A 72,089-nucleotide genomic window follows, 5' to 3' on the forward strand; every position below is an offset into this window, starting at 1 on the left:
AATTTTTCAGTAATACATAGATTTCTCTCGTTAAAATCTAAAACATTGTTACATACACGAGCGAATCGTACAAGTTGAGATATATAAACACCGTAAGATGGTGACAAGGGAACGTCACCATCTAAAAACGGATAATTAACGATAGGAAATGAAAAATCATCCCTTTTATCATAAATTTTAGTATTCAGCTTTCCATTAGTGATATAGATATCAAGATCGAGAAAAGGGCAGTGGTCATTGTTAGTATTAGCTTTATTTAAAGTAAGTTCAACAGGATAAATTTCATTAATATACATACTGAAGTCGTCATTATTGAGAGCCAAAATATCATCCAAATATCTAAAAGTATTATTAAATTTGTTTATCAGATGTTGTTTCGATGGGTCTTTGCTTATTTTTGTCATAAATTGTAACTCATAACAATACAAAAACAGGTCCGCAATAAGTGGTGCACAGTTAGTCCCCATTGGAATTCCGATAATCTGACGATATACGGAATCCCCAAAGCGAACAAAAATGTTATCTAGTAAAAATTCAAGGGCATATATAGTATCAAAGCATGTCCAATTAACATAGTTGTTTTTGTTTATTGCTACTAAAAAATGACCTAAAAGAGTGTGAACATATATATTCACATTCTGATTCTGCCCATTTAATTAGGTGTGTGAATTTTTTCTTAATAAGAATGTGAGGCAATGTGGTATACAGAGTAGAAAAATCAAAACTTTGAACAGATTCAAAATCACCAATATAAGCATGCAATTTATCAAGTACTTCCAACGAGTTCTTGACACTCCAAAAGTAATTTATTCCACTATTTTCGAAGGCCTTATTTGAACAATTTATTATCAGGTTTTTAATTGTACCAAGTGTGCTGGTAAGAAAAATAGACAAAACAGGTACCATGCAAAGATGTTTTTTTTTACAGACCACATCATTTTAATCTTGAAGTATGTATTAAGGTATATGAATTAATCATTTAGGATTTTTTTGGGGTTGACTATTTTGGAATGTTTATTTCACAAATATTAATAGACATGCTCCCTTTGTTGTATATTTCCACTAGCTATAGACAACTCATAGGTCGAAAATGTACTGCATTGTTGTCCGTTTGCACAATATTTGCCATAGATTTTGAAACAATATAAATCCGCCATAAATTAAGATATTACAAAACTTGCCATAGAATAGGTTTTAAATGAATTACCATAGATCTGGGATGGCATGACGTCACATTTACCATAGATTAGGAATTTGCCATATATTTGAAACCCACCATAGATCTGAGTCCTACACATATATATATATATATATATATGTTATGTATTATCATAAAATACAACTTGTATTGCAATATTAAGGATGAACACGAATGCGGCCACTTTCGTTTTACACGAAAACCGTCTAAAATTTAACTAAAATGCTAGAATTGTGAAGATTTCAGTAATTAAGCATGACTTTATGGTGCTGGTACCCGATTTGCGAAAGCAAATTTACAGATCTAACATTGTTGGGTTGATGTTTAGACGAGTTATATATATATATATATATACATATATAGATTGAATGATATGGTAAGAATATGTTAAATAGTTTAATAACTTAATTAGTCTACCCTTATGTCTAGCAAACAAGCGACAAGTTTGAATCAATTCCTGTCTAGGATGTCTCCATAAAGTTCCGACAATCCTAAATGTGTTTGTTCGAATGAGCGAGGAACTTGAGGTTTAATGTCATAGCTGCCTGGTTTCAACATGTCCTTTGATAAACCGGTTATTACTGACGGACTTTAGAAACGCAACTTCGTTTATCATAACTTTTTCTTACAGGGCCACTTAGCTCGTTTTTTTGGAATATGGATGGTGTTTGTTATTTATTCAACCTTAAGTGTTGAAGGTATGTTTCAATTATTTATACAACATATAATTCGTGACGTAAATGAATCTATCCGTCGTTTCTATATTCTTTTCTTGAGAAAATAGTTTATATAGAAATTACTTGATGTCCACAGAATGTACCTTTACCTTTTCTCTTTTAAGTAAACGTCATGATTTTTCTTCTACTGTTGGTCATTTATAACATGTTTGTTATCTATCAGTTTTTTTCTTCTTGAATCAGTACAGTTGGATAAGACTTTCAATACACCAGATTAGTTTCTTAACATAATTATGATTGAAAATAAGATTGACAAAAACATTTGCAACCTCATTTTTCAAAGGAGTAGGTCCAGTAAGACCCCTTTTTGACCCCAAAATATAGCAGTTTTACAAAATTGTTAAAATATAAACTTTAGGTTATTTATTGGACAGTAAAATGCCTCTGCTACATACATATGGGCTGTTTTTGACAATACAATGCACATATATCGGGTACCAGCACCATAAAGTCATGCTTAATTACTGAAATCTTCACAATTCTAGCATTTTAGTTAAATTTTAGACGGTTTTCGTGTAAAACGAAAGTGGCCGCATTCGTGTTCATCCTTAATATTGCAATACAAGTTGTATTTTATGATAATACATAACATATATAAAGGTTGAGGATGAACACGGATGCGGCCACTTTCATTTTTGACAAAAACCATCTGAAAAGTGACATTTTTCGGCATATTTGGTAGATTTTTCATATTTGAGCTTGAATTAGATGGTTTTTAATGACTTAATCAGTTAAAATCTTTCACATAAACTAATTGATTCAAATGAAATAGTCACTTAAGTGTTTAAAAAGTGGTCAAAATATTTGGTTAGATGAACCTGAAATTTGAGGCCAAAATCGGTCCTTACCGGACCTACTCCTTTATCAATACAGCAATCAAGTAACCACACTCTGATAAATGTAACAGTGAAAAGAACATGTTCTTACCTTCTCGTTGTTCGAACTGTGATTTCGACTCATGTTTTTGTGACACAAACAACTGTGATCTTTTGGAATGAAAAAATATGCAATTAAAACTGAAAAGCATTTTTCACTAAATATTTTTGTTGATTGATAATTTAAAAATTGCATCTACGTGTGATTTTTGGTCCAACAGTTGACCATTGAATGCGTGTATCTAGAAAAAAACTATCGCCGTACGAACATTTTCTGGCTATTGTTTTGTTGGTTATTTTACTCAAACTTTTGTTAAATAAGATTGTCAATCGTCACTGTAATTCAAATACTAATATTTTTTTTTAAACATACCATGTGAATTTGAGATTGAATACATTTGTTTTTTTTTATATTAATGAATTTATAAATTAGATATTTCATGATCGATAGAATTAGGTAGCTATGTGATTTTTTTTTCACAACTGATTAAGAACGATTTTCAAATTTAATATGATGATATATATTTTTTTCAGGAGCAGCTTACAGTGAAAATTGTGCAGACGATTCAGAATGTCCAGATGCAACTCATATATGTGGCACAGAGATCCCTAAAACATGTATATGTGGCACCAATTATTTTAGAAATGCTGGTAATACCGCATGTACTGAAAGTAAGCGTTGTTAGTAACCTTATATATATAAATATGTTGTGTAAAAATTTAAATGTTGTACACATTATAATTTGTACAGATTTTTTGTACAAGTTATCAGTATTTTATGAACCGCTAGCACACATGGAAGATACAAGCACACAGTCTTTTGTTTCACATATTTCTGTCATATTTCTACAACTACATGAAACAGTCTAATAATGAGCATTGATACAAAAAAGATTATTAGAACACAAAAATACTTTTTATGGAAATTTTTTGGTAAAGGGGAACAAATAAAACTAGAATTTAAACCATTCATATATCCTCATTTGCAGTTTTAGGACAATGAATAGCACGAAATGTTAAGTTGAATTATATTAATTTGAATTTTAGACATTAAAATGAAACATTTTACATGATAAACGTTTATCACTTGTTGCAAAAGGGCAGTTGTTAAAAAACTTATAACGTGTACAAACACTCTATACAAATCATAATTTGTACAAACTTAAATCTTGTACACAACATATATAGATAGATACATCACAACATACATATGTTGTGATATATTTTAACATCCTATGTTCGCGGTATATCGTCTTGCCGCAAGTTTTTTGTTTTCTGTTTGATATTATATTAATAAAAAGATCCATTTGTTACTTCTCGTAATCAATTTATTTTGGCAATCGTTAAAATATACTTTTCATTTTCGTGGACTTTTTGAAAACGTTGTTTGTGCTGTATTTAGACTTCTCTTCAACGAAATTTGTTTTACATGCAGACGTATATATTTCTGTAACGAACCGTGTTGTCATTTTATCGATTTATTTTAACAATGCCATAACAGCGGGGGGGGGGGGGGGGGGGGGGGGGGGGGGTCTTGGGTAGCCACAAGACTATGTCATTTGTTATCAATTAGTTTGTTCCTATGTACTTTGACGTTTATTTTTGTCGCTATGAATGTTCCTGTTGTTCCTTTGTATTCCTCTATAATCCACCTTATAATTAATGTGTTTCTCTTAGTTTTAGTTTGTGTCACGAATTTGTTTTCTCTGAATCGATTCATGGCTTTTTAACACTTATATACTACTGTTGGCCATATTTATATAAGATACAATTGTCGTTTTTAATTTCATTTACAAACTACAGAAGTTGACTTGAATGGAGACTGTGACGTTGCGGAATCTGCCACAGATCAATGTAATGTAGTTGACACACAATGTAGGGACGATGGTGCAGGACATAAATGTCTATGTATTATCACCCACTATTCAGATGGGACTGCTTGTCAAACACGTAAGACTAGAAATATAGATATTTGATGTAACCGCTAACAAAGTTCGTATCATTTATAAAATACCAAGCATATTTTTGTATTTGCTCGTACATGATGTATTTAATATATAATATATATATATATAATAAGAATAGTTCGTGTATTGTATCAGATATCCTTGTTTAATTAATACGAGACGAAAGCTAATTTTCATAAGCTATTATAGTTAAAGGGGTGGATCATGTGTTTACACCATGCTAGGCGGTGTTGTCGTACAAATTAGAAATGAAAAGTACAGGTTCCAGTTCCGATCGGGGAGGAAGTTACGAATCAGATCTACTCGAACATCGTTAGGTTGATTTTTTAGGCACTTTATAGTCCGAACAAGAGACAACTCAACGACAGATCTATCCATTGGATCACCAGTGAAAATAATACTCGGCTGAAAACACAAATATAGTCAGGTGCATTACTTAAACAAGGAATTATTATAGTTAATTACATAGTAGTTTTTTGTTTTTAAAAAATTATAAAATAACTCAATAGACTTACCTCAAATTTCAATAGAAGCAATGGACTAAATTAAGTTTTCATGAATTTTTAAACTAATTCATACACGTTTCAAAGTGAATTGTGCAAAAGTTATTATAGAAATCTAATAGAAAATATTATATGTTTTGTTTTGTATGGGATTTTCAAAAAATTATATACAACGATATATAACTAGTTTGAATAACTTACAACTGTCAATTCTAGTTATATAAAAACATTTGTTACATCATATTCGAAGTAAGAACTGGTTTCATTTTGAGGACAAACTTAACGTGAAATATCATAATACATCCATGTCAAATTTGTCTGTTCTAATCAAATATATATTTAACAATACAAACTCTACTGTCCCTTGTTTTTGGCTGAAGTGGCGGCTTTTGGCTGAAGAAATAATACATGGTTATATATTATTACATATTTAATATTCTTGCTCATATTAATCAAAATGTATGCCACAGGGTGTATTTCCAAATAGTGGACATACTAATTTCTAATTTTCATGTTTAAAAAAGATGGCCGTCAGAAGATTTTTACAACAAATAATTCATGAATATATATTTCCATTATTCGGACGATGACAATGCCATGCTTGTGGATATACATATTGACAACAGTCCCAAAAACATAGCAAATCTTTAAATTATGTCGTAATTACAGTTTTGTTTATATACTGGTCTCTGTGTACATGTTTAAAAAAACCTACAGCCGTTGGTCATAGAAAACGTTAATTATAAAAACAAATACGATTGTTTAATTTTGGTTATGACATATTATGTAGTATTTTTAAAGGAGTTTTCCTTATTTCATCAAGTTTTACTCTTTATTGCTCTCATTCATAACGGGGCCTCGGTGGTCAAGTGGTCTAAGTAGTTCTTCTACCTTAAACACGAGCCAGTCAATACTGAGGTTGTGAGCTTGAACACCGCTCGTGCGGGTGAACTATACTCCTATCTTAATTCACTAGAACTGTCAGTTTTCTTATCAAAGGTCTGTGGTATTCTCCGGGCACTCCGGCTTCCTCTACCTATACAAAACTGATCGCCACAAATTAGCCCAAACATGGCACTAACACTTGGCGGTAATATACCAACAATCAATCAATCAATCAATCTAATCCCATACTGGCCTCTAAACATAAATATTTACTTGTTCTGTGAAAATGGACGCCATACTAAACTCCAAAACATATAAATGAACTAGAGGTAAGAATTATACAAGACTAACAAAGGTCAGATGCTCCTAACTTTGGACAGGTGCAAAAATGCTGCGGGGTCAAACATGTTTTGTGAGATCTCAATCCTCCCCTTTACCTCATGTCAATGTAGAAACAAACCACCTAGCAATATGCACAGTAAAACGCAGTTTAAAAGACGTCCGAGTCCGATGTTAAAATAGGTAACAGAAGAAACTATGAAAAATGCTATCAGTTACTGAAATGTCAACCCCAGCTGACATCAATTAAAATTATTGAAAAATACTATTTGGATACGTAAGATAATAATAAAATGCAATGCCAGAAAATGACAAACCTCATCTATATTATCTCCTGATAATACTGTACGGTCAAAAGTGAAAGGGAGAGCTGTTGCGCTTCCCTTTTCCTTTGACATAACATGAAAAACTGGAAGCCTTCTTTATCTGGTTACTTGAACAAAACTCAAGTGTTGTGAACAAAATGTAGGACGGATTTTATTTCAACGAACACATGATTATCTATACTTCTTCCGATAACTTAACTTATCAGTTACTGAAATGCCAACCCCAGCTGACATAAATTAAAATTATTGAAATAATATGTTTTCATCATATGAAAATCAAAGGCAATCCATCCCGTTAGAGGTTAAGTGTCATACCGTCATAAAAATCCATGTATATGAGAAGAACATAGCCCGTGTCATGCTAACAACTGGTTTAAGAATAGATATGTTTATTTCTGATGCAAATAATCGAAGAAGAATCTAAATATCAGTATATTTCATTTCAGCCGTTTCAGCCGTTTCATTAACACAACTGATTTCTTTTATTGTTGATTCATTATGAATTACAGTTTCTGTAACATATTGTTTACTTAACATGTAAACGAAATAAAAATAGTCCTCCCTGATGTAATAAAATAATTGTGCATTGATTGACTGGTTTTTTTTTCGAAACTGTTTCTTGAGAGAATAAGCGAGTGTATGTGCAGATTAATATAAGATGTCGCTGTAAATATATATCTCTTATAGCGTTTTTTTTTTTTTCAAACGACAAAAACTTGTGAAGAAATTCATTTGCATTCCTAATTCTTACATCAGTAAAAAAAACTTTAAGGGTAATACTTATTCTTTGAATTAGAAAAGAATAAACAAAAGCAGGTATAAAGCAAACTTTGATGATATATATTCACGAATACAACAGAGTTCTACGACATCATAAGTAATATTATGGCGTGGCTGGCTGTTTAAAAACCTCCACATTTTCAGATTTTTTCATATGAATCCACTTGAATAAATTTACTACCCATCTTGTTAAAGACCCTAGTTAAATCACACAAACTAAGATGTTGGGTGCACGTAAAGAAGACAACAACCCAAAAAGAATGAAAATAATTTCATTTTACCACTTTGAAAGAAAAACATATTTTACTATAGCGAGTCTGTTTACTATTGCCAATACGAAATATATATGTTTTTTTTTATAATACATGCCTTTTCGAGACTAAACTAATGCTTCATATCATATTATAGATTTCAACATATATCGTTATCAAATGGAGCCATAAATGATTATTCTTGACGATGTTTTTATGACAAATCTAAGTACAACTACTTGCACATGAGTTTCAATTTATATGATATTATTATTCGTTGACGTTTATTCGATGAAAGCTAAAATTAGTTAATGTAATTCATAACTGAAGGACACGAATAAAGGTACCGAGTATTCTTTTCCTTTAACACTGGTGGTAAGCGGATGGTCGCAACGCAAAGTTACGGTTAGCCTAGAATGGAAGACAAATCTGGAGGAAAGTTTTTCTTTTCCGATGTTCGTGCAGAAAAGATTTATTTGAGCCACGCTACTTGTCTCATACATACTGGTATCGAAATGAAATTTGATACATACAATTATTCGATTTTTCGTGAAATAGGCATTCAAAAATTCGAGCATGATGGTCGTAACTAAAACAACAAACATATTGAAGATAGTCGTAAGTGAATTTGTGATGGTCGTAACTCTTTGATATTGAATTATTCTGGATAAGGCAAGTCAAGAGTTTAAACGTGTCTTTTATTACATAAATATATTATATGATATATTTATGAAGTTGTTTTTAGAAACAGCGTATAATAAAGCAATTTCGATCTTACCAAACTAATCAATTCAAAATTCACCTTTTTGGAATATTGACCAAAGTTTTGAAATATCAAGATTCCAAAAATTTCCAAAATTTAAAAATTTTCACCAAACAATAAAAACTCAAAGTGGTGAAAAGAGGGGTACATACATAGTGCAAAACGGAAGAAAAGCTGAACGAATCAAACGAAACTTATTATAAACAAATGAAATGAACAGCCACTGATTTTCAAAAGATAATATTTATAATAAACCAAGAGGATAATAGTTGTAAGCGGTTAAACTCAATAACAAAAAAAAGTTTCTGAAAAAAGGAGAATTCAGTTTAAAGCAATACACACAGCTCTGATGATGATCGTTCTAATTTAGGATAACAAAAAGCACGAAATGTATCAAATCATTTAAACTGCAAAATAAATGATTTAAAATAATGCGTTTTTAACAAATTGAACATCAAATAATAAAAAATAAGTATGCTTATTTTTGTTTTTTACATTTTGCATCATTCTATTGAAAAAAACCTACATTTTTCAAATCTATTTGAGGATGTCCTTAGTTGAAAATCTACACTTTAAAATTGATTCTTTTAGTCGGTAGAGCATTAGTTAAAAATTTCAATAAGCTAAACATATTGATAGGTTATGGAGGTCGTTTTCGAAAACGACCTCCATAACCTATCAATATGTTTAGCTTATTGAGATTTTTAACTAATGCTCTACCGAAAACGACCTCCATAACCGATCAATATGTTTAGCTTATTGAGATTTTTAACTAATGCTTTACCGACTAAAAGAATCAATTTTAAATTGTAGATTTAAAAGGTGCACAGTTATTCCCTGTACAATGACGAAGTTCAGGTATGATTATTAATCGCAGTTATGGCATATCCCTAATACACCTATTAGTTCCGTGCCAAATTGCTTCCGTTGAAATCATACAAACATCCTATAGAGCAAATAACACAGATGATTAATATTATAGCCGTTTTTAATCAACATGCACATGCAGGTCCATAAATTAATTTGTTGAATGAAATCAAAACGTTTATTACTGATGGGTGCAGTAGGAGGTCCATCGAAGTTTTGAGCGATGTTTTTTTTGGAATGGGTTGGAATACTGAATCCATGGGGTAGCAGTAAACGTTGTGTAAGCCTCTAACGTAGGAGGTTGTTGATATCTATTTTACACTGCTATCAGCTATACACACTGAATTTAATAAATAAATCAAATACATGTATGAGTAGCATGGAACCAGGATAATATTTAAAGGTAGAATTTTATACACCAACTCAGCGTGCTGGTCTTGTAAAGCCCAATACATTCATATGTTCATAATCTTAAATTAACTGTTAACAAAACTTTGAATTTTTGAAATACTAAGGCTTTTCTACCTCACGAATAGGTTACCTTAGCTGTATTTGGCAAAACTTTTAGGAATGTTTGGTCCTCAATGCTCTTCAACTTCGTACTTTATTTGGCCTTTTAAATTTTTTTTGATTCGAGCGTCACTGATGAGTCTTTTGTAGATGAAACGCGCGTCTAACGTAAATATGAAATTTTAATCCTCGTATCTATGACGAGTTCATTGTACGTTGATTTTGTTGAACGAGGAATACTGCTTTCTCAACAGTTGCTAAGACAGGGCTATGAATCAATCAAATTCAGGACATCACTCAAGAAATTTTACGGTCGCCATCATGAGCTGATTGGCCATTATGACAAAAGTGTGTCAGAAATTATATCTGATATTCTTCCTCAGTCATAATTACCTTCCATCATTACCGAACTGAACAAAGAAATAACACGACGGATGCCGTATACGGTGCAGGAAATGCTTACCCTTTTGGGGCACCTGATTTCACTCCCGGTTTTTAGTGCAGTTCGTGTTGTTTCTTAATTATTATTTATAACTGTTGATGTAAATGTCCTTTGGTTTTGTGAGTCTTTTTTTGTTTTTGTGAATCCTTGGTTTTGATTGTTATTGTCTTATTCATACATTATAAACATATAACATAATCATTATTTTTAACCTGCATATGTATGTCATAAATGCCGCTGTGCATTAAGTTCTTAGACTACCTTTTAACATTATCCTAGCTACAAGCTACTTATAATTAATCTTACTCTTAAATTCAGTGTAAAAAGCGTTTGACAGGGTAGAATAGATATCAAAAACATTCTACTTTCGGGACTAACACAACGTCCATTGTGACACCATGGATTTGGTATTCCTCCTGATCCCGTACCAATACTTAGGCCACACCAATTTAATTTCTTGTTCTATGGATTTTTGGACTCCAAAATGTGGGGCGAGCGAGCGATTTGAAAATTTTAATAAAAAAATATTTAGTTTGAAAATTTTTGAGGCGAAGCTTGAAAAGTAAAGGCGAACGATTATAATTTTTTTTTTTGTAAACATAAAATAGTAGGTTTTGACAATATTAAAACTTGATTTATCACTTGTACTTAATTTCTGAATTATTTTTTCCCTGTTCACCAAGAAATAATTAAATCTGGTCTATGTATGTGTAACTGACAATGAGACAATTCTCAATCCAAGTCATAATCAGTTTTGGGGCAACCCCTTAATGTTATAAATATCCCTTTTACATGTTTTATGAAGGATCAGTATATAAAAATATAATATGTTTGTTTGTACAAAAGGGCTCATATTTTCTCAAAGAACTATATATCTATCTGGTATTAAATGGTCAAAACATGTCCAAGAACTTTTGTAATATTCCTGGACTTTAACCATGTTAACACATTTACTTTAACAGTTCAATATTATTCAAAATAAGTGGACCCCTCTTTTAGAAAAAGTTGTTTAACATATGATGTAACTTTCCTCTTTTTGAGTACAAAATTCTAAGTTTTCAAAGGTTTTGTATAGAAGAACTATACAAATCCTTGGTATTTCTATTTTCTTTTCTACATCAGTAAAATGACCCCTTGTCTGAGGGAGGGTTGTTCTCAACCTGATAATAACAAACACAGGTCAAAGTACGGGCTTTTACACAGGGCTTTGATACAGACCAAACAGCAAGCTAAAAAGGACCCCAAAATTATTAGCGTACACAATTCGAACAGGAAAACCAACGATCTAATTTATATATCCGAACCGGAAAATACCAATGAACCACATCAACAAATGATAACTGCTGAACGACAGGCCCCTGAATCAATCAGGACAGGTTGCATAAACATGCAGCGGCTATGGATAGTTTGTTTCGCCAGCATACAATATAATTGCAGTTGAAGGCAAATCCTTCAGAAGTTCTTTGTACTTTATTCTAACAACGAACATTTTTTGATAGGGAATATAAGTAAGGGGGAAAGAAACCAATTTTTTGTTCTTTAAAGGTATTCCCGCTGTTATAAATTTAAATCGGAGCACTCTCACTTTTGATAAATAGGTTTCATGCTAAAACAAATATTCTCACAGATATTTACACAGTGTGGTGTGGTGCTTTTATGTTTAAAATCGTTATATACAGGTTAGACTGTGATTTTAAAAACAAAATTAATGTTGATATCTTTTTATAATATTTACAAAAAAAAACGGTGCGGGAAATGGACATGATTACATTTCCGGATGCGGAAAACGGGAATATAAAAAAAATAAAAATATTCTGTTTTGAAAAAAATAGGTGCGGGCGGGTCCGTCGAACAAGGAATCAAATTGGTGTGGCCTTAGAACTAATATCAATAATAGAACGCAATATGTGATCGTCATGCAATCGATAAAAAACCAAAACAACACGTTAACAACTGAGTCCAAAGCACATTTCTGGATTTGCCTTAATCTTGAACGGTCAAAAGCAGAATATTTTAAGGCCAAGAATTTATAAGAACCTGCAATGATGGATTAAAAGTTAAAGATGATTGTTGACAATTGAACGTTCATTTTATCATCTGCCGACAAGATTGCAGAAATTAAAAAGTGATAAATGGGAAAATAATCTAAAAGCAAATATGAGGGAACACACGTGTATTGAACCATTGTATGGCTGAACGTACAGTAGAAAATATATACATACAGAACACTAACATACTATTTGGCTTACTGCGAGTTGATCAGTTATCACTGTTACTTCTTAATGATGGGCGTTTGGAATACACCAGAAGTGTGTATGTTGTAATTTCTGCATACCATACAATACTTAGATAAAAGTTCGTTTAAATACTCGAGTCACGATCATCTTTCAATGTAATGACCATCTTGTGTCTGTTACGACCATCATTAAATACTATAGTTGACGTTACGACCACCACACATTAAAATTACGACCATCATTTTATTTCAATATCAACGCACTCACGATAAGTGTGTATGAGACAAGCAGTTTGGCTCGAATGAACCTTTTACTGCACGAAAATTGGAAAAGAAAATTCATCACTTGAATTGTCACCTATTTTCGGCTACCCGTAACTTTACGTTAAGGCCATCCGCTTACTACTAGTGTTTAAGTCGTCAGAGTGTTCTTTAACTGTGTAATTTCGTACTTAATTTGCCATTTTAACTTTTTTTTGTGTTCAATCTTCATTGATGAGTCTTTTGTAGACGAACACATTTCTTAGGCGTACGCAAATGTAATCCTTAACAGAGACAATCATTACTTGTACCAAATTCGAAATACGACAGTTTTTTTTTTATTCGTTTGATACGTTTGAGCGGTAAATTTTCCATTTGATAAATGACTTTCCATTTTAAATTTTTCTTGGAGTTTGTTATTTTTTTTTTAAATGCGTGTTTGAATTATTTAATTGATTTACTAATTAACAATTAGGTGTTCAATAATATTTACAAATTAAAGGAGTTGACTTGAATGGAGATTGTGACGGTCTGGAATCTGCCGAAGATCAATGTGCTGTGGCCTCTACTGAATGTAGAGATGATGGTGCAGGAAGTAAATGTCTTTGTGAAACCACACACTATCAAGATGGAACCGCTTGCGCAAGCAGTAAGTATAGACGTATAGACATTATTTTACGTGTCAACGTTAGAAGACCTAACAACTGTTTTCGTATTTGATCAAACAAAAGTTGCATATATATCTATGTATATATCATGTACTGTGTTACAATTCTAGATTCTACTAAAAAGGAAAGGTAACACTAGGCCACCGAAAGCTGAATAAAATCAGTGGCCTAGTGTTACCATTCCTCGTCAGTAAAATCTAGAGTTGTAATACAGTTAATGATATGTTAGTAATAAAGATGGAATTGATAGCAGTCACAGACATGTCTAAGTCTATCCGTCCCCGAGGGTATCATCAGCTCAGTAGTCAGTACTTCGGTACTGACATGATTTAACAAACTTTACTAAAATTGTCCGTTTATAAATTTAATTAAAAATTATTAAGAAACTAATGTTTCAACTCCCTCAGACAAAATTGGTTTTGGATGAATTTGGTTTTTTATTTTAGGTATTTTTAACATTGTCCGTTTATAAATTTTGGAATTATTAAGAAACTGAAGGAACTGAAGGTAAATCCAGAAGAGCGCTTCGGACGCAATAAATTATTTAACGTGTTGTTTTCAATTTTCTAAACTAGTGACAACTTTACGACAAAACCATCCACTGGATAATCACTAAAGGTTAAACAAGGCTGAAAACACATATACTATTCATTTATAGACACATTACAAATATACGCTTCTTACCAAGTCAGGAGTTGGACAGTTGTTATTCTTCCGTTTGATGAGTTTGGGTATTTTATTTTGCCATTTGATTAGGGACTTTCCGTTTTCAATTTTCCGGAGTATTTTTGTAATTTTACTTTTTTCGGAAGTGACAAATGAATTAATCTATTTTTTTTAGATTTAAGACCACATGATTAGAAAAATATAGGTTCAATATTATGAACGTCCTAAATCAAGTTTTTTTAATACTTACTGTCAAAATATCGATAAAACTGTACCATTTGCCTGTCCTCATTAAGCTAAAAAAATATCAACATGTTCAAGATAAATAGGTTTCATGCTAAAACAAATATTCTCACAGATATTTACACAGTGTGGTGTGGTGCTTTTATGTTTAAAATCGTTATATACAGGTTAGACTGTGATTTTAAAAACAAAATTAATGTTGATATCTTTTTATAATATTAACAACAAAAAAAAACGGTGCGGGAAATGGACATGATTACATTTCCGGATGCGGAAAACGGGAATATAAAAAAAATAAAAATATTCTGTTTTGAAAAAAATAGGTGCGGGCGGGTCCGTCGAACAAGGAATCAAATTGGTGTGGCCTTAGAACTAATATCAATAATAGAACGCAATATGTGATCGTCATGCAATCGATAAAAAACCAAAACAACACGTTAACAACTGAGTCCAAAGCACATTTCTGGATTTGCCTTAATCTTGAACGGTCAAAAGCAGAATATTTTAAGGCCAAGAATTTATAAGAACCTGCAATAATGGATTAAAAGTTAAAGATGATTGTTGACAATTGAACGTTCATTTTATCATCTGTCGAAAAGATTGCAGAAATTAAAAAGTGATAAATGGGAAAATAATCTAAAAACAAGTATGAGGGAACACACGTGTATTGAACCATTGTATGGCTGAACGTACAGTAGAAAATATATACATACAGAACACTAACATACTATTTGGCTTACTGCGAGTTGATCAGTTATCACTGTTACTTCTTAATGATGGGCGTTTGGAATACACCAGAAGTGTGTATGTTGTATTTTCTGCATACCATACAATACTTAGATAAAAGTTCGTTTAAATACTCGAGTCACGATCATCTTTCAATGTAAAGACCATCTTGTGTCTGTTACGACCATCATTAAATACTATAGTTGACGTTACGACCACCACACATTAAAATTACGACCATCATTTTATTTCAATATCAACGCACTCACGATAAGTGTGTATGAGACAAGCAGTTTGGCTCGAATGAACCTTTTACTGTACGAAAATTGGAAAAGAAAATTCATCATTTGAGTTGTCACCTATTTTCGGCTACCCGTAACTTTACGTTAAGACCATCCGCTTACAACTAGTGTTTAAGTCGTCAGAGTGTTCTTTAACTGTGTAATTTCGTACTTAATTTGCCATTTTAACTTTTTTTGTGTTCAATCTTCATTGATGAGTCTTTTGTAGACGAACACATTTCTTAGGCGTACGCAAATGTAATCCTTAACAGAGACAATCATTACTTGTACCAAATTCGAAATACGACAGTTGTTTTTTATTCGTTTGATACGTTTGAGCGGTAAATTTTCCATTTGATAAATGACTTTCCATTTTAAATTTTTCTTGGAGTTTGTTATTTTTGTTATTTTTTTGTTATTTAAACGTCTGTTCTCATCGTGAGAGGGGAATCAAACATATGATGAGTTGACTTATACGAATGAACATGACAGTCAGAGAAACGAGTAATGAGTTTATTCATCATTGTTGTGTGCTCATGTTTTTTTTAAATGCGTGTTTGAATTATTTAATTGATTTGCTAATTAACAATTAGGTGTTCAATAATATTTACAAATTAAAGGAGTTGACTTGAATGGAGATTGTGACGGTCTGGAATCTGCCGAAGATCAATGTGCTGTGGCCTCTACTGAATGTAGAGATGATGGTGCAGGAAGTAAATGTCTTTGTGAAACCACACACTATCGAGATGGAACCGCTTGCGCAAGCAGTAAGTATAGACGTATAGACATTATTTTACGTGTCAACGTTAGAAGACCTAACAACTGTTTTCGTATTTGATCAAACAAAAGTTGCATATATATCTATGTATATATCATGTACTGTGTTACAATTCTAGATTCTACTGAAAAGGAAAGGTAACACTAGGCCACCGAAAGCTGAATAAAATCAGTGGCCTAGTGTTACCATTCCTCGTCAGTAAAATCTAGAGTTGTAATACAGTTAATGATATGTTAGTAATAAAGATGGAATTGATAGCAGTCACAGACATGTCTAAGTCTATCAGTCCCCGAGGGTATTATCAGCTCAATAGTCAGTACTTCGGTACTGACATGATTTAACAAACTTTACTAAAATTGTCCGTTTATAAATTTAATTAAAAATTATTAAGAAACTAATGTTTCAACTCCCTCAGACAAAATTGGTTTTGGATGAATTTGGTTTTTTATTTTAGGTATTTTTAACATTGTCCGTTTATAAATTTTGGAATTATTAAGAAACTGAAGGAACTGAAGGTAAATCCAGAAGAGCGCTTCGGACGCAATAAATTATTTAACGTGTTGTTTTCAATTTTCTAAACAAGTGACAACTTTACGACAAAACCATCCACTGGATAATCACTAAAGGTTAAACAAGGCTGAAAACACATATACTATTCATTTATAGACACATTACAAATATACGCTTCTTACCAAGTCAGGAGTTGGACAGTTGTTATTCTTCCGTTTGATGAGTTTGGGTATTTTATTTTGCCATTTGATTAGGGACTTTCCGTTTTCAATTTTCCGGAGTATTTTTGTAATTTTACTTTTTTCGGAAGTGACAAATGAATTAATCTATTTTTTTTAGATTTAAGACCACATGATTAGAAAAATATAGGTTCAATATTATGAACGTCCTAAATCAAGTTTTTTTAATACTTAATGTCAAAATATCGATAAAGCTGTACCATTTGCCTGTCCTCATTAAGCTAAAAAAATATCAACATCTTCAAGTTAATGCAATTTCACAAAAACAGGTAAACGAGGCCTGAACTGTCTACAGATTATTCGTCTATAATTTGATAAAATGGAAAGTCCATAACTCTCCATTTTCAATTTTGCAGTATTCCTGTATTGAAGGTTTTTTTGGATGGTAATGCATAAGCTGTGTGTTAAACTTAAAAACAGAAACATGTTGAATACAGTCTTAGTGGTCTAGAAGATGCAAGTTATTGTCAAATTCATTGATTATCAATAACAACTCTAGAACAACTAGATAAAATTGAGAATGGAAATGGGGAATGTGCCAAAGAGACAACAACCCGACCATAGAAACAGCAGAAGGTCACCAACAGGTCTTCAATGTAGCGAGAAATTCCCGCACCCCGAGGCGTCCTTCAACTGGCCCCTAAACAAATATATACTAGTTCAGTGATAATGAACGCCATACTAATTTCCAAATTGTACACAAGAAACCAAAATTAAAATAATACAAGACTAGCAAAGGCCAGAGGCTCCTGACTTGGGACAGGCGCAAAAATGCGGCGGGGTTAAACATGTTTGTGAGATCTCAACCCTCCCCTTATACCTCTAGCCAATGTAGAAAAGTAAACGCATAACAATACGCACATTAAAATTCAGTTCAAGAGAAGTCCGAGTCTGATGTCAAAAGATGTAACCAAAGAAAATAAACAAAATGACAATAATACATAGATAACAACAGACTACTAGCAGTTAACTGACATGCCAGCTCCAGACTTCAATTAAACTGACTGAAAGATTATGATTTCATCATATGAACATCAGGCACAATCCTTCCCGTTAGGGGTTTAGTATCATACCATCATAACATATATGAGAAGAACATAACCCGTGTCATGCCAACAACTGGTTTTTGAATAAATGTGTTTAGTTCCGATGCAAAGACCCTATAAGTGAATCAATATTAACGCCAAAATATGCAATCTTTAATGACCTGACAACAGTCTCGTAACTATATCCCTTCTTAATAAGTCTATTCAAAGGTTTTGTTAGTTTTTGAGGTGAATACTGACACCTTTGTGCTTTATAAAGAATATTTCCATAAAAAATTGGATGTGACATACCTGAACGTATAAGAAGTCTGCATGTTGAGCTATACTAGTATTTACGAATGATGTCCTTATACCGATGATAAAATTTAGTAAATGTTTTGACTAGTTTGTGATATCGAAAACCCTGGTGTAATAATTTTTCAGTAATACATAAATTTCTCTCGTTAAAATCTAAAACATTGTTACATACACGAGAGAATCGTACAAGTTGAGATATATAAACACCGTCAGATGGTGACAAGGGAACGTCACCATCTAAAAATGGATAATTAACGATAGAACATTTTGTGAATTATCCATTTTTAGGATAATATCCTTTATTAACGATAGAACATTTTGTGAACTTTAACATCTATATGAAAAGTGTAAATGTTATACTAATCGTTTTGCTACAATCTAAACAAAAATCAATATAAAACTTGGTTGATAGTGAGTCATGCCATTATGCCTTTTACGTCTAATGCCATGTATGTGAACGGTTTACATACATCTAGAAGGACAGAGTAAATTTTAAAATCTGTTTTGTTAAATTATGTCATGGCCCAAAGAGCAAATATGATTGTTCATGAGACATGTTCATAATTCAAAAACACAAACCATTCACAGCAAATAATCAAATCTGCCATAACTGTAAATTATCAAACTTTTGAAACTTTTGTTTTCCTTATTTAACCACATTATGTTCAAGAGTCTGTGTTTGAACGACTATTGTCTGTATACAAGTCTAAAACAACTTCATTCATATCTTAAAAATTATTTGGTCAATCGTTTTCAGCTTCTTAGAAATTTGAACAAACAAATATATTGTTTGTTTTAGAAATTGAGTTAGATTCAGGGTGTACAAGTGGAGATCCGGCTACCTACTGTAAAGACTCTCTCGCAGAATGCCGAGATGATGGCAGTGGTGCATTTAAGTGTTTATGTCTACCAAGTTATTTTAAAAATAAAGGTGGAACTTGTGCTGCACGTAAGACATTTTGAAAAACACCATTTGGATAATAAAGATAATAATAAAATGCAATGCAAGAAAATGACAAACCTCATCTATATTATCTCCTGATAATACTGTACGGTCAACATTTCCTTTGACATATTGACATAACATGAAAAACTGGAAGCCTCCTTTGTCTGGTTACTTAATCAAAACTCAAGTGTTGTGAACAAAATGTAGGACGGATTTTTTTTTTCAACGAACACATGATTATATATACTTCTTCCGAACACTTAAGAAATTCAAAAGCATTATTTTCAAGATTTATATTCAGACAAACACAACATTAAATGTATGGGTTCCAACCACATGAAACGATCCAGAAGCAACAATAACAGCTTTTGGATTTGCCATTTGATTAGTAACTTTCCTTTTTGAATTTTCTTCGGAGTTCAGTATTTGTGTGATTTTACTTTTAAATTATTTTTGGAGTGTGAAAAATTCTGAGATACAACACATGCCTTCGATTGTCCATTTAATTCTGTTGACAGTTAATTATTTTCGACTCTCTACACTATTCTTCCACATTATCTTATGAGGAAAAGTTTTCACATTTAATAAATTTTCTATTAAATGCAAATATGAACTTTACATTTGGGACAGCATAATTAAATTAAACACACTTTTTATGTGATTCCTCATGGTACATTTATGTCAAATGTATACATCTTTTATGAAATTTATGAATGTACCTCAAACACATTAGCTTTCCCTCGTTTAACACCAGATATCCCAGAATATTGGCATGGGACCCCCGTTATTTCTAAATATTGTTTTTATTGTTTCAATTTTCTTAGAATATTCCCTAATATTTTACCTTATTATCCCTTAACAAATAATGTTTTGCTTTTTTTTTCATACGGTATTACAATAACAATAGTTTGCTTAAGGCGCCCCCTTTTGCCTCTTTTCCAAAAAATAATATCCAAAAACTATCATATACAGTTTTTCGACTTTTCGACTTTCAATTCGTCAAAATGTTTAGTATTACGTGGGAAAACATATGTCAGTGAAAAAAATTAAATAGACCTATCAGATGTAAGAACATACGCGTATTGATGGACATTTTGTTGAGAAAATAAAATATGATGTCGCTGCATAAACCAATTTGCACTAGAACATTGTGGATTTTCTCATCTCAATTTTTGAGCTTTTGGAGTAATGTTTGTTATTTGCACTAAAAATTACATTTTGACATTGTTTATAATCATCAATACGAATCATAGACTCAACAAAGATACTTATTGTATTTAGACTAATTATGTTCCTTGATCTAACCTTGTAAGTGAATATAACTATATAGGACACAAAGATAATATAATGTGTCATTAATCTGATACATTTGACACTGTCTTTGTTCCTTTATTTTACTTTTAAGATATGAATGTATGAAGCTAATTTATAGGAATTTGGTTTTATAGATAACTGTATAATGTTTTAATATTGTTTACAAATAACAGAAGTTGGCTTGGCTGGAAATTGTGATGGCACTGATTCTGCCGCAGAACAATGTAGTATCACCAAAACAGAATGTAGAGATGATGGTGCAGGAAATAAATGCCTGTGTATCACAACCCACTATTCAGATGGGAGCGCTTGCCACACAAGTAAGAAAAAATGTTTTTTTGTGTAATTTATTATTTTTTTGTCAATTTTAAAATCAATACATTTCATTTTTGCACTAAAAGGAGGTGCATATATCTAATGTGTTGCTGAATAAACGTTGAAAAACGACTATTTGATCATGTCTAATGGATTCTAATGTCACATTCCTTGAATATTAATGTTTGTTTACGCCGTGTTTATTGGAAAGTGCTTTTGTTGAAGTGGGAATTTATCACTTCTACATTTAAATGATAACGTGTCAGCTAATTAATTGGAAGTAAAACTGCTTACTGTAAAAAAAAAAAAAACACAAAAACAACACATTTCGTTCTTTGCCGTTTTTGTAAAAATGTTTTAGTAACTACACATTTTTATTTACGTACATGTAGTAAATATTCACATGCAAATAATTAATAAACAGGTTGAACCTAAACCAGTTTGAAATGTATTTTATCATCATTTAAGATGTATTCGTGTCTGTAACATTTTGTTGTTATTTTTGTTATGCTGCTTTATATCCATGGCCTTCGATGGCCTTCAAAATTTCGGATCTGATAGTCCCTGAAGAAGATTCATCTAGATAAATGCATCGGACAAGTTTCAAAAAGCTCTGTGTTTATTAACAAATCAAATAACAGGAGGTTATCAACTGGGCATCGTTTAAACTAAATCGTCCGATAATCTTACGTCGGTTTGCGTCTAACTCAAAGACTATTGCCGTTTCATAAGAATGTGTAAGTTAGATATTTTCCTAGATTACACCGGAAACTTACGAGTTGTAACAGGTAGTCGTAAGTCAATTCTTTTCAGTCAAATTAAAGGGATTGAGCTAGCACAGGACTTGCGTAATCTGCTTTTAATTAAACGGGATTGCTACATTCAGTTTTTCTTTGCTTAACGCTTAAATTGTGAGACAGATTGGCAATTAATATCTCACACTGTGTATTAGAATAAAGAAGAATAAGTTAATTATTGAAATATTCATGCTGTTTGAACACATTCCAAATATTTATTTTTTATTACTGCTATTAATTAAACTCTTACATTTTCAAACTCAGGCACAAAATGTATGCAACAAGAGCAACATTAAACATACGAAAGTAACAAATTAATCAATCAATATAAGAAATAGAGAAGGAAACTCTCTTTCAATACCGATAAAACAAGATATTTTCACCACTTGTAAAATAAGTTCAGGATAGCACTGAAGTAGAAGAAAGTTTTCCAAAATACTAGCATCTTAAAATGTGTTATGCAATTATTGAATTACAGAACTGGTCTATGGTGCAACTTGTACTGCCTCGGATCAATGTGGTGTAGCTGACACGGAATGTACAGATGATGGTGCTGGAGCTACTAAATGTCTGTGTAAAGCCACACATTATGAATCTTCATCAAACTGCGTACTCAGTAAGACTAGATATATAACCTCTATGTGTTACCAGTTACTCGGGTGTGTCTTAAATGACTTATCCATTCTTTACGTTTTTGCATGTATGTATTAAAATTAGAAGTTTGTTTATGATTGCAAGGAGACAACTATCAACCAGAGTTGATGAAGTGGATACTAGTAATTATAGGCAACAGTAGACTGGTATTCAAAAATAATTTTTGGAGTTTGAATATCCCTGTGGTATCTTTCGCTTCTTATTTTAGAACGACAACTAAATAAAATGCTTATGTGATTCTGATGCCATATTGCTTGAATGTCAATGTTCGTATAAGTAGTACTTTTACTTAAGAGAAATGGATATTATTTGGGTGCTTCATTTGTCACTATTTGTGTTCCTTTTGTTAATATAGAAACAACACTTACTGTATCACTATTTCATATATTATATAATATTACAGAACTGGTATATGATGCACCTTGCACGGCCTCGGATCAATGTGGGGTAGCCAACACGGAATGTAGAGATGATGGTTTAGGAAATGATAAATGTCTGTGTAGCTCCACCCACTATGAATCATCAAGCAATTGCGTACTTAGTAAGATTAGAAATATAATTACTTGAGCCAATGAGGGGTGGTGAAAAAACATTGACTACCCATGAATGTCTTCATCTCCGTTTATCACATACTCAAAGTTTACCAATATAAGTTTCGATTAAAAAATAGCCACAAAATAAATACATTGATCACAAAAATAATCCAAATAAGATTTAATCTATTGTAATATTCTAAAATATATTTTGTGGCAGAAATTATTAACCAAAAATATAATATCTTGTTTGACATTAAAACACTTTAAAAACAGTGAATCAAGATTTCGATGAATTTTACAATGAATGATTGTGTTACGAAAGTTTTCACACTAAACAAAGTAGATTTTTTATTTCAATTTTCACAACAATTAAGAATTGGATATCCCTTCATATCAGCTCGAGTCGTTTAATTTCAATATCATAATAAACGAGCATTATTTTTATTATTACTGTTTACTTTCAATAACGAAAGTTGAAATCAAACGGTATTCAATTCTCAAGAGTGTTTAATCAATTTCTCTCAAAGTCAACACTCTTACTATGTAAAATGGGTTGCACATAACAGAATGACTTCATACTTCACTTTCTGGCGTCAAATTTTAACATCTGACATTTTAAAACTTTTTAAACTCTACAAAATGTAATAACATTTGACAAAAAGAAGATTTCCAGGTTAAACGTCTGAGTGATTTGTATGCTATTGCAGAAATATCACATCATAGCTTTTGCTAGGACGGAATACATTTCATCTTACCATTTGAAATCTAATAATGACCTAATGAGCGGCCAATAAAAATGTCGTAATACCATCTCATGATGCTGAACAAGCCAATAAAATCAAAACAGTTTTCGTATCACTTTTACGTATCGATTTCCGTGCAGTGTGATTAGAGAATTATCACTTCATGTAAGAAATAGAAAACATGCCACAACCATAATAGAAATATATGTATAAGCTGTAGTGATATTTTCATTTCAATCAATGAGTACTACTTTCGAAACGCTGAAACAATCTGTAAACGGTAAGGATCGGAAATATATTTCACCTCACTTTAATTATCATATGGCCGCCGTGAGAAAGACGTCTGTATTTTTAGATTCGCAATTAATGTCTTTATACCAGTCTAAAAAAAAACTTCATGCAAATTTTAAGAGTTAACATACTGAGAGATTTTATTTGGACAAATGTTCTTTTCTAGAAATTGAATTGAATTTAGCATGTACAAGTGGGGATCCTGCTACCCACTGCACAGACTCTCTTGCAGAATGCCGAAATGATGGCACTGGCGCATTTAAATGTTTATGTCAAACAAATTACTTTGAAAAAAACGACGTATCATGTGCTGCACGTAAGTCATTTTGAAAAAACTCTTCAGACAGATTTGATAACTTTTATGCAAATACAGTTAATGACATTTAGCTAACTTAACCTCTCACTTGTATGACAGTAGCTTCAAACTCCATTATATTGACAATACTGATCCGTGAATAAATAAACAGACACACTAGGTAAAATGGCCAACATAGAAGTACAGCAGTCAATATTGTGTCATCATATTAATCACTGTAACAACAAACAAATTTAACAAAGAAGCACAACAAAGCATCAAATTTAAAACCTCATTTTGCTTTTAATTTATCTTATCTATATAATATCCACTCATATAATGACAATCTTGATTTACCAGTCATATTTATACCAGAATTATTAAATTTACCTCTTTTCAGTAACATTCTAACTGTCATTGCAAAACACCATATTTTCAACCAAATCCTGCATATTGTGTAATAATACAAATTGCAATTCATTTCTAATAAATAATTGGTTGATGCCATTTAAATGCTTAATAGTGTGTTATGATAAAGAATAGTAATTTATTTTCAATAAATGTTGTTATGCCAACCGAATGTTGCATATTGTGTTAACTAATTTCATGCCATTATGGAAATAAGTAATCCCGTTATCAACTATTTTTTCTTTTGATCTTATGTATGAGACATGCTGGTTATGGATGAATAGATTCATTGAAGATAACGATTTTTAAAAGTTGCCAAAATAATCAGATTATTTATGTTGTTTTTGGTAAAACATTTAGTTATATATATCTGTAAATGACATACAGAAAATGGAATGTTTCTTGGGTTTATTTGTCATTTTATCCCCAAAAAATTGAAAGTTGAATTAATTTTAACGTTGTTAGAACTTCGACATCCTATATACAACTGTGTATGGTAATACTTTGGTTTTATGATAATTTGGATATAATATTTACAAATTACAGAAATTGCCTTTAATGAAAATTGCGACACCACGAATACTGCTGCAGATCAATGTGGCGGAAGCGATGTGGAATGTAGAGATGATTCCGGAACGGATAAGTGTCTGTGTAAAACCACACATTACGACGCTTCAGGCACTTGCACAACTAGTAAGACAAGAAAGACATATTAATTTTTTAATAATGATATAGAATGTGTCAATTTTAATAGAATAATCCATACTATTCGTGTTTGTTCTACCAAGAGGTGAATATATTAAGACTGCTTCCTGAAATCAACTTTGAACACCGACAAACGACCGATTCAAAGTTTTAATTGGATTATAATTTCATATTTCTTGAACAATAAGCCGCGTTCCTATTAAAGAAAAACAAAGAATAAGGCGTTTCATCATTGCCATAAAAAAAAACACACACACACACACACAAAGCAACGGAACAGCGCTTCCCTTACTGTTCTTTATCTCACAGTCACACAGTAATGAACCGACTTTTTCAATGTTCGTGTCTTGGTGCTGTCTGATCACAAACAGGAGCCATAATCGACACTGTGTGAACGCCATATAAGTGAGTTCTAATCATCGGATATTGCTCCTAAAGGCAGTCTTCCCTTTTCTTACAAAAAAATTATTAAAACCCTTTCGTTTTTCTTTCGGATACCTCTATGCCTTTTCTTCTATAAAATGTTGTTTTCACTTCATGTGAAGAAGTAACCACATCACGCAACAAAAAATTCACATCATATAAAGAAGTTATCTATCATGTGATGAAGTATTCATATCATGTTATAGTGTTTTGTCATGATGAATGCATGATGACGTTCCATAAGTCTTATCTCAAATCAATGACTTACTAAAGTCAAATAAATGCTCCATACTCTGTTATGACTTCATTAAATTTTGGAATCAAATAGAACACTAAATGACCTTCATTTCTTTATTGTGTAACACATCTAAGTACTTGTATTCCGGCGGGATTGAAATATATATTGATCATTGACGTATAGTGGATGAAAGCGATTCATGGTAAACGTTATTTACAGATGAGATTCACGGATACATCGACTTATAAAATATACCGATCCTATTTGCCATTGGATGAAATTATACACAAGTCATGTTATATTCATATAAAACCGTATACAACAGAGAAATGAATTGTCGACCCCTGTTCCCTTTGAATTTTGTTTAAAAAATCATGGTTCAATTAGTTAGTACTTTGTTAGAACATTGTTATTCTAGATAAAACTGTAACAACTACCTTATTTGTTTTTAACTATATTTACAAATTACAGGAATTAACTTAAACGGAGGTTGCAATGTGGCTCATACTGAACCATGTGCCGATGCCAACTCGTATTGTAAAGATGATTCAGGAACTAAGTGTTTGTGTCAAGACACCCACTTTGAAAAAGGAGGAGCTTGCACACTCAGTAAGACTTGAAATATTGTTTTTCTTTTCTTTAGATCTTCAAAGAAAGAGGTGTATATATGTACTGCAATTTTTTTGAACACTTATTGATAACATATGTTTCTTGGATTCTAATGTCAAATTTCTGGAATAACAATTTTATTTTAAGCTGTGACCCGGACATAGTTGTGAACAAGTATTTTTCTTTGAGTCTGCGTTGAATGAGTGTAATTGTTTTGCTTTGTTGTGTTTCATTTGTTTAGGTTTGTTTGTTTGTTTGTTTGTGTGTTTGTTTGTTTGTTTGTTTGTGTTTCATTTCATTAATTTCATTTTAATTTTAATTTTATTTTTTGGTGGAAGAGGGGTTTGTGTTTATGATAGTACCGTGTAATTGCTGTCAGTGGTATTCAAACTGCATACCAATTTAAAGATATTTGTAGAATTGTGGTTTTTAGTTATTTCGTATTCAGTTTTGAGGATTAAAGTTGTTTCCGTCATTGCAAATTTCATTTATATATGTTTAGAAATAAATCTGTTTTATTAATACCTTATTTGAAATCAATATATCCAATTTGAGATTAGTTATTTTTGATAATATAGGCCCGAGAACACAGTTATTTCGTAGTGCATTTCTTTAAGACAATAAATTCAAATTAAAAAAAATCGCACTTTCCTTTTTCTCAAATTTTTTTTTACAGCGTAGTGTACTACCAGTGAGACAAATAATATGAAAATTATAGAAACTTTTACCAGCTCTAACTCAAAATATTGACAATTCTGTGTTAAGGGGGTGTAAATTCAGTTTGACAGCTTCAGACGTGATAAAATTTGACCTTTTTGAACTGGACCAAATCACTTATTAACATAAAGATTCAGCACCCAATTTTTTTAACATGTAATAAAATCCCCCTAATTAATATTTCATGCATTTAATATCAAGAAATAAATTGGGAAAGTGTATCAAATAAAACATGCAAGTTATACACTGTTTACACTAGGGACTATATTCGTAGACAACGAAAACCAAAGGACGATAACTAGACAACGAAAACTAAAGGACGATAACTACTGAGTAGACAACGAAAACCAAAGGACGATAACTAGACAACGAAAACCAAAGGACGATAACTGTGTCCTTGGACCGTATAGTTCTTCGCTTGTTTATGTTTTTATATTTTTTGTTAAATTCACTTTGTTTGTGGTAACAGCACTCTTAACCAAGGGAAAGCTAAAACATATGCGTTTTAGAGGTAATAAATGCAAAAGATTGTTATTTTCAAATATGTTTACACCATGACACACACCAATACTACGCATATCAACAGAAAAAAAATTCAGTTCAAAAGAAGCCCGGTGTCAGAATAGGTAACACAAGAAATTTAACAAAATGACAATGATACATAAATTAACAAAGGACTACTAGCAAGTGCGGAAATGCCAGCTCCAGACCTCAAATAAACTTATTAAAAATTATATTTTCATAATATGAAATAAGAATATCAAACACATTCCCTCCCTTTAGGGGTTTAGTATCATACCATCATAAAATATACGAGAAGAACATAACCCGCATTATGCCAAAAATTTGTTCTAAAAGAAACCTGATTATTTCGAAGGAAAGACTGTATCAGTGAATAACATGTAATAGTAAGGCCAAAATATGCCATCTTTGATGACCTGCAGGCAACAATATCGTAGCTATATCCCATCTTATTATGTTTGTTTAAAGTTTTTTTGAGCTTTTGAAGTGAATGACGACAATTTTGTCCTTTGCAAAGATTATAATAATAAAAGATTGAATGTGAAATACCGGAACATATACTAATAAGATGTCTGTATGTTGATTTACATTTACGAAAGATGTCCTAGTACCGATGATAAAATTTAGTAAATTGTTTTACAAGTAAATGTGTTGACTTACATATGAATAATGTCCTGGCACTCAATAACACACATTTTAGTGCGTGATTGCACTTCATATATCCCAGTGAACTAACTACGATTAAGGACATTATCGTAACTAAAATGACTAATTAATAGCGTTATCCTTTCCTCGATGTTGATTGAGGTCTTCAAACACAAAGTTATAAAACACATCTACAAATGTGAAATACAATGTAGTGACTATTTTGAATTGTAATTGTTCATTAATGTAAATTTTTCTCGAATGACAGCTTTACTTACTATAAAGGCACATACATTTATCTAGTCTGCAGGGTTAATGTTGAACTCATTTTGTCCTTGTGTTGGATAACTGAAATTGACGGAAACGCAACACTCATGTTTTGTTTATTTTTTATTGCAGATATTCATCCAGATTTCTCTTGTTCTGCTACAGACCAATGTGTCACCAATGCTGAATGTGACACCGCTGATACTAATACATGTGTGTGTAATGCGGGTTACACAGCAACACCGACCACCACTCCTACCATGTGTAAGTTGATAATCAATTGTAATAAAATTGGCAACATTAGATCCAAACAGGTCAACATGGACAATATCGCCGTTAAACTTATCATTTTTATTTTATCATTTTTATGATCTATTATTTATCAGTAATATATGAGTAGCCACATAAAAGTATCAAGATGGAGTCTCTTAAATGTTTTATATCGCTTAAATCAAGAGGACAATGACTTAAATACAGTCACAATTTTATAGTAGCGCAAATTTAACGATTGTTTCAATCAAGCGTTAGTGGGTCTTGGGTACATCAAGTAGAAGAAACACGCGTTTGGCATACTGAATTCCATGTATTTTACCTAAATTGTTGCGCTTATACGGATTTTTATTTTTTCGTATTCCGAGTTTTATGATACATGCTGTACTTTGTTTTATCATTCTTACCTAATACACATAATTATATAAAAAAAAAATCATATACATGATTGGTTGGTCAAAATGGCAAGAAACACGATTACGACTGTCGGTATAGCATAACGTTTCGTTTATTTGACGTGTATTTCCCATACATGTATACGACAACCGTCATGCAGTGTGTGTAATTGAATTAACCGTCTTCTTGATTTAGAATTTTCTGATTTATATGTATCATGATCAAACTTGATGGTTTAAGTCACAATTATCTAGTTGATAAGATTATTTGTTTCGTAAATTAATTCGCGAAACAAGAAATACGCAAATAATATGTGGTCCAATTTAATATTTCTTCTAACGAAATATTAATTTAAATGACTTAGATTAAACTAATTTTTATTCATGTTTGTCCTTAAAACTTTTTTCAGGCAGCAGCAATGGTGAAGTCAAATTGTCAACTCTGTTATACATATACGTGGTACCAATTATTGTATCTATGTTTTTTCTTCTTCGATGAATGCTTATTCAATAATATTTTGATGTGTATGCTGTTTGTAATATTGAATCTTATTTATAAAATGAATAGTGTATTGGTACCGTATATTCTTATGTTCATTGTGTAGTTGCTGTTTTATTTGTGAGATTCTAAATTTGTGAAAAGTAGTAAAACTATTGCAACAGTTTTAAATTTTTGTATTTTCTTGTATCTTTATTTGGTGTTTATGAACCAAACATTGCTACTGTCATAACATAGACCAGTTTTGAACTGACAACCTCGTGTTCCATAATAGCAGTTTATTATATTTGGCTGAGTTAAATCTCTAAAAAATTAGCAGAAAGCTGGTGGGGGATAAACGTAAATGAAAAAAAAACAATCCAGCTTTAGACATACATAAATATTTGACATTTAGAGATAACCATAGTTTCAACTATATAAAGGTGTTCATATAAAAAAGAAGATGTGGTATAATTGCCAATGAGACAACTGTCCACAAGAGACCAAAATGACACAGACATTAACAACTATAGGTCACCGTACGGCCTTCAACAATGAGCAAGGCCCATACCGCATAGTCAACTATAAAAGGCCCCGATATGACAATGTAAAACAATTAAAACTAGAAAACAAACGGCCTTATTTAAATTTAAAAAAAATGAAAGAAAAACAAATATGTAACACAAAAACAAACGACAGCCACTGAATTACAGGCTCCTGACTTGGGACAGGCACATACATAAATAATGTGGCGGGGTTAAACATGTTAGCGGGATCCCAACCCTCCCCTTAACCTGAGACAGTTGTATAACAGTACAACATAAGAACGAACTATAAAAATCAGTTGAAAAAGGCTTAACTCGTCAGATGGTCAAAAATACAAGTGGACGTGGACGGGTACTTGTACATCCCGACAACAAAAAAACACTAGGAACAGACCTGAGAGTACTCGCAGTTATCTGACTAGTTCAAAGCCACTGAAAACTAATAAAAAAATCATGCATCTAAGACTAAAATATCAATCCGTACACATGCATACATTATGTCAAGCTATAAACTCATAAATTTACACTTGCACAGCTGCAAAACGTCCTGACAATCTCTAATTGTTTGATAACATTTAGGACATTGGTATAAAATGTAAAGATAACAGTTAAATTTACATTATGAATAGATTGCGTTTTGCTAATTACATTGTGCATTAATGATTATAAATGCAATACACAATTCACTAATAAGATTTACACAAGTTTTGAGAGTCGCAATAGAGGCACCGTGGAAGTGAACCGCATGCAACGAAACTAATAATTATAACGTCATCAAATGCTATTAAACCTTTTTTTTGCTTTTGTACCTTACAGCGACGTCATATCGCTGAAGCCATCTTTTTTGGTTGGATTTTGAAATGATTTTTTTCCTTCAACTTTGAGACCCAATTTAGCCCTAAATTTATTTTTTTTGGGGGGGAAACGGTACTATTTATTCTGCCATAGGCCACAAAACTAGCATTTTCTAAATTTACCACTTTTTATAATAAAAAACCTGGATAAAACAGTTATGCGTGGTGTTGGTGCTTTATTGTTCTGATTTAAAAGTTGAAGCCAAATAGTATCATGACAAACTTTCAACGGAGCTTAGTAATATTGTCCATGCCCATCGTAATTGTACACCAAATTTATGAAATTTTGTCTTTTCGAATAATTCTCTAGAACATATTTCAATAAGTTTCAAAATGTATATTGTAAATATTCACTCTGTGGTTATTCATAGATAAATAAAAAAATACATATTGCGCCATTATATCCAACCACAGCGCCCCTAAGTTGACTTCCTTCAACTGGCTTAGGTACACAAAAGGCCAACTATTGCTGGGGAAATGTAACAGTACCGTTTTTCCTTTAAAGTCAATCTGATTCCCTTTTGAATTTCGGAGAGTATAAAATAATTTTTTGCACCAAACTCGGGAAAATTTTATTTACCCCAATTTCTTGAACGTTTGTTTTATGTTACATGTATCCGGAAATTGAAGTCCGTCATATTTTTGTGACAGCGATATTTTCCGCTTTGTTTATTTCGTGGACATTCAAACTTTATCTAAAAGAAAGATACTATTGTTCTCAAAATTGTCAGCTTACATGTTAAGAAGTTAATCCATTTTAATCCTAGCATTGTCTATTTCTTGTTATCGTATATATGTTTTTAATTGTATTATTCGTTTATAGCATTACGTGACAAATTTCATTAGTACATGTAGTTATGATTAAGTAAGATTACGTAATTAGGTCTTTCCACTTTTCTGTGGAAAGACCTATTGTTTTTCTTCTGATTATTTTTTTTTTTTTCTTCCGCCTAATTTTGTTCTTGCGATAAACATTTGTTTCGCAATATGTCACTTAGATATTTTGTATATGATATCGAACAGTTTATGCGCTTTTGAAATTTACCCTGCGTAAACGAATACTTTTCTTTGTAGGAGTTATCTCCCCAAACACTGTTTTCCTTGTTATGGCATCTCCTTCGCAACCGTTTAAGATTATGACAAATTTATTTTACAAAATTGTTCGTTACATCCTCAGTAATTTTTGGCGTATTTGGATCGAAGCGATTCGAAGAAATTTTATAGGAGTTATCTATCTTTTCGGAATAAATTTGTCGGTATGTTTTTTTAACTCATAAACCGTTAACCGTATAACCCTGGAATGTTTTTATTTGAGTCCCCTGATTCCTAACTTAGAAAATTAGGTCAAGGTCAAAGGTCAAGGTCATATTTTAGATTTTCATATGTCTTTGATTTCCCTATAACTCTTGAACGGTTATAGATACAAAAAAATTAAGCAGTGAAAAATGCTTGGTACTTCAAGGGGCAACTTTTTTTTACATTATGACTATATTGATTTTACCATCATGTAAGGGACATAACTCCCATCGATGGTTTTTAAAAGGCCATTTTTAGGCAAAACTCTTAAACAAAAGGTCCTTGACCCATAGGGTCTTTTGCAATGACCATGTGGAGCAATGACCTTGACGAAGGTTACAAGGTCAAAGGTCAAGGTCATCAAATTATGTGGTTTTGGCACTATTTAAACATTTTTATGTGTGTTTGAATTTCAACCAACCAACCAACCAACATACCAACCAACCAACCAACCAACCAACCAACAAACCAATCAATCAATCAATCAATCAATCAATCAATCAATCAATCAATCATGATCATGATCAATCAACCAATAATGATCATGATCAATCAATCAATCATGTTTCCGTCTCATGTGTTTCTTATAGGGTTCAACCAACCAACCAACCAACCAATCAATCAATCAATCAATTAATCATGATCATGATCAACCAATCATGTTTCCGTCTCATGTGTTTAATATAGGGTCCAAGATCTTCTTTGTGTCTTTTTCCGTGTTTCAATTGACCCTATCCAATGTGTTTAACCAACCAACCAACCAACCAACCAACCAACCAACCAACTAATCAATCAATCAATCAATCAATCAATCAATCAATCAATCAATCAATCATGATCATGATCAATCAATCATGTTTCCGTCTCATGTGTTTAATATAGGGTCCAAGATCTTCTTTGTTTCTTTTTCCGTGTTTCAATTGACCCTATCCAACGTGTTTAACCAACCAACCAACCAACCAACCAACCAACTAATCAATTAATCAATCAATCAATCAACCAATCAATCAATCATGATCAATCAATCATGTTTCCGTCTCATGTGTTTAATATAGGGTCCAAGATCTTCTTTGTTTCTTTTTCCGTGTTTCAATTGACCCTATCCAACGTGTTTAACCAACCAACCAACCAACCAACCAACCAACTAATCAATTAATCAATCAATCAATCAACCAATCAATCAATCATGATCAATCAATCATGTTTCCGTCTCATGTGTTTAATATAGGGTCCAAGATCTTCTTTGTTTCTTTTTCCGTGTTTCAATTGACCCTATCCAACGTGTTTAACCAACCAACCAACCAACTAATCAATTAATCAATCAATCAACTAATCAATCAATCATGTTTCCGTCTCATGTGTTTAATATAGGGTCCAAGATCTTCTTTGTTTCTTTTTCCGTGTTTCAATTGACCCTATCCAACGTGTTTAACCAACCAACCAATCAACCAACCAACCAACCAACTAACCAACTTATCAATCAATCAATCAATCAATCAATCAATCAATCAATCAATCAATCAATCTGTATGACTGTTTAATCATGACAGTTTATTGAAGGAACAAACTCTCAATTATTCAAGAAAAATTGAAATTTAATATTGTTCTTACGTCACTTCTGAAAAAAAAATCCACATGTTTTCTGAAACTACAAGTACAATCGACCTCAAAATTTGCAGTCAGCAGGGCATACATGTACTAAACGTTTATAAAAAAACTTGGTGCAGATATCTCTCAAAGCTTTTCCTAGAGAAAAGAAATGGCAATGCCGTAAAAATCGCTTGCTAGGTCCGTAAATCTCAGTAAAAACCTACAATAAAATGTCCGCTCCGAGTTTGAAATACTAATCTGTGTTACAAACAGGTGCTGAAAAATGTACATTATCAGAAAATAATCAATAAATGTGTTTTAAAGTTACACCGGATCAATTAAATCCAAAACATGCACTACTTGTGAACTGTCATCGAAATGTCAATTATCTACAATGACAAAAGAAATTACATTGTGTACATTCCATCTCTATAGATGTTGTCTGTTTAACGTCCCCACCTAAAAAGAAATAAAAAGACTATCTTTTCGTTATTATAAACCCGTGTCACGTGATGTGGCGCGCGCGCTGTACCTAAAATAAAAGAAAAACTTTCCAAACTAAACATGAAACTTCTCCGGTAACAATAATATAGACCCCATACAGAAACAAACAAACAAACAAACAAACACCCCCCAATTCAATTAATTTTACAGGGGGAAAGACCCCCTACAATTGCTTTTTTAAAGCAATTGATTTATATTTCATTTTATATTGTTTCTATGTAAATGGGCAGTTGGATACCAGCGGTCAAGCTGTACGGACGCCGTGCATTTACAGTGACATTCATTGTGTTTAGTATAGAACATTTATTGGAATTACCATTTGTTGTATCTTTCCGGAATATTTACCGTTGAACTTTTATTGTAATTAATGTTTTGCACTATTGAAGAAGTTATATATAAACCATCGTAAAGCTTAACTTAGTTCTGTTGACTTTATCCAGTGACTTTTCCCCCGAATTCTAAATATAACAGGAACGACGAAAACCCCTGTTATAAATTGGTGGAGGTACCCGGGACAGTTTGCTTAGTTTCAAACTTATTAGACAAACTGTACACAAGATCATGCCTACGCTCTACCACTGTACAATGGATTACAAATTGAAACAAAGATTAAATAGGTGGTGTCCACCTGACCTTCGGAAGGACTACAATATGAACAATCAGCAATGTTTCGTAGAAAACGGTAATTATCCAATACGCTCGGATTTTCATCGTGTCACCAACTCAAATATCGATAAAACAGTGAGATGTTTCCGCTGTGGACAAACAGGACATTTTTATAAACAATGTGCAGAAATTAGAATAAGATCAAAGAAAAAGCTAAACAGAGATTTTGAAAGACTTTCCTTATTTATTCAACGTAAAACGTGTGAAAATTTTCCTTTTTTCAACTTGGACGATGCAGAATTTCGTAAAGCAACACGGGCAAATTCGATTCTATATTTCCAGGTTAATTTACTTCAAACAAATCAAACCAAAATTTTGAAAGAAAAAGTGAAACTTGAATCAGTCGTTGATTTGGTAAAAGAACAATTGAAAGAAAACAGAAAATCGCTCAGACAGGAAATCGATTGTCTTAAGCAAGAGAATAGAACATTAAAATCGAAGCTCCAGAAAACAATTTCAAAAAGCACAGAACTATCGCGAGAAATAGAAATTCGAAATCTTGAAAACGATAAATTGGAGAGAACAATCAGAACGCTCTACAACAAAATAGCAGGCTTGGACGTATCAGAACTAGCAAACCAAAAGAAGATAAAAGATTTAACCACTAGTTGCAGGAAATTAGAAACGGAAATAAACGCATTAAGACATAACTCTTGTGACTGCAAAATTCCAAATCCATCGATGTCAAGGCCGATTCAAAACAAAGGACAAAATGTTAACCACGATCCATCCCGTGGAAGAAACCCATCCCGTGGAAGAAGAAGACAGTATTTTTATTAGACTCTGGGACAGAGTCTTATTTCAGTTGGAGGGAATTTGTGACAGCGATATTTTCCGCTTTGTTTATTTCGTGGACATTCAAACTTTATCTAAAAGCAAGATACTATTGTTCTCAAAATTGTCAGCTTACATGTTAAGAAGTTAATCCATTTTAATCCTAGCATTGTCTATTTCTTGTTATCGTATATATGTTTTTAATTGTATTATTCGTTTATAGCATTACGTGACAAATTTCATTAGTACATGTAGTTATGATTAAGTAAGATTACGTAATTCATTTTATATTGTTTCTATGTAAATGGGCAGTTGGATACCAGCGGTCAAGCTGTACGGACGCCGTGCATTTACAGTGACATTCATTGTGTTTAGTATAGAACATTTATTGGAATTACCATTTGTTGTATCTTTCCGGAATATTTACCGTTGAACTTTTATTGTAATTAATGTTTTGCACTATTGAAGAAGTTATATATAAACCATCGTAAAGCTTAACTTAGTTCTGTTGACTTTATCCAGTGACTTTTCCCCCGAATTCTAAATATAACAGGAACGACGAAAACCCCTGTTATATTTTACTGAGTTTGGTGCAAAACATATTTAAAACACCTAAAAGAAAGCATCTAAAGGAGAAATCAGCTAAACGTTTTAATAAAGCAGTAAATTCGCTATTACACTTTGACTGTAAATATAAGTTCGGAGTTATGACGTCGCTGTCAGGTGAAAAAGCAAAACAGTATAACAGCCTATCAAGACGTCATAACTTTTTGGACTAGCAACGAAACATATTGTTTAAAGTGACATGTGAAACACTATGTCACTGCTTGAAATGCAATACGTCTGAAATATTTTTCTTTACCTTCTTCATCAGCTGATGTCCATGGTGGTGTTAAATTTGCTGATAACTCTTTAGTGGATTTATTGTTCTTTAATGATGGTTTCTACCATTCTTGTGGGGTTTTACGTTATAAGAAAAACCTAATAACAGATGAATAGAAACTTTGATAGATAACAAAAATGATCAGAAAATTCAATGAAGCGGCAATTGCTACAAAAAAGTCATGTGCTGCCGATGCGGTTAGTAGATTGTCATTCTTCATAGGAATAATTGACAATGAGTCAGAATTGTTTTACCATTAGGTTCTTTCGTGATTCGACCAAAAACTAAAAATTTACAGAAATCTTAACAGAAAAAAATTACCAACAGTACAATATAAAAAAGCAATTGTGATGAATTCTATTCTTGTCTATAATGTTGGGGAGAGTTCATTTTTTTAGCAACACAGGCGTGTTAGAGCCTTTAGGTTTGAATTACCAAACGTCAGGTTTACATTGTAAGTGCGCTCTATAGCTAATATGGAAGTAAAGAGATGTTGACTTTTTTCAGAACGAGTCAGGATAAGGTACAGTTTTGAAATGAAGTGACTGCCAATCTATTGAGAATAAGAACAAAGATGTCATTAATGCTTAAAATTACAGAGATGATATGGGGTATCAATTATTGACACAAAACTTAGAACATGCACAGCCCAAAATAGCAAAGATGCACTTTTATTTCTGTTCCTTATCTCAAACTCACTATAATTATAACAAAGTAAGATGTGATATGATTGCCAATGAGACAACTCTGCACAAAAGAACAAATGATACAGAAATTAACAGCTGTAGCATGTTTAGGTCACTGTACGGCTTCCAATAATGAGCCCAACCCATACCGCATAGTGAGTTATAAAAGGCCCTAAAAAAATCACAAATGTAAAACAATTCAAACAAGAAGACTAATGGCATAATAAATGTACTAAAAAATTCACGACAAACAAATTTGTAACACATCAACAAACGATATCCACTGAATTACTGGCTCCTGACTTAAGACATGCACACACATACATAATGTGGTGGGGTTAGACATGTACATAAGCGGTATCCCAACACTCCCCTAACATTTGACAGTGTAACAGTACAACAAGAATGAACTATAAAAATCAGTTAAAAAAGACTTATCTCGTCAGATGGATAAAAATGGAAATATTGGACGTGGCTTGCTTCTTGTACATCCCACCAACAAAACAGACTTTAAGTACAGATCTAAGAGTACTCGCAGTTACTGACAGCTAGTTCAAAGCTTATAACAGCTAAAAATCATGCATTTCAATTATAAATCAGATTGTATCTACATGACACTCTTTGGAAACATTGTCGAACTTAGATGATCGAGAAAGGAAAACAGTTCCTAGTGACATAGTTATTATACATAATGTTTTTAATATGTATGTCATATCAGGTTAGTCGTATTCGACTGGCAAGAGATCGTGTCTAACCTTACGACAACACAAAGACGAAGAAGAGCCACGAATAACTTAAGGAAGCTATTATGCGTGGTTTTTGTTAATGATAAATCAATATTGGCGAATCAACGAATCGTGAAAGCGGACACTTTCGACGAGCAAGAAAAGAAACCGTCTCTTAATTACTTAATTAATCGCCTCTGATTAATGTCTATTTATTGTCACGTTATCTCCTTTGATTTGACAAAATAACTGCAAAGTCATGTTTTTCTCAGACAATTAAATCACTACTAGGCCATGAGAAACTAGCCCCTTTACTCCTGTGATTTTGTTACTTACTTGAGTGCTTCAGTACTTCTCACTACATGGAATATATAATAAATAAAATGACGTCAATAAGTTCTAATTATGTTTTGAAATTGCTAGATAGGTTAAAATACTTAATACTTATCATGGTATTTTCAAACTTTTAAATAATGAATAAAACATAATGTGGGGTACATGTTTACGGCATTGAACCAGCAAGCCATCAGTAAACAATGTATAGATGGGAGTTTGTTATAATATGCAAAATGACAAGGTCCAAACACCTCGATTCTAGAAAACTATTAAACTAACCAATTTTGAAAGATCTATCATACAAAAATGTCCCAAAAGGTCATTTCAAATACTTTTGTAGTCATTTCGTCCCGAATCTGAATGTTACAGACAACAAATTTGATACTACAGTCTACAAACATGACCACTGACATTTTATGTACAACACTATACAAACAGTGTGTCAAACATCATGAAAAGGTTAACAGCTAGTATAGGTGAATTGTTAACCTGATTAAATTTACTATAGTATGAAGTTGAACATTCGAAAGAGGCTGATTATGGTTAGTAAATTTAAACATTAATAATTGTCATATAATTGTTAAAAAAATAATAATAATAATAATTAAAATTGCAATAATAATGATTGTATATATTGCATGGATAACTATTATGTTAACCACATACATGTATGTATTTGAGATTTTAAATTTTTATATTTAATAAATTAATAATTTCACTAATCAATTGATCATTCATTTGGTAATTTTTAATACGGTACACATAACAACTGTTCCAATTTTCCTTTCTCGACATTTCCATGTCTATTGCAGCCCTCCAGCTGTCCCTAATATCAAGAATTTTATCCCAATCTTTATGCGATATTCAAGGATTTGTTTACCTAACATGCAGTGTGCGTTCCTTCAGAGAGTGTTGTTGCTGTGTTTTAGTTCTTATTAATGTAAACTTCTACTATCACACCTTTTAAAATTCACGGTAGGTATAATGTCCGGCTAGGATCGTGGTTTTTAGAGTAATTTGATCGGGCTTTTTCGAGTGTGACCACTTTTTTCTAGTGAATATGATTAAAAATGTAAACAAACAGACTTCTTTTCTAACAAGACGTGATATAGAAGCTTAAACTTGATATACAAGGTTATACATGGAATGTTAGCATTGGAAATAAAAAGATATCATCATTCTGACATTGCTTTGCGTTACAAAAGGTAAAAGCCTAAAAGTGCTTTTATTCCAAAATACCGAATAAAGCCATTTTCAAACACATAATGTACCAATGCAAATGTCGTCGGAAATGAAAACATGGAATCTATATATCCTTATACCGCAGTCCCACTAGGCCACGATCGCACTACGATCTGTGAAAAAAATGCAAATTTTGATTATCGTAGTACGATCGTGTAGATCGTAGTAAGGTCGTATAACGGTCGTGGTGAGGTCTTCAAGATCGTGATGAGCGTGGCCAACTTTGAACATGTTCAAATCCATCGTGTTGCGGTCGTGGCGAAATCCGGTCGTAGTAGAAGCGTAGTGAGAGCACACTTAAGCTGGGGTCACACATTCACGATTTTTACTGCCGTCCTTGACAGGACCATTCCCGATTAAAATTTATCAAAAGTCTGATCAAGATCCTATGAATCGTGGATGTAAATTCAAACTTTAAAAATTTAATCACGACAACAATCAGATATTGTTCAGGAAGCGCCGATATTCAACCGTTTCCAAGCGAATTTATCCCGATAATCCCGTTCTAAATCCGCTTCTAATCCGATTTTTATCTTTCGCCAGGTAAAATTCGACCGAGTCTGTCACGACTGCGTCCCGATTCTACCGAATGTAATCCGACAGAGATCAGATAGTGACAAGACAGTGAACCGACGCTGACGGAAGTTATCCGTTCGAACAAATTTCTCCAGATCATTCCCGTTCCACAGGACACCGTCCCGAATACACAGAACATTGTTAGGAATTCGATCCGATACAGCAGAATCTGTCACGACATAGGCACGATTGTAATACGACTAGACACAATCGGCTGAGTTTCCCCGAATGTTACGGGACGCACCTAACTGTCGGGGTGCTTTGCCGAACTATTCGGACCCTTCCCGACCAGTAGGAATCTGTTACGAACTTAAACGACTGCGTTCAGACAATAATAGGACATTCCAGATAATTGAGGATACTAATCCGACTTTTTCACTTTTCGTGTCGTATCGCTGTCTGATCTCAAACGGGAGTAATAATCGGCAATGTGTGAACCCCGCATAAGGTCGTAGTAAGATCGCAAAGGTCGCTGTACCATCGTAGCGAAAGCGTGATTTTATTCAGAGAGACTGCGCTACGATCTCACAGCGACGTTACTACGACCTCACTACGACCATCACGTTCTCACCGCGACCCAACTACGCTTCCACTTCGACTATACCACGTTTATATCACGCTGTGCAAGACCATAGTACGATTCTAGCACGCCCTTGCCGTCCTCATCACGCTCTTCTTACGACCCGACTACGTTCATACTACGACCATCATTCTCATTGTCATTTTTACATAAAATATATTAAATCTCTCCAGGTTTTATTTGTCTGCATCGGCGGTAATTAGACTTCTTGACCATTTTCTCTGACGGCTTAACCATGCTTCTCGTTTTCATTTAGATTAGACCGTTGGTTTTCCCGTTTGAATGATTTTACACTAGTAATTTTTGGGGCCATTTATAGCTTGCTGTTCGGTGTGAGCCAAGGATCCGTGTTGAAGGCCGAACCTTGGCCTATAATGGTTTACTTTTATAAATTGTTACTTGGATATGGAGAGTTGTCTCATTGGCACTCATACCACATCTTCCTATATCTATTGACACATCTGTGTCATCTCTGCTATCGTTCACTAACATATCGTCATTTGAGCTTTATGGACCAGCAATAGGTTGTAATTTAAGTTGGATTGGTCGGTCCGACATCTCTGCTTGATAAGGATTCGTTACTTTGCTACCTCTGCCTCTACATCAACCCCTACCACCACGCCCACGTATTCTAGTAGATTTTGGTGGCATGACTGTATCGTTTCCGAAAAAGATACTTATTAATCAGAAATAGAAGGAATGGAACTGTATTGATATGGAACACGATGTTGACGTTATTGCTGAGAACGTAGTATAATCGTGGTAAGAACGTGCTATAATCGCAGTAAGATCGGGTTGCAATCGGATAACTCGTGGTATGATCGTAGTGAGAACGTGAAGAGCGTAGAAAGATCTTGATAAGCGTAGTGAGGTCGCAGAATAAGCGCGGTGAAAATGTGGTATAAACGTAGCGGGGTCGTTGTAGAAGCGTAGTGAGGACGTAGTAGCATCGTGAAAGTGTGGAAATTAACATTTTCATGCCGCTCATACCGCGACCTCACCACGATCTGAATTTATTTTAGATCGTGGTGAGCGTGGTGCGATCGTGGTCTAGTGGGACTGGGGCTTTAAATATACAAACACTTTAAGCCCCAGTCCCACTAGACCACGATCGCACCACGCTTAAATTCAGATCTTGGTGAGGTCGCGGTATGAGCGGCATGCAAATGTAAATTTTCGTTGCTTTCACGATGCTAAAAAAGCAGAAAAATTCAAAACCGCTTGTGATTGGTCGGTTCATAGTTCATAGGGTCATTCACTCTCTAGATTTTACATTAATCATTTGTGACTCTTTAGACTTATCCTTCACTGTTTTATGCAAATTATCTAAAACGGAAGTAGTTGTATTTTGTAGGAGGACTAAAAACGATCACATGAAAATTCATTGACAAATCTTGTGTACTGGGGGTAAGGGGTACTCTAATGGTAATACAATGCATATCATCTGAAAGATAAACTTTTCATGAATCGAATGGCGTATGGGACTGAATTGACAGAGAAATAAGGGTTTTATGCGGAGAGGTAAAAAAAGTAGTTGGGTACCTTCTCGTAAATATACGTTGATAGTGGGTCTTCCAATGGATAGAAACAAGTGCCTGAGGGAAGGCTTTTCTCTGTTAGATATTCCCGGAAACCATAATGATTAATAGCTGTGTTTGTTTGCCTTTTAGTGTTTTTTGAATCAACGTTTTCTAACAGATGTTCCCCGTCTTCATCCTCGAGGGATGCGAATCTTCGTTTCGTGGCCATTTATCGTTAACGTCTACTTGTTCAAGTTGTTGTGATTGTACCGGAAGTTTTACAGAAAAGCATTTTATTGGATGTTGAGAATACGTCATTAAGTATATTGGTTTTCAGATTTCTATAATTAGATTTTTTTTAAATAACCGTGCAATATGCTTTTTGCCGGTCAATATTCTTTTTGCTATCCGCCGTTTTTCTATCTACCTTCGAAAATATAGTTTAACATGTGACTATCCCTAAACGAATCAAATTAGTTAAAATATACGAATTAATAATACGAAATAACAGGTAATTGAACTTATCGCATGTTTTATCACTCGAAAAAGCCAGAACTACACTCGAAACAAATGGACAGAATCACTCGAAAATACACGATCCTAGCCGGACGCTATACCTACCGTGAAATGACTCACACTGTAACATGTGTGAGGATATTTTAATATATCTTTAATAAAACGAACCTGTTGTTTATATTTTAATCGTTTATCTTTTGGACATGGTTTTATCTGTGTTTTTCTACGGATGTTTTATGATGGACCGTCGGTAACTTTTTCCCTAAAAAGATAAGAGCAGATAGTAAGCCTTTAAACCTTGCAACAGTGCAACCTCGTGCTGTATGCCTTGTAATAATGAATGGATAAGTTTAGAGCAAGACACGTTAGCATTGTTAGGTAACTTTAACAGGCCCATGAATAGTTTAAAGGGATACAAATAAATAAATTATGATGAAATATATTTGCACCCTGATTAAACATTTTTTCTGTAGCGTGTTTTGTCTACCTAGGCTCTCGCATAAACAATATTTCGGTTAAATCTATTAAAACACTTACCATTGAAAAAAAAGTTCTTTAACGCAAAAGAAAACGAGACCGGTCTGATTAAAAATAATTAAATCAAATCTCAATATTTCATAATGTTATAACATATCTAAAACACGGTTTTTGCTTTCACTAAAAACCTAAAATAAACACAAAAAGTTTAGATAAGATGATACATGGGTCAGTAGAAAGCATTGCGATAATTCGTAGCAATTTACTTTGAATTCGATCTTTATGTCGTTATTGGGACCAATTCTGGTGCCTTGTGAAAGTGGTGCATGCTACGTGTACGTCCTCGACTAATACAATTCACGGAACACTTGAGACCGTATATAGCATAACATTTCTCATTATCGAACAAACCCTTATCTCTTGTGGTAGTCGACCCTCCCCATTTTTCATCCCAGTAGCCATCAGTTACAATAATCAGTGTTTCATGTTAAAAAAATGGAATAAATGCATCATTCTTGATTTTACATTTATACTTCTCTCAACATTTGATCTGACCGTGTTGCATTTATACTTGTATAACTTTTGAATCCTATCGGATGTATAATTATGGTATGCATACCAACTTGCAAATATTACGTATACACATGCGCATTTAAATTGGTTGCTATACAAAACAAATATAAAATGATATCCGGCGTTTTAATAAATCAAACGGGTATACAAAATAGTTGAGGTTAACCGATAGAATAAGGAAACCGTTATTAAAAAGTGACTACATGGTAAGTAGAGATTTAAAAAATAATAAAAACTGCACGTGTAAAACTAGTTCATATTTACAATAACTATTTTCTTTCTTTTGAAAACGAACACCAAAATATATTCCATCTTCTGTTTTCAGCTTCATACTTTTATCTGTCATGCAAAATTGTAATAGCATCGATAGCAGGTGCTATGAAGTTGTCTAACTCTTTACAACGCATTGGAAATATTTGCGCAACACCAATGAACATGTTATTCAGAAAAAAAAAATAAACAGATATATGAAAACTATTGAATATTAGTATGTTCTGGGTTTCCGTACAAAAGCTGCATCCAAAATACCTTATTGATCATGATTTTAAATATTATACTAAAGTATTTCAATTCTTTTGTAAAGAGACATACAAAAAGTAAAATGGATGTTCTTTAAAAGAAGTCCCCATGGGTGACTGGGGAAACGAAATATGGTGACTTGGTCTTCTCCCGACCGGCAGTAAAACGCTTGCCAAAGTGGGGCGTCCGTTTGGCTGTGCGGGATGTATCAAGTTTGCAGCCACGTCCGGTTAGAATGGGAACGTTAAATCCGATGCCTCGTGTAAAGAGAGTGTCACGCTCTTTGCACGTGCAAAACTCCTTGAGGTGGCCTGTTGCAAGGCCAAATTTCGACCCCCTTGGCTTCCAGTATACCCTCAGTTTCCAGTGACAGTCCAAATTTCCCCAATCATCATCACGGATGGCTTCTATTAATACAAGACCAATCTATTGTATTTATTGTTAACTTTTTGTCGTCCTGAACATGCACGGAATATTTTCCACTGGACGTTAAGCAACCAACAATCAATCATTCTTTAAAAGATTTTTTGTATTTAAATTTACTTATTGTTGCTTAGTTCCTAATGTCCAGTGGTTAATATTTCATAATGATGAGAAATATTCTTAGAATAATTCCAATAGGTAAGATCTGCAAAGTGCATTCGCCTGGAGAGAATGACGGAAAACTCGAATACCACTTTTAATTTGGTTTTGATCCTATCCATACATTGATACAATAACCGTGAGAAGTATATATATACACGTGATGTTATTGCTTTTAATATGGAATGTATAAGTGTTCAAGCAAAACAAAAAGGTTAAAAGAGAAAAAAATAGGTGAAAAGAACATTTCTTTTTTAAATATTTATTAAAAAAATAGAAGGTAGGAATATTACCCAACCGCCTGTGGTTGTTTCTGGCATGCATAAACAAAATATTCCCCCGTCACTAAATTAAAAAAAAAATCAGTATTTTAAATATTGCCTGTTCTTTTTGATAACATATATGAAAGTGTGATTGTGCAAGACATTTAAAGGGTTGTTTGTTTAATTTTTACAATTTCAAGCTTGAACCCATCCCACTTATAAATATAAAACAACAACCTTTGTAGACTAACACCCAAGTTATTCGGAGGCACATTTTGATTATTTTACCTAAATCGTTCACTGGTTTATTAAATTACAATTGTCTTATTGTTTCCTTAACATGCATGCTATCGCATAAAACCCTAATTTTACGTTTGCGTGCATGTAATTGGTATTTTATATCAAGTAGGATGCAGATTAATCAAGTTATTTCATACGAAAATAATGAAGAACATGTCCTTTTTAATCAAATTAGGTTGAAAAGGTGAGCTATAAATATAAGTATATTGTTATGAATAAAAGGGGATGTTGTGTCACCATACTAGTGTCGGTGTGTCGCTTTCAAACTGTAATATAAAGAATAAAGTTTGCGAAACCAGATTAGAAGCGCGAATAAAAAACTTACAATTCTCAGAAGTACTGACTTAATAATGTGCTAGACAACCAAAAACATTACATTTTATTAAACATAGACCTTAAAGACCTATCAATTAAGACAACTAAAATAGGAAAATGTTGTGAGATTGCAATCAGATAACTATTCAACACATCCAAAATTACGCAAAAGATAGCAATTTTAGTTTTTTCAAAAATGAACAAAACCCATATCGCATAAGCAAGATAAAAGGCCCCGAAATTATAAATGAAACAGAATGCAAGCGAAAAAGTATTGTCTATCAGATTTCCATGTTCAATGAAAGCCCATGCACATTTTGTAAAAGTGTGTCTACCTGAACTGAACAAAAACTCGGACTATAGCGTGAATTTCTAGACAATTGTTCTTCTCACCAATCGACCCTGTTCCTTGTTTCATCTGAGATTATTAATGGACTTTTCAAGATGACTAAACAACAGCAGCATAGTCATCTCTAACTGCACGTTCCACTCCTTGTGCACGATGTTATACTCATATAAAAGGGCAATAACATAATTATGTATATAATAGAAAGCATGAATTATATAAATGGCTTGTCATTAACACTTAAGTAACATTTAGCAGAAGTGTGTTTTTTTTTTGCTCCTGCCATGTATTATGTCCTGGAAGTTATAAAGTACTTTCATTTTAGCTCACCACATCTCAAATAACCCAATCGATTCAAATCGAAGATTGCCAAACTATGTCAGCTCTATCAAACACTATTTATGAATTTAACACATAGTTGGACGAGTTATTAGGTAAATATATTCACACTCGTAATTTCGGAAAAAACATATTTAAATTTAGGTGTCTTACGAAAAGTTTAAACGCTACACCTAAACATCTTTAAACTCCTGGTCATATATAAAATAAGTATATTCTGTTCATAAAAGTGTGACGAAAAGTATGTGTGTTCCTTAAATTTTTTTTCAAAAACTGTGAAGAATTGAAAAAAAATATAGTTAGTTTCCGACAGAAGGTGTCCACGTGTAACACTTCACTTTAGTGAAACTGCTGCCTATTTATTGCGCCATTTTGTTTGTTTGTCCATTAAAAACAATTAGACAAAAATCTATTCTGTACAAACAGGCGGGCGGACGCACAAGACGGATAGTGTTGTGCTATTGATATGTTCACGCCTTAATGTTTAACCTGTCATAGATAGATTAAAGCCTTATTGTTATTGATAAAAATACATGCAACAACAGCTTTTTGTTTGAATTAAAGACATCATTGTTATTTTTAAAATAGACAACATATCATTTACTTTTTTTTTGTGATTTCTATCTTATTCACAGGACCACCTAAAAGTTAAAGTTACTGGTGTATGGCTATTGATTACAATGTTTTGTGCATTATCAGTTGAAGGTATGATGGTTATATCCAATAGGATTTACTTATTACTTTGCTGCAAATGAAATGAAAGACAAAATATTTAACAAAACATTTAAATACGCTATTCAAATTATTTACTTATTTATCATACTGTTTTGTGAAAATGTGCTTTCAATATAATTACATTTGACCTAAATGCTTGCAATTTGTCTAAAATTCTCTGAAAAGACAATAGTATGTAATTGGTTTCATTTATCTTAATATAAAAATCTACGCGATAAAAAGTAAGGTATTGTTATTGCAAACGTTATGGTTGTAGACATGCACACCCAAGAGACGACAAAATTAACACATCGACAACCCAGTAAAATTATTTTGAATTCTTATCCTATTTGTTACGTTTTAATTGCAAACTATAATTCGAACTCCATATACAAACAGAAACGTATCATAGCTACATGCACCATTTATACCAAACTATACATAACTACAATTTAATCACATGTGCATTATCACTATTTAGGAGCAACTTATGGCCAACATTGTACAATAAACGCAAATTGCACAGACGATGAGAACATATGTGTTGGTAACAACTGTACATGCTCCAGTACTGCATTTAGAAGAAATAATACCGAATGTGCTACAAGTAAGTTTTAATGAAGTCTAGATTATACTCTGCAATTTTGCATTGTATATGGACTACAAATGTAGCAACAACAACTAAGATATACATAATGGTTCTCTCCTGCATCAATAAAAAAAACCTGACCGCCATGAAGTATCTAAATTTGTGTAGTGATTGAAAGTGGCGTTTAACACCAACAAGTTATCACTCAGAGTGAATATTATGCAAATCAACTATGATACATTTCATATGCTTCCACACCATAATTTTGGAGTTTTTATGATTTTAAAACAATATGTATTTTTCGAAATTTTTTAATAAAAAAAAAAGAAGATTTTTCCCAAATTAATTGGCAAAATAATAAAATTAAAAAAAAACACATATATATCTACATATTATGCACAACAACTGTTTTTGATTTTATCGATAGCCTATATAAATTTGTCTTTTACGAAAGAGAACAGACGGACGGACAAAGTGAAAACTTTTGGGATCTAAAAACATGATATTTATAGTATGTATATTTTTCTTACAGAAATTGATTTGAATGCAGTTTGTGGAGAATCGACTGACATATGTGCAGATTCCCTTGCAGAATGTCAAAATGATACAGAATACAAATGCTTATGCAAAGACAATAATTTTGAAAATAAAACTGGTCTCTGTTCACCACGTAAGATATTATATATCATCGCTCTTGTTATCTAGAGAAAAACTAACTATAATACCCCTAATTCAGTTTTTCTTAAAGGTGAAATGACTGATAATTGCTGACGTAACGTCTAGTCGACGATATAAATTAAATAAAACTTGAAAAATATATTAGATTTTATTATGAAAAATAAAAAAAACATTATTGTATACCAATGTAAACACTTTGAGCAACTTAAAACTCTCGTAATCTTAAGAATTATGCTCAGACATATAAGATGTGACAGGCCCGCATTTACAAAATGTAGGAGGTAAACAGTTAAAAGAAAAACAAAGATGTGAGATGACCAAGTCTTAATTTCGTTACCAAAGGAGTAAGTTCAGTAAGATCCCTTTTTGGCCCCAAAATATAGCAGTTTTACAAAATGGTGAAAATGTAATCTTTTAGTTATTTACTGGAAAGAAGAATGCTTCTGCTACATAAATATGGGCTGTTTTCGACAATACAATGCACATATATCGGGTCATTAAGTCATGCAAAATTACTGAAATCTTCACAATTTGAGCATTTTAGTCAACTTTAGACGGTTTTCGTCTTAAATGAAAGTGGGCGCATTCGTGTTCATTCATAATATTGAAATGTAAGTTGTATTTGATTATAATACATAACATATATAAAGGTTGAGGGTGAACACGGATGTGGCCAATTTCATTTTGACACTGAAAAGTGACGGTTTTTGGCATATTTGATAGATCGGAGCGTTTGTAATTACTAAATCAGTTAAAATCTTTCACATAAACTAATTGCAGAAATTGAAATAGATAATAAGTTGTTTAAAAATTGACCCAAATCTTTCGTTAGATGAATCTGAAATTTGAGGCCAAAATCAGCCCTTACCGGTCCTACTCCTTTTACTACTCTTATGAAAGGCACACAATTTATCTTTTCTTATATATCAGAATTTGCAGAACGATGTATTCCACCTTTTTATTCATCACCAGAGGCATAGAACAGAAGATCCGAAACACGATAACGTCATTGGTAATAAAAGTCATCGCGGATCCGCGGATTAAAATTAAATTACACTGATGCCATCAATCGGTTGAGGTTAGCATGAACTATAAAGCAATTTCATAGTAAAATTGCAACTTGTTCTGTTTGGTGGAAACAGTATAAAACAGGAGGCAGTGTGTTTTACTGACAGAATGTATATTACTAATAACATAAAACGTAAGAAAAAATCTACTCAAGACATATTATCTCCCTTTGTGTTGGCTTGTAACTAGAGTACATAATTATCAAAATACATAATTTTACTAATAATTGGTGTATATTCTTTGTATCCTGTACTGTTGAAATATATATCATTGTTAAATTTATTACAGGAATAGCATTTAATGTTACATGTGATAATACAGATTCTGCAGCTAGCCAATGTTCACAAGCCAACATGGGATGTATCAACGATGGTTCGGGGATATACAGATGTTTGTGTAACAGTGACTATTACGAAAGTAACGGGACTTGCTATGACAGTAAGATAGTATATATTTTAATCACTAATAATAGACCAAAAAGAATTATGAATAGAATAAGATGTATGGTATACGTTAATGAGACAGGAACCCAAATGACCGTGCGAAACCCGAATGTGCAGTCAAGATTATTAAAAAGCTTCGCAGTCTAGTGAGGTTCCTTAGACAACATTGCTTCTTAAACAACACAATTATTTTCCATTAATTTGGACCAAGCAAATGTAATTTACCACTCGAAGTACTACATGTATCTGTATTACAGAAATCCCATTGTAATTAGATCAAGCATGGTTAAGTCCGCAATTGCAGTACATAGTAAAACGGCTTTTTGGACACGATCAACAATATTAATCCACGTGCACTGAATACATGCAGATGACACTCAAGTTATATATATGATATTTTTTTAAGTAATTTGATATACTGCTGTTGAGAAAATTCAGTCTCATTCGATGGTGTTACGTTATAAAAACGTTTGAAAAGGGTGGAAAATCATACACACACTTCAAAAGACAGTGACATGCGTACGCGTGCTCATCATCTTGTACGGCTGGATTTCTTTGTTTGATAAAATATTTTTCTTATCGTAAATAGAAAAAGGGTTAGCTGTAAAACATATTTTTTCCAATTTCATATTTATTTACAGGAATGAAACCATATGAAGCTTGTGATGACAGACAATGTGTTGTCCATGCCACATGTAACGTGGGTAATTGCACGTGTGACATTGGGTATGAAGCGTCACCAATAGTTAGTCCTACTCAGTGTAAGCTTTTTTTATCATTAATTATTCAGTAATTAGTATTTGTGTCTATTCTTAAACTTGTATTAGCCTCTTCGAAAATCACTTTTGACACTCTCGCTACGACCCAGCCTGAATCAATCCTTCAAGTTGTTACAGTATTGTCATTAGAAAGCAGTAAAATTCATAACAGATACCAAAAAATTGTGAAATGAAGTATCATAGTAATCTTATTGTCAAACGACTTACGACTGCTCTTTCCTCAATTTTTTTTAAAGTGCAAATACATATCTTTTTTTACTTTCTAAATCTAATCTCCGAAATTGTTTGACATACATTTACGTATTTATATCAATCATTCCTAGAAACGAAATAGCCGTGATTTTTTGGGGGTTTTCTTCTTATTATATTACAAAACAGTGCAAATATGGTATGATTTTCAGTTATTCAAAAAACTTAAAATCATAGTTTGTATTTAATTACAGTAACTTATTGTTTAGCATGAAACAAATTTTGTAGGTTTTTAAAATCATCAATTATAAAGCTATCATCATGATCATGAATTTTTATTTACAGATATATAGTTTCGAACATTTATCATGTTTATCAAATTTGTCAATCTTTACCTTTTAGGTAATGGTGCTGGTGGAGAAACAGTTCCGATATTATATATTTTAGCAATGGTGAAAGTTTTGAGTCAGATGTTAATTTCCTTTTAGGTGTCTTAGTTATTTTAATTGTGACAATTAAGTAAAATATTTCAAATTTAAGATAATTATGATAAATGTATGTTGAATATAAATGAAGTGTTGTCAACGAAATCTATAATTAAATCTACAACACTAAATATATTGTTCGTTCCGTGACACTACCGAATATATACATTTGTTCCTTAGATGATCATGTGCTGAGTAATTTTGAATCTGTATCTCCTACCAAATTGACACTTTTACTATAATTAATATGTGTGCATTATAAAATCGCTTATAGTGTCATGTAAAAACAGGAAATTAACCAGTGATTACTCCGTTCAGAACTTTCAGGTCAATTTGTGGTTATTAAATATAGAAAGAAAAAAAAACAATGATTTGCTTTAAATAATAAAGAGAAATTTTAGATATACAAAGTAGATAGCTAGATTTACAAGCACGCGCGCATAAGAACACTTTTCAGTGTTATATATGATATATTTAGATATTAAGCAGATTAGATTTTAATTTCAGTTTTAACCAATTTATTAGTAGACTGAATGCATGCATACAACTTGACAATACTCGGAATTCACCTTGAACTTGTTAAGATTTTGACTGAAAATCAATAATCAGCTGATTGCATTTTATGCATATCGACATCAAAGGACTAATTAATAAAGGTTTTGATTGTAATGACAAAATGATATGGTTGAATGGCGTTCGTTACATGTCACTTAAAGGATCTATTAACCACTTTGCGCACGTGATTGAAGCAAAATTTTGACGACTCTTAATTCTCCTTCTTTTAATGATAGTCCAGAAACACGGTGGGTATGGTTGTCCTGCGAGAGAACGTTCTGTGCTGGTGATTTAGTCCTGTCAGGTGCTGGTGGGTCCTGATTCTGTGCTGGTGGGTGTGTTTACATTGTATCAGAACGGCAATAAAACGACTGTTTTGTTGCTTAATTTTTCTCTGATGCGTCATAAGTACCATGCAAAGTACATGTATATTACAACAATATTATATTGCAAAAGTCGTGCAAGTTCGTTAAACGGAATTGTCCTGACGCTGTGCTGGTGATAAGAAAAACGGTCCTGGTTCTGTGCTCCTATGTCCTGGTTCTGTGCCTTTATATTTTAGTTAAAAGTGGCATATATTCAAGATCATTGATGTTGTACTGTTATTGACTAATTAACTGTTGTCTGCTTTCTTGAAATTGACATTGTTGTGAATCTGTTTACTGTTATTATGAGAGAAAAAATACCCCTATTTTTTTATTTTTTTTTTAAATTAACTGTAATCTTATTTATTGGCCTGTTAATGAAACCCTTCTTGCCCCCTTTTAAGATAAGAAAATATGTTTACGATTTTCGGGATTACGATCATTTTGCTAGATCACCAAAATACGTTGTAATTTTTACAATACTTATATAAAGTAGATGATGTGTATGTTTGTTGTCAATGGACACATTTCCATAAGAAACCAAAGAAAGTATGTGTTAACAACCATACGTCATCGTACGAACTTCAACAATAACCCATAAAATAAAAATGTAAAAGGTTTTGCATAAAAATGGAGAGCAAAAATATAGATTTTTTTTACATAATTAAGGCCGTTAGTTTCTCGTTTAAATTGTTTTACAGTGTCTTATCTGGGCCTTTTATAGCTGACTATGCGGTATGTGCTTTGATCATTGTTGAAGGCCGTACGGTGACCTATAGTTGTTAATGTCTGTGTCATTATGATCTTTTGTGGATAGTTGTCTCATTTGCAATCATACCACATCTTCTTTTTTATAAAACAATACAAATCTACACACACAAAAAACTGGCTTAATTCCAACTGGTTATCAACTCGAATCGCTATAAGATCATATGTAAGCTCACCTGGGTCGATTTGATTTAAAACCTTTATTCGTTCCAACAAAGTTATTGAGATTTTGTTGAGGATTTAACCATCTACGACAACAAGAATTGTTTTTTTAGAATTTACAGCTCTTCTATAAATATATGCAAAGCAAACTATTGATCAAATTGCTTGCTATGATTGTTTGGATGTTTGTAAACGACAGGTAAGTAGTCTGTTTACTATATACTAGAATTTGTTTGGACAATAAACATTAACTTCAATTCCTGTCAGTTTGTATTTGTCCAATCAAATCCCAGTATGTATTGAAACTCCGCCTACCTTTTGTTTGAAAACATCCAAGCAAACATAGCAAGCAAGTCAATCAAAGTTTTCCTTTGCATGCTTTTATAGAAGAGCTGTACTATATAATGCAAAGAATCGTTTAAGGCTTTCGCCAAAAAATACTATCAATTTCTTTATGTCCTATTTAAACTTCCGTACCATTTCCTTCCATTCATGATCATTAAATTGAACTGTAAAATATTTCTTGGTACCTTCTTAATTCCTTTGTAAGTTTTATGTAAATATAATTATGACAATAACTGTTGTGAGCACAAGATTCACTGCACACTTTTAAAGTTCTGCTCCATCAAACATTAAAATGTGAACTTAAGTTTTGAGACTTTTTTAATCGACACGATTGGGATTTTTGTATATGAGAACATGGTTTATCTATTAGTTGAAAATGCGGCTTTGAACTATCTTTCAGTATCTGCGAGCATTCGTTGTTCAATAATGTGTGTCTTTGTGTTATTATTTTATGTGATAAATTGTTGTGTTGGTACACCACTGTAACAATGAAAAAGGAAATGAGGATGGTTGGTTGGGTGGAAGTCGACAGGGGTATGCGGAGCGCAAACAAACATGTCTATGCGGCATGGGCTTTGATCATTGTTGAAGCATCACTGTAAGGGGCATTTAATATCTTAATAAAACTATTCTTATTTTAGATACTATATATTGTTATCTTATATTGGACGAAAGATGTTGCAATACAAGTTACGTTCATTTGAAAACACATATTAAACAGCCAAATGGATGCACAAGAGCTAAAATAGGAGTCATAGATCCTATTGACAACAATTATCTGCCCAATTTTATTGATTTTGTAACATTTGTTTCAAATATGACCAACTTCTTATCCAAAATCACCAGCACCGTATCAGGACCCACCAGCACAATGACAGGACCCACCAGCACAGTATCAGCACATGAATAAATTGAGAAAATGCTAAATTTTAATAAATTGCAATGTTTTTTCACAAAATTGTTTTGTCGTGTGGATTGCGGTATAGAAAGCGGACTCTATGAGCATTTTTGTTTTATTTTTTCAGTTCTAGATTTTCTGAAAATGAGCATTTTTGTGTTACGCTTACTGACACAGTTTAGAGGGTCAACTTTTTAATGGTTTATATATGAACCCATAAGAAACAAAATTGAAAAATCTCAACTGTTTTCTTCCATTTTTTATGAGTGAAAACGTCAAAAATCATCATTTTCGTCTTTGTTTACATTTTTTCATTGATCACCAGCACCCGTCAGGACCGAATCACCAGCACAGAACGATCTCTCACAGGACAACCATACCCACCGTGAGAAAAGAAAACTGAAGTTGAAATCATCCCTTCGTAAATTTTACGGAAGCCATCACGAGTTGGTTGACCGTTATGGAATAACCGTTTCACAAATGATATCGGATATGTTCCTTACGTCGTAACTACAATCCCCTTCCCTTTCATGAATGTGACCTACCGAATTAGACTATTTACCGGATTTGTTATCACATAAGCAACACGACGGGTGCCACATGTGGAGCAGGATCTGCTCACCCTTCCGGAGCACCTGAGATCACCCCTAGTTTTTGGTGGGGTTCGTGTTGTTAATTCTTTAGTTTTCTATGTTGTGTCATGTGTACTATTGTTTTTCTGTTTGTCTTTTTCATTTTTAGCCATGGCGTTGTCAGTTTATTTTAGATTTATGAGTTTGACTGTCCCTTTGGTATCTTTCGTCCCTCTATTTTTGCCTACATATATATATCTTCATGTTGATATGAAGGATAATGTTCAAAATCAAGAAAGGTCTCTAATTTAAAACTTTATCATTTAACTTTGATATCGATAATTGATTGGAGTGGGTACTTTCAAGTCGTTTCAGTGACACACATGTTTCAAGCATAGTTGTACTTACACATGTATTGACGATGGTCTAGAAAAGAAAACTGTCTTTATAAAGAAATTTATTCAAAAGGTTGGGAACAACCCCTCGAATAAAAATAACCCTTCAATGTTATGACTACACCTTACATGAGGGATCAATGTCAAGTGATAAAAAAACTTTTGTTTTGTTGTAAAAAAACACTTCTTAGTACAAAAGGACACATGTTATTATTTTTTTTTAAACTTTCCCAAAGAACTGTGACATTTTCAGGTAACCAAGATTATATTCCAGGATTTATATCTTCTTTAATTTCAAAAATAAGTGGTCCCCTTCTTTTAAAGTTGTTCAAAATATAATCAATTTTCCCTATACAGTTCTTTTTTTTATAAGGTAAATGTTTAGTATTTTTTATTTATTACAATAAAGACCGTAAGAATAGTTTTAGAAAGTAATCTTAGAAAGCAATGGGGCAAAGTAATCTTATTTAGGTTTGAGGGAGGGGAATTTAAAAGAAAGATATATTTGTGTTACATGGCGAAAAAAATATTGTTTTGGCGAAAGAGGTGGCGAAAAAAATAATTGACCCAGGGGAAACCCTGCATGATACAAGTATACGATATATCATGATTCAAACGACTGCCGTTGGTATTTATTCAAGTCCTTTCAAATTGGTAAATTTTACAATTTGAATAATATACTCAAAAACAAATGCAATCCCTCAATTAGTTTCTTTTTTCTGTATACTCCATCCAGACATTGTCTTATCGGGGCCTTTTATGACTGATTATGCGGTATGGGCTTTGCTCACTATTGAAGGCCGTACGGTGACCTATATGTTAATGTCTGTGTCATTTTGGTCTCTTGTGGACAGTTGTCTCATTGGCAATCATACCACATGTTCTTTTTTATATTACATATTTGCCACTGAACGTTAAACAAGCAACAATAAATCAATCACTGCAAACTGTGCATTGATTTGAAGGTTATATTTCAAATTATGTTATACATTTCTACAGATGTATAGCAAATAATTTTGATACTAACATACATGGGAATATGTGGTGCCTTATTTATGTTAACTGTAGTATATGACTTGTAAGTTAAATATATGTAGAAGTATATTATGGGTTTGTTATACAGCAATCAGACAGCAACCCAGACAAACAACGTTTATAGATATATATTTAACAGTTTTTGATCTTTTTTTTGAATGTTTGTGTACATGACTGTGTATAGTATTTTCTATAATAAATAATTTCAAGACATGCATGCAGTGTGGCTAATGTCTTAAATGCTACCAACGCCATTGTATGATAGTACTTTGTTTTACCAAATGTTTTAGAAATAGTTAAATATATCCCATGTTTTAATTTATATGTTCATCCTTATTCATGAACCATACCATTATTTTTCAACCGACTCTCAGTTTTTTACTAGCACCAGCTATGTCTCTTTTCTTGTCAACTTGTTTTCTTTTCATTCCTGCAGCGCCTTCATATAAATAGTAAATCTTCCCTTTGATACGATGTTCAAGAGTTTGGGATTCATATCATTATGTCATTGATAGAAAGTCTCTTGGATAAAACTGAAGCTTTTGAACCAACGGTTCCTAGTGGTTAAACTGAAGTAATCAACTCAAAATGTTTACGGACGCAATCATGATTTGTTTGACGACGGATCCAATATTAAGTTCTGATTGTCATAAAAAAATAAAGCCACAATCATGACTTATTTCATGTTCATTTTTCTTCGATTGAGGACAATAAAACTTGTAATGGCTATAAGCAACACGATGAATGCAACACGTATAACAGCTTCCTACCCATCCCGAGTAGCTGTAGTCTGGTTAGGTTAGTGTTGCTCACTCTCAGGCTGTCTATCTAGTGTTATTTATTCAACATCTTCTTTTTCGTTACATTTCTATACTATGGTATGTTCAGGTTTCTTTTCAGCTGGGATAATTTGGACACAACGTATCTTTTTCCTTGTATGTTTTAACCTCGACATCTGGACAGTGAATGCGATATAATAATAAAAAAAAACCTTCTTATTTAAGAAATATATTATATACACCAAGTAACACAATTTTTTCTTCACCAAATTTTCCAATGCAAAAGCTACAAACATTCATGGTTGGTTGTCTTCAATTGGCGAAGAAGTAATATAAAGGAGTAGCAATCTCATTAGATGGAAGAGAGAATTGAAACGGAGAATAGGTCAAAGAGAAAACAATCCGACCAAAGAGAAGAAAACAGTATAAGGCTTACAATGGATATTTAAAGCAGCGAGAAAATCCTGCACTAGATGGCCCTTTAACAAAATGAATATTGAACAAGAATATCTCTCTGTGAATTTGAGATGAAGAATAGCAACACAAGTGCTGTTTTGTTGTTTTTGTTTGTTTTTTGTTTGTTTTGCATTGACTGATTTTGTGTCATGGACGGATACCCCGTATTCTTTGTTTTTCAATTAGTTAAGTGAAATGGACGCCACATTTGACTCAAAAACATACAATGAACAAACATTTTTTAAAAATGTCAAAAATAAGGGGTACAGCAATCGATCCGGCAACATTTTGTTTTAATCTTTATCACTATAAATACAAACAAAATGTGTCAAGAGAGAAAAACAAAAAGGATATAGACAAAGAATATAAAAATTTACCATAAAACAATGTATAACTATCGAGCCACGTCACATGGATTTTACCAACAATAGACTAAACAGTAAAAGTTAAAAAAAAATTATAAAAACATGAAAAAAAAAATGAAAGAATGCTACAACACGTTATTAAGATGATAAACAGCATGAGTATACATATAATCTATCTTTCTAGATGATAGTTCATTATTTGTGAAATTAATACGGAATACTCATCAACAAAGTCTTGGTATCTTCCAAGGTACTATTTTAGAACAAAAGATGAGAAGTTCTTTGACATACATGTACTCATGATTGCTTGCCTTTCTGCTCAGACACTGGTGACGTTTTTCAAAGTCTAAGTAGCAACTGCAAGCTCTTGAATACCAAATGAGTATGCAAGCTCTTGAATACCGAATAGTTAGGAAAAGTATATCACACCTGCAGTTGAAGTTTTAACATTGCTATTAAGGTGGGGGAAATTAATAATTTCAAAATTAAAATCGTCTGGTTTGTCATAGATTCGTGTACTTGGAGGATCGTCTGTATCAAATTAACCTATACGTCTAAAATGAGGCAGAGGATGCCGTGTCTGATTTTTACATTTTGTTCTTATAATGTGCAGTAACTTCAAAGTCCCAGGTTTAGGGGAGGGTTGAGCACTCACATACTAATTTCAAACCCCGCAATAAATGTAATGTACCTGTCCCAAGTCAGGAGCCTGTTATGACGTGGTTGTCGTTGATTTATATAAGTTTTTAAAAGTTGTATTGAATAAAATGGCTGTTAGTTTTTCTCGTTTGGATTTTATTAACATTTTTCATGTGGAGGCCTTTTGTACCTGTCTACTAGACTAAGTGTACGGTATACGTTTTGTCATTGCTTAAGGCTTTAAGGTGTCCTATAACTATTTCAGCTTTTGCGTTTGAACTCTGTTGGATATTTGTCTCATTGGAAATAATGCCACATCGCCTTATTTCTATCTAGATCAAAGAAACTTTAATTGGTAGTGATCTATAACATGTGGTAGTGATCTATAACATGTGGTAGTGATCTATAACATGCCACATTACTTGAATTATGTACTTAATTAATTGACTTATAGAAATAATGAGCCCAATACTTCACATTACGATTCAATATGTATGTATGGTTTTAATTTGTTATTGTGTGATATACATAAAACAAGCTTTGCGTTGACGGCTGATTGGGTTAAATAGTTTATCTATTGTATCACTAGCCTGACAACACTGTAGTTGTGAGTTTGAACCCCGAACATTGCAGATGCAATCGTATCCATGTCTTAGAATACAAGGATAGTAAATTGTCCTGACCAAAGTCGCTAATTCTCACCGGCCACTCCGGCTCTCTCCACCAAAAAAACAACAAACTTAAAGTTTACAATTTAGTGCTGATAGTTGTGTTAAACCCACGCAATCAATCAATTCATCAAACATAAAGCTAGTAGTATGACGACACATACCAACTAGGCATCCTCTTAGACGTCTTTAGATGGCTATACAGTCTAGGAGTAATTGCGTCCAGCAAATTGACATACTTTAAAAATATGACCATATCAATGATAATTCATGTCAGCACAGAAGTGCTGACTACTGGGCTGGTGATACCCTCGGGGAATAAAAACTCCACCAGCAGTGGCATCGGCCCAGTGGTTGTAAATATACTCATCATAGATACCTTGATTAAATTTTATATTTACGCCAGACGCGCGTTTCGTCTACAAAGGACTCATCAGTGCCGCTCGAATCCAAAAAAGTAAAAAAAGTAAAATAAAGTACGAATTTAAAGAGCATTGAGTAACAACATTCCTAAAAGTTTTGTCAAATACTGCTAAGGTAATCTATTCCTGAGGTAGAAAAGCCTTAGTATTTCAAAAATTCAAAAGTTTTGTAAATAGTTAATTTATAAATATGACCACATCAATGATAATTAATGACAGACTACTGGGCTGGTGATGCCCTCGGAGAATTAAAACTTCACCAGCAGTGACATCGACCCAGTGGTTGTAAATAAACTCGTCATAGATATTAGTACTAGGATTACATTTTGTATTTACGCCAGACGCACGTTTCGTTACAAAAGGCTCATTAGTGACGCTCGAATCCAAAAAAGTTAAAAAGGCAAAAAAAAGGTACGAAGTTGAAGAGCATTGTGGACAAAAATTCATAAATGTTTTGCCAAACACAGCTAAGATAATATATTTTTGAGTTAGAAAAGCCTTAGTATTTCAAAAATTCAAAAGTTTTGTAAACAGTTAATTTATAAATATGACCATATCAATGATAATTTATGTCAGCACAAAAGTGTTGACTACTGGGCTGGTGATACCCTCGGGGAATTAAATATAATCTTGACCAGTATCCTTTCTTATCTTTTTTGATACGATATACTCTTTTAGTTCCAATTAGTATCAATCGATCAGAGAAGAAGTAAGAAAACAGTAAATCACTCTCTCTAGGTTTTAATCAACTCAAAGGTCCTTAAAGACAAATATATGTTTATATACTGTGACATAGAAACACATCAGCCTTTACAAGATACACATTTGCCATCTTAGACTGTTTTTACTTGATAAATTCCAAGACCTAATCCTTTGCAACATATATTGAAAGATTTGTTTGCACGCAACCTGCTCTTATCATTTTCGATCCAGGTCAATAAAATTCGTTGTGATATCCCTGAACATTTTTATATTTTTATTGAACAATATTATTATTTTAATGTCAGTGTCAGCTTCCACAACGTAATACCGTAAAACTTAGATGTGTATGTCAGCTATTCAGATATTTCGGTGGACTATTGGATACTGTACTGTATCTCCAGTATCACCAGCTTGTCAACACTGAGATTATGAGTTCGAACTCCGCATAAGAGTTCACATTCGATCCTAATCGATTAGGATTGCTAGTTTTCCAGTCGAAAGCCAGTGGATCTCTCAAGACACTCCTGCATCATATACTAATACATATAACCACCACGATGTACCAAAGAGTGCTAAAAGTGACGTTAAGTGATAACAATCAATCAATATCAGCTATTTACTATGGTTTGATAATTCATTATGCTGACTCGATCGATTCGTTTATGTGTCGGATTTTAAAATAGACGCACTGTTGATTTTCGGATCATTAAAGATAAGCGATAACAAATACGTTTTATTTATATCGGCATTACACAAACCAAATAATGACAAACATTAAAAGTCATATATAATTGATATCAATTGAAAAATTTCTATTGCGCTTTATGTCATGATAAGTCGTTTCCGTGTAACTAAATTATTCATGTTTTGAAACTTTTTCTAATCCCATTCACCTGAAAGGAAATCCATATATATGTTTCAAACAATATTTTAAGAATAAGTCATTTGCAGATGTGTCAGTAGAAGGCTGAATGTGTAGGTATAGATTTAAATTAATGTAGACGATTCTGATGATGCAACGTCTATACGTTGGAGGATATCATTTACCTCATTGCGTTAAATGAGAAATGGCCTGTTCTGTTGATACTTCAGCATGTCAGATTTGTGGAAGTTTAGCCACAGAGAACGTTTTACTTGCGCAGTGCAATAAGTGCCACATCGAAGCTTGCGAAGCATGTTCAGAAAGACATACGTTGGAAAATAGTGGTCACTCATTTCAATCAATCGCCGGAGATAATAGCACTAAGAGTGAGATGAAATCTGACACTTTCAAAATGTGTGAATATCATCCACATATGAGACTAAAATATATTTGTCATACACACCATACTTTATGTTGCACTGAGTGTAAATACAGACACAAAACATGCAACAATATTCAAACTATTGATAAAGCAGCAAAAGGAATCAAGACTTCGCAATCACTGCGCAGTTTTCTAAATGATTTGAAAAGGTCGGAGGAGGCATATGAAAAGCTAGAAAGAAAGTGTACTAAAAATATTCAGCGTTTAGAAGATGTAAGTGATACTTTAGAAACTAAATTAAATAAGTGTATTAGGGATATTCTAGTGAGCCTTGGTATCTATTCAAGTGTTAACTGTATAAGACAAAACGTTCATCAAATACAAACAGTAGAAAAGCAGAAAACCATAAACGAACAGCACCAACTTATCCTCAACAAAGACTTGATTCATTGTAACAGAAAGCGACTGCAGACACTTTTACAGCGAAAGTGTTCTGAAAATGAGATGTTTATAGAAATGGCGAAATTTCGAAAGTTTTACAACAGACAGAAAGAAGAACTTGGTATGCTTTCTCGGTCGGCGGTTGAGAAGGACGTGAAAATTGACGTTTCACACAACATAAAAGGCGAAAATATCGTTTCCATGATCCACAACATACAGATTCAATCAAAGCCAGTAACAAGGACACCATTCGCGTTTATAAATAAACAAGAAAGTTGTACAAACACGTACTCCGTAGAATCGAGTGCACGAGACGTTTCTTTGGTTACGTATGAGTTAAATGGCAGCATCAAAATTCATAAATTAAAACGACGGTCATTTATCAAATGTATTCAAGTACTTAAGAATAAAAAAATCGTTTTGCTCGACAATAACAATCCAAGAATCTTAGTATATAAGATATCTGGACAACTAGATACAAAGTTAGAATTACCCGGATGCCTCATGCTTCAACTGTGGTAAATGACAGACTTTTAATAACAATACCATCCTGCAAAAAAGTATGTTCCATAGACACATGTGATTTTGAAATGAAACCAGAAGAACACATGTGCTTAGGTAGTGAATGCTATGGCATATTGGCTATCAAAGATAAGATTCTACTCAATTCTAGCAGCAGTGGACTGTTTATAATAAACTTAAAAGGAAAAGTCCTCAAAAAGTTCCCTACTTTAACTGGGAAGCAAATGTTTTGTGCAGGTAAACACAACGACATATTTACAACCAAGCAGTTCTCTCAAACAATTATGAAATTTAATATTATTAGCGGGGTAAGAAAGCATTATCCGTTACCAATAAGGCAGCCGTGTGGAATTGCAACGGACAGAACAGCGAATAATTTGTTTGTAGCCTGCCATTTCGAACACAAAATTATCAAATTAGAATGCAAATCAATGAACATAACTGTTATACTGGACTCGGAAAATGATTCCATATTACATCCATGGGCAGTGTTTTTCGATACGAACTCATCTCAGCTTTTGATATCAAACATGAAAAGTGAACGTATTGAAGTTTACAAAGAGAAGTCTAGAATAAACATATAATATGAACAAAAATATATACATTATATAATACGGACAATAAAAATAACAACAACAACAACAGAAGTTCAAATATTTCACCAAAAGTGTGTTTGAGATGTAATGTATTAAAATATAATGCGTAAGATTTGTTTTATTAACGCAAAACATACATGAAAGGGAAAATAAACGTAAACAGGTATATAGTTAAATACATATGTCAGTAACAAACACCATTCATAAGATTGACTTTTTCACTTGTATTTTGAAAAATCGAACACATACCCGAATCGTTTAAGACGTACAGGTAATAAGATAACATTAATCATGAGGTTTAACTTGTCACGAGCTGAATTAAGATATTCGTAATTTTATCGATTTTGATGTATTTAAGAATTGAATGCTTCTTTTTGTAACTTCATTGGGGTGCAAAAGCGTTGACCGAAATTTTAGCAATTATCATGAAAACACGAATTTTATTATTGTTTTATTTAATTCACCTGTGCACTTTATTGTGGGTCCACGTGTTATCATGAATGAAAAGTTTTATTGAGCAATACAATTGCTTACGGAATAACACGTGATGTGCAGTTAGCCAATCAGAATAAAGTATCATAATGAAACATACATCTAATGTAATTATTTATGTATGTAACTAGTGTTTTGTTACTTCATGTTTTAGTACATGACTTTTTGGCAATGATTGGTTTAAATCTGTTTAAAAGAGAGGCGAAAGATACCAGAGGAAAATCCAAACTCATAGATCGAAAATAAACTGACAACGCCATGGCTAAAATAGAAAAGACAAACATACAAATAATAGTAAATAAGACATAACATAGACATCTAAAGATTAGACAAAACGAACCCCACTAAAACGAGTGGTGATCTCAGGTGATCCGGAAGAGTAAGACGCTCCTGCTCCACACGTGGCACCTTGTGTTGCTCATGTCATTACAAATCCGGTAATTAGTATTATTCGGCATGTCACATTCGTAAAAAAAGGAAGGGGATTGTAGATACGATATAAGGAGCATATATAACTCGTTTAAACATCAACCCAACAATGTTAGATCTGTAAATTTGCTTTCGCAAATTTTTGGTTCTTCCCTCGCCGGGATTCGAACCCATGCTACTGTGATATCGTGACACCAGATCGCCTGCACTGCAGCCGTCCCGCTAGACCACACGACCACCTGGGCTCTTAAAAATAGAGCTTTCGCTGGCCGTGTGTTACCTTTCCACGTCAGTTTTAATCTAGCGGCGTACTGCAGTACATGATATATGCAGTCACAGAAAATAATTATATTTATAAGTACGTCTGAGTCAGTGACAACCCTACAACAGATGCATCCACCGAATCGCCATCAATGATGGGGATACATGGCTGTGTACATAATGTATATACAACTCGTCTAAACATCAACACAACAATGTTAGATCTGCAGCCGTCCCGCTAGACTATATATATAGAGAGAGAGAGAGAGAGAAGAGAGAGAGAGAGAGAGAGAGAGAGAGAGAGAGAGAGAGAGAGAGAGAGAGAGAGAGAGAGAGAGAGAGAGAGAGGAGAGAGAGAGAGAGAGAGAGAGAGAGAGAGAGAGAGAGAGAGAGAGAGAGAGAGAGAGAGAGAGAGAGAGAAGGTTATTTTTGTCCTAAATATGCATGTAGTATTGGTATCCAGCCTGAGGCATCACCAATCAATGAATCAAACCAACATTCAATTTTGGTTTGCATTCGTAAATGCTGAAAATTATTTTGCAATACCAGTTGGCCATTAGCAGTTCACTTTCTGTCCGTATAACGGTAGTTAATAGATGTCAATTCGCAGTTCGTTTGTCTTACTAAAAAAAGATTTAAGTTAATCAACTGGAGACTGTCAATAGTATCAAACTATTCAGAAAGTCCAGTTTGTCATAAGACATGCATGCTATACATTTAAATAAAAAAGTGATCAATTACATTCAATAGTATCCAGCATATCTAACAACATAAGAACAACAGAGCAACAACACATGCTCAAACGACAAAATAATACACAACAAATATGGCAATAATTTTAGCCATTCTAACTCTATTTTATCAAAGCGGAAACAGATCGATCTTTTTTGTATAAGTATATTTTTCTCAAGTAAAGCATTTTGTATTCTGAAGCAGTGCTTATTTGGACTCCAGATCCTGGATAAGAGAATGTCTACCAACACACCATTGACTATTTTACTTTTGCCTGCTGTTCACAATCTACCAAGTATAAAACAAATTCATCATGTTGCCATTTTGAACAGGATTAAATGAAAGATGTTTTAAAGGATTGGTTGCAGGTCGAGTAACATCCTTAGACAACAAATGTGGATGCAACCAATCCTTGAAAAAATCTTTCGTTTAATCGTTAAAACATACTCATTCCTTCTTGTTCAATGGAAAATCAGTGATATTCCTTTCTAAATTTTTTGTACATGGCTTTTCATGTACTATACTATGATATGCGCGAATGGCATTTGAGTCTAGATTAATCATAATAATCATAGATAATTCTGAATAACTACACTAACGAAGTGTACAGTACCTATTAGAAAAGAGAAACATTAAAGGAAATACAGCAACATGTTGTTTGTCTCATTTAAAAAAAATCAAAAGAATTGAATGTTAAACATATTTTTAGGTTTTAATATTACAAAATTTATATAGTGGTACGTATGAAGAAGGAAACAAGAATTAAACAAGGAGAAAAAAAGGGATGATAAGATCATATTTATTGATAATATTATACCCTAGAGTCAATGTTTTATATTTGTTTAAGATATATTTTAATAGTTAAGCAAAGGAAATGTTTTAAGAGAAACCCATATATTTTTCAATCAAAATGTCAACAATCGTTATTTGAACTTCTGTTGATTAAATTCATAAGTATTTAAGTTTTCGTAAATTTATATATCATTGTTTAATTTTTTTTTAAATGAAGGAATTTGAGATGTAAATATGTTATTCTACATGAAGCGCGTATAAGGAAACAACATTTTTGAACAATGTATCATTTTTTTCTTCACAAAACTAAACCAGTGCTTTTTTATTCGATCCGTTAAAATCACCATTAATAATGATTTGCATCCCTTAATTCAACCATTTGTACCCTTTTAGGTTGCATTTCTGTAAATATTGACAATGCAATTTCCCATAGGAACTCCTTTTACGGCTAAAACTGTACCACTTTTACTATAAAGTTTTGAAAAAAATCTTATCCTAGAATTGAAAGTTCATATGCACTACAAATATAGGGCTGTGCGGCATATTTTAAACGTTTATATGCCCTGAACTTTTCAGAGTTTAAACTAACACTTATTTTCCTAACTACCCCTACCTCGAATGAAGGGTTACCACAGATTTCAATGTAAACAATATGCACATGTATATTTACTGGTAACATTCCCAAGTAATGTCTCTATGAGATGGAACACAGAAAGCATAAGTGGGAACCAGTATGTAAACAAATTAATTTTCTATGAATGTTCTAAATCTCCCCAAAAAAGATTATTAGTGAGTCAGGAACAGGTGAGAACGCCATTTTAGTAGGCCACTATCTTGGTTTTGTGAGTTGTTTTGGTTTGGTATGTTGATTATTTTAATGACTATCAAAACGGCTGCTTTCAGGGCCAGTTTGGTCAGCTTGGCAGCACGCTAACCACGATGATGGAGTACTGGGAGATGAGTCTCGGACGTAGTATAATGCCTCGTTCACATGGACATTAAATTCGAATTTGACGCGCATTGTAATTCTAATTAGAATTGACGTTAGGACGTAAAACGTTTCGAATGCGAATTAAACTAATTCGAATTAGTTAATGGGAATCGAATTCGAATTACGTGTGAACTCAGCATAATATTAAAGATCACAGAGAGCATTATCAGGACCAAAGACTTTGGCAAAGTCGTGAGACAGCGAAATTACCTTCATTTCGGACGTCAGTCGGCATAACACTCCCCCGTCCCTAATGGGTTTTGAAGTGCATGTTGACGCGGGAATTTACGCACTAAACAAACGTTTTAGTGTACAACGTTGGATTGGTTTCTGTCATCTAAAGTAGTAAGATTTTGAATGGTGGAATCAGCCATTGTTTTTACCGGAAGTGTTTCCGTGGAATTCAATTTCATAAAATTTGCATAAAGCGCGGGAAACCTTATCACATCAATGAAAGGAACATTTCAGGAAACTGCGTACAGTGACGAATGTCATATGTAAACAAATGATCCTCATAGAAACGAAGATGGCGGAATTACAATGGAAAATATTCTGAAAAATGTGAAGGTCAGGATTATTACAGTATGATCACTTAAAAGGTAGGTCAGTAGTGGTTTTTCTTTTTGCGATTTATGAATGGCATGTGAAAAACTATATCTCGAGTGAACGCGATTGATAGTTTAGATTATTTTTACCGATAACCGCTACGAATTTCAGCTGACGGCGACTATAATAAAGATTGGATTGTTTATAAGCAAGTAAAATAGTGTTAACGTGAAAAATTAATTCAAAGGAAGTTTCAACAGACTGCCCACATCATGCTGACAGCGAAACTTGTAAATAACCACATTTTTTAGTAAACATGCAGCTTTCTCTTCAGACTACATTCATAATCGTGAATGAAATTAATATCCAAGATCCTCGGAAGAAGGCTAAAATAATTTAAAACTAACGTACCTCAAAATATAAGCAGCCCACATCTATATTAACGTGTTGTTGTCGAACTGAAGACACTGACTTCTATCATAACAAGGTGCCCGATCAGCTGTTGGTGACAAGCTCAAATTTGACGTCGACGAAACGTTCTAGCCAATCACGTGTCGAATAGTAAGGAAAATGACGTCAGATTTAGATTGCGATGCAAACACCGAAAATCATTGCTAATTTTTTTCAAACTGCATTAACCTGCCTGCGTGGTTTGAGAAACAGTTGTATTAACAAAGTGCAACCTATAATTGAACGCATATTAAGGCTTCATTTATCACAATTGAAAAGGATCAATTTGTAATATCACTTGAAGGTGTATATATGTCATTAAGTGGTCAAACGATAGTGTGTCATGTTTTTTGAACACCAAAACACCCTCGGCTCAGCCTCAGCCTTTAAATTACATTTATGAAACTTCACAATTGTTTAACATATTAGTTAAGGGCATACGATACAGTAGAGATCCCTCGTTGATTTTTTCTTAAAATTTTGATAGAAGGTCAATTTTAATGTGTACTTTTCAAATATGCAAAGAAAGAAAAAAGTACCTTCATGACTTACTTTTTGAGATAATTTGGTTCGAAATTTGCATATTTGGAAGAAAATCCCTGTAAAATATTCCCTTGATCCATGGCATCATTATGCTGAAACAGGTTTAAGGTTAAATCAAATCATCATGTTCCGGATTTAGATTGCTATATCCGAATTAAAGAAATTGACCATATTTTTGCGTCTTTTCGGAAGTGCAGAAAAAATTTGATCGTTGATTTTTTCCTGAAATTTTGGCGGAGTGTTCTTGAAACAGTACTAATCGATTGCAAAAGAAAAAATGGGGTCCATGTGCTTGTTTTTTTTCAAAAAAAGCCATATACCTTAATTTTTTACGACGTCTGTCAGTATGGCTCTAAATTACGTTAAATTAAGTTTTAATTGCAACAACGTCGTGTAATCATTCCCGCCGTACACGAGTTCGCTGTCAAGTATATGCAGGTGTTTTTCAAAGCGTTGATACATGTACTTATCATAAAAATTATAAGATGGTTAATCATAAAATGGAAAAAAACATTTGTGTTAAACATTTACGAAACGAAATTTGGTCAGGAACCTTTTCATGATAAAAAAAAAAGACTATAAAAAAGGATTCTAGCAGATTGCTTTGTCAGATGTACGGCAAAAAAGAAAACCTGATAGAAGTATAAAGGTGCATCTCCGTCCGAAATTAGTTCTAAATTGCTTCATTTACTATAAGAGGATAGACAACATTATTGACATGACAAAATGTGAACCAACTATAAATTAAGTGAGGCGATACCATAAATTGACTACAGTATAACCTAACAATGACAAAACCGATACCGTATCGTCAACTTTAAAAGGTCCCGACGTACTTTCATTTTTTTTTTACATTCAAAAGATAATCATCTTTCAAATTTAAATTATAAGCAGTATTTCTTGTTTTATAATAAGAGCTGTTTCGTGCACTTTAACTCATGGCATTATTGCCTCAATCGACCGAAAATGAAGTTGTTATATAATATTTCATAGGAAGTACAACAGCCGGTATAAGAGAATAATATTGAACGATGTCTTTATCAATAGATAATTTACATAACCTTTTTTACGGCGTATACGTATGAATACTGGCGTACTTATTTGTCTAGAAGTAGAGCTATATTGAACATACTTTGTTCGTCTGTCCGATCGTCTAACTATACGACGAGTTTTAACGTGTGTACACTTTCTGATCTGTCTGTCTGCAATTAGTGTACATTTGCCGATACTTCAATTTTTATCTCTCAATACATTGAAGTACAATATGGACATGCTAATACAAATAAGTGGACGTGGTATGATTAGCAATGACGCAAATCTCAATCAGAGACCAAATGGTTTAACGACTATAGGACATCGGACGGCCTTCAACGATGAGTAAAACCCATACCGCATAGTAAGCTATGAAAGCGGCCCCTACATGACAAATGCAAAACAACGGGAAACTTACGGTCTGATTTAAGTACAAAACAAAGAACAAAATACAAATATGATGAACAATACCAAAAGACACCATTTAATTACAAGCCCTTTGAACAGCATGTGTATGGGCGTTTTCTTGTTTTGGTCTATTACATCCAGTTTCATATACAAAAAGAACACAGCCAATTAAACAAACTAACGTGTGACAATTCTGCATCTATTGGTAATATAGACCAAACAGCCTATTCATTTCTATCAGTGATTTTTCCTTCAAATTTTGTGTGAAGGTGTTGCATGATTTTAGGAACAAAATATGATGAAAAAAATTGGGGGTCACCGACTTAGTTTTGTCACTATAGCAACCTCAGTTTCGTGTTTTCCCGAATATCAACATAATATTTGCTTGTTATCTAAACTCTAAAAAAAAATGCTTTATATCAAACCTTAAGGCTTTGATCTTTAAAAATATGATTTGTTTCATTCCCGCCAAAAATTAAACGTAAAACTGAAAAACGTTTCCAGTATTAAAAAATATCTACCAGTGATTTCTTCATAAAAATTTAAAGAAGGAAAGTGCCATATGTACTCTTCAAAATAAAGCAAAAAAAAGTGTATGTCACCGACCTTTCAAAAAAGTTCTGAGTAATTTTCATGTTTTTTTCTCGTTCGTTTTGAAGAAAAGAGTTGTCTTTTTTCATAACATTGCATCTGACGTCATAGTACAAAATTTCCTTGCTGGCGCTCTATTTGAAAAAAAGAAATCGCAAAATGGACGTTTGAAACCCACATTTAAATTTCCAAGAATAACAACTATATTCACCTACTTTATTATCCGGTAATACTAGAGATTAAGCATGTATCAGTTTTAGATCTGTATGATGCTGTTGCCGCACAATATAAACCTTCAGAACTTGAACACCATCCGTCGGAATGGAAAATTATTTGAAACAACTTTTCACGATGCTTTTGTATTGGAAGTCTGTTTTTGTCCTCTGTCCCACATAAGCAAAAATATTGAAAATAAATAAAAAAGAAATGAAAGATGGCACTGGTTAACTTACAGAATATTTGACTATACCAGACTAGATATGCTCATTCGGTACTGTTGAAAGACGGACATACAAAAGCATGGACAGAGTTCTTTATACCATTATTTTTCCCGACTAAGACGGACATTTAGAAATTATTGCATCGAGTTTGTCAATTCATTATTTTAGAATATTTAAGATATAAGGAAATCATGCCAAGAAATCCTCGCTAAAAATTCCGGTCGACCCCCTACGGCAGTCATTAGTAGCTAAAGATTTGATTTCATTGAAGAAATTAATTTATGACCTTCATGTACGTGTCGCTTAGAACACAGCCATATACCAATGGTCAATATTAATCATCCATGTAATTTGTTCTATGGGGTGTTTGCAGAATTTCAACGGAGGCAATTTCTTGGCATGGGAGAAAGGAAGAAAGACCAATCACAATTTGTCCTACATTTGTTTTTCTCTTTTTTTAATTACATAAAAAAATAACCCTTTCAAATATAGAGTTCATAAGATACAAATATTCCCTGATGACCCCCCCCCCCCCCCCC

At 32.9% G+C, this 72,089-nt stretch overlaps 2 protein-coding genes across 3 annotated transcripts; both read left to right on the top strand.

Moving 5' to 3' along the window:
* The first annotated feature begins 1,859 nt into the window (after nt 1-1,859).
* On the top strand, nt 1,860-22,987 carry LOC139490009 (integrin beta-like protein 1). Its single transcript, XM_071276861.1, has 8 exons — nt 1,860-1,896; nt 3,345-3,482; nt 13,443-13,589; nt 16,145-16,291; nt 19,194-19,343; nt 20,828-20,974; nt 22,245-22,382; nt 22,824-22,987. Exons 1-8 carry the CDS (start codon nt 1,860-1,862, stop codon nt 22,985-22,987), a joined length of 1,068 nt encoding a protein of 355 aa, XP_071132962.1.
* Nucleotides 22,988-39,268: 16,281 nt separating this feature from the next.
* LOC139488527 (sperm transmembrane protein 9-like) lies at nt 39,269-52,279 on the top strand. 2 transcript variants are annotated; one of them, XM_071274230.1, is made up of 7 exons: nt 39,269-39,363; nt 47,605-47,674; nt 48,165-48,290; nt 48,805-48,942; nt 50,307-50,456; nt 51,103-51,222; nt 51,832-52,279. In XM_071274230.1, exons 1-7 carry the CDS (start codon nt 39,331-39,333, stop codon nt 51,915-51,917), a joined length of 723 nt encoding a protein of 240 aa, XP_071130331.1. In that variant the 5' UTR covers nt 39,269-39,330; the 3' UTR covers nt 51,918-52,279. The 2 variants fall into 2 exon arrangements, with proteins under 2 accessions (XP_071130331.1, XP_071130332.1); XM_071274231.1 differs by lacking the exon at nt 39,269-39,363 and adding an exon at nt 44,414-44,511.
* The last annotated feature ends 19,810 nt before the right edge of the window (nt 52,280-72,089 follow it).

This window comes from Mytilus edulis, chromosome 9 (genome assembly GCF_963676685.1).
Source record: "Mytilus edulis chromosome 9, xbMytEdul2.2, whole genome shotgun sequence".
Lineage (NCBI taxonomy): Eukaryota > Metazoa > Mollusca > Bivalvia > Mytilida > Mytilidae > Mytilus > Mytilus edulis.

What these genes read in the sequence shown, in the direction of transcription:
- LOC139490009 (XM_071276861.1), top strand. Translation starts at nt 1,860, where the DNA reads ATGGTGTTTGTTATTTATTCAACCTTAAGTGTTGAAG. An exon ending in TTCAACCTTAAGTGTTGAAG is followed by an intron (nt 1,897 to 3,344) that starts GTATGTTTCAAT and finishes TATTTTTTTCAG; the next exon opens with GAGCAGCTTACAGTGAAAAT. An exon ending in TGGGAGCGCTTGCCACACAA is followed by an intron (nt 20,975 to 22,244) that starts GTAAGAAAAAAT and finishes ATTGAATTACAG; the next exon opens with AACTGGTCTATGGTGCAACT.
- LOC139488527 (XM_071274230.1), top strand. Translation starts at nt 39,331, where the DNA reads ATGAAGTTGAACATTCGAAAGAGGCTGATTATG. An exon ending in TTGTGCATTATCAGTTGAAG is followed by an intron (nt 47,675 to 48,164) that starts GTATGATGGTTA and finishes ATCACTATTTAG; the next exon opens with GAGCAACTTATGGCCAACAT. An exon ending in TAATACCGAATGTGCTACAA is followed by an intron (nt 48,291 to 48,804) that starts GTAAGTTTTAAT and finishes TTTTTCTTACAG; the next exon opens with AAATTGATTTGAATGCAGTT.